Source organism: Saccopteryx leptura, chromosome 6 (assembly GCF_036850995.1).
Source record: "Saccopteryx leptura isolate mSacLep1 chromosome 6, mSacLep1_pri_phased_curated, whole genome shotgun sequence".
NCBI classification, from domain to species: domain Eukaryota; kingdom Metazoa; phylum Chordata; class Mammalia; order Chiroptera; family Emballonuridae; genus Saccopteryx; species Saccopteryx leptura.
Window position 1 is genome coordinate 74,636,263 of NC_089508.1, and position 72,089 is coordinate 74,708,351.

At 42.9% G+C, this 72,089-nt stretch overlaps 1 protein-coding gene across 2 annotated transcripts; it reads right to left on the reverse strand.

The window, feature by feature from the left end:
* Positions 1-5,095: 5,095 nt before the first annotated feature.
* Positions 5,096-60,401, reverse strand: SQOR (sulfide quinone oxidoreductase). 2 transcript variants are annotated; one of them, XM_066343359.1, is made up of 11 exons: positions 60,330-60,391; positions 44,531-44,586; positions 40,197-40,447; positions 36,882-37,052; positions 28,576-28,629; positions 24,201-24,395; positions 19,766-19,975; positions 13,473-13,656; positions 8,483-8,550; positions 7,615-7,793; positions 5,096-5,365 (listed from the first exon to the last, which is right to left on the reverse strand). In XM_066343359.1, the coding sequence occupies exons 3-11, from the start codon at positions 40,428-40,430 to the stop codon at positions 5,308-5,310; spliced, it is 1,353 nt and encodes a 450-aa protein (XP_066199456.1). In that variant the 5' UTR covers positions 40,431-40,447; positions 44,531-44,586; positions 60,330-60,391; the 3' UTR covers positions 5,096-5,307. The 2 variants fall into 2 exon arrangements, with proteins under 2 accessions (XP_066199456.1, XP_066199457.1); XM_066343360.1 differs by lacking the exon at positions 44,531-44,586 and having other exon boundaries at positions 60,330-60,401.
* Positions 60,402-72,089: the final 11,688 nt, after the last annotated feature.

Consider the following 72,089-nt stretch of genomic DNA (forward strand, 5'->3'; position numbering starts at 1 on the left):
GCACCTTAATTTGGGGGCTCAAAATTTGAAAAAAAAAAGTATTACATAATAAAGTGATTGAACTCAAATTTTATTCATCATAAAATTCATACAATTCCTCATCACTGTCAAAACTCCCATCCATTAGCTTGTCCTCATCTGTGTCTGATAATGAATCACTGTCTTCAACAATGAGCACAAAAACAAGCGTGAAAAAGCAGGAAATGCAAGTAAAAAAGATCTACAACCACTGTATAAGACGCACCCAGTTTTTAGAGCCCAAATTTTTAGGGGAAAAAATGGTGCGTCTTATACATGGGGAATATGGTATTCCTCATTTACAAATGAGAAAGCCGTAATTAAAATGCTTGAGTTGGAAGTCAGCAAGAGAGGCAGGACCCAAATCCAGATCTGTGGCTGCAAATCTTGTGCTCTATCCGGCTGCCCTCACTATGATCTGAACCCAGCTTGTGCCCTCACAGCCCCAGAGTTCCTGCCTTTCTGCACCCATATCCCCACCTGGCCTAGAGGTGGCCCTGAATTGTACCCCCAGAGGTACTCACCGGAGTTTTACTGCACGCAAATATGGAAAGTTGTGACTTCAGGGTTGTTCACAACATACTCTACTCCAGGGAACTTACTTTTGGGCCTGATCAGGCGGTGGTGCAGTGGATGGAGCATTGGACTGGGATGCAGAGGATCCAGGTTCAAAACCCTGAGGTCACCGGCTTGAGTGCAGGGTCGTTGGCTTGAGCATGGGATCATAGACATGACACCATGGTCGGTGGATTGAGCCCAAGGTTGCTGGCTTGAACCCAAGGTTGCTGGCTTGAGCAAGGGGTCACTCGCTCTGCTGTAGCCCCCCAACCCCCAGGTCAAGGCACATATGAGAAAGCAATCAATGAACAACTAAGGAGACTAAGTAGCCGCAACAAAGAATTGATGCTTCTCATCTTTCTCCCTTCCTGTCTGTCTGTCCCTATCTGTCCCTTTCTCTGTCTTTCTCTTCTCTCTCTGTCTCTGTCACACACCAAAAAAAAAAAAAAATCAATATCGGGGGCAGAAAACTGCCCACTATTTCACCATCCATGTTCATCAACTGTCTCTTCTGACTGCTCTACCTACCTGTTGCAAAGTATTCACCTTAACTTTTTCCAGCATATAAACAAGCCATCTCCTTCGCTGCTTGGCAGTCAACCTAACCAGAGATCTGGTTTCCATTAATCCATTCAGAAAGCCTCATCTCACCCAAAACGTTTCTCTTGTTCCTTCCCTCCATGACATGATCGCAATGAGCCTATTCTGAACCCAAGCTCCATCTGTGGTCTCAGACCACAAAGCACATACTTTGTTTTAAAATCAGACTGGAGTGATCAGTGCAAAAAACAATCAGAGGAGCTACTCTCAAATGTTGGATTACAAAAGTCACCTTCCTCAAAAAGAACAATAAATATTCCATCTCTCTGATAATTCTACTCATAGGATTATTATAGAATTTTGTGAGAAAAGTATCTAGTGCTGATTATATATCAATACCCTACTAGGCACAGAACACATATTAACTAATTCATTCATAATTTTCTTAGCCAGCTCAAATGATCTGTGCCCTTTGAGTAATTATTCACCAACCTCTTCTTCCTCTTCTCTAAAACGAACCACTGGGTCTTCAATGCCCCTTAAATATAACACTCAAATCAGTATTTGCACTGTGATCCTATTTGTTTTTAGGAACTTTACAGGAAATATTAGGTCAATAGAGAAAAAGACACCAAGATGTGATTAGTTGTTATAAATGGATGATGGATTTAGAGTGATTCTTACTCCTTTTCTCTCTGTTCTCTAAATTTCCTACAAAAATGAGACATTTAAAAAAAAAGAAACACTAGAAATGATTTTATTAAAAAGAAAAATCTCCTAAATCTGAAACCCTATGTCCCCCCCCACCCCACATCCCCCGCTGACTTAAGCCTTGCTTTCCTCCCTGGTTCCCAGTGGTCTCTAACCTCTGTTTTTCTTACACCCACAGATTACCCAGAGCTAAGCCAAGGCAGGATTTTAATTCCTGGGAAAAAGCTCTAGGGACAAAGAGGAGTAGAAGAGGGAGTTCCCGAGTCAGCAGCCCTAACTGGTGTCATTTCTGGACTCTGACGGCATCAGCCACTAAGTCAGGGCCCTCCCAAGGGTGGGACCTGCAAGCTCATCCCACCCCCAGGCAGCTCTTTTGGAGAAACCACTCACCCTTGTCCCCATCCTGGTCCTATTGCCTCTTCTGCCGTGGGAGTCTAATAACTGGAGAGTCCCAAGGGAAGACCTCTCCCTTGGCCAATCTCACAGTCAGGGTTAAGGGGATGTTTTGAAAGCCAAACTTTTTCTGATATTCAGCATGTACGTTTATGATCTTTCCCAGCTCAGAGCAATGAAAGCTAGAGACCAATGTACTGGGCAATGGTGGTCACGGCTCCCTTCGGCCTTGACAATAAGTTCTGTGCAGTATAATGTGAACCAGGAAGCAATTCCCAGGTGGTTGGAGGTTTAGTCACAACTCAGGATCATAAAGAGGCTCAGGAGACTCCAGTTCCCCCTGCAAGGGCTTTCAAAATGACTCAACCCAGAGCCTCAGCTACTCTCAGAATCACAGCCCCATTCCCTGAAAATGGAGAAACCAGCCTTGCAGAACTTTTGTCCACTTCCAAGAAGAGTACTGGCTGGGTATTCCCAGGACCTTCGGGGCCCCGTGGAGGAAGATCACCTCAGTGAGCAGCCCAGGCTCTCCCTGACTCGCGAGCCTTCACACAGGCACTGGTTTTCTTTGCCAGGATTCAGAGCACAGGGCAGAGTAATCACAAGCCCCACACGGAAGCAAACAGGGTGACAAGCACCTCGTGTGCAGCACTGCTCTCCCACCCTGGGGCTGCATGGGAGTGTGATCACTAGAGCGGGCATATAATTTTCTGTCCGAGTGGGACATTTTGGAGAATGAAAGATGTTATTGGCAGCTATGCCAGGACATGTTCAACAGGAAAATCCCAGTCAAACCAGAATGTGTGGAGATCTCAGAAAGCATCCTCTACTGCTGGAGCCAGGTTAGGGGTCTGCTGCTAGGGTGGGGCCCTGTTCTTTTCCAGAACATGGGCCACGGAATATGTACTTTCCAAATCGAACCAAGGCCTCACTCAGCAGACTCCGTGGTATCCCAGGAAAAACACAGGAACCATAACAATGTGGGCAGGACCTGGTCTGTCCGGTTCACTACTGCCTCTCCTGGGCCAGAACAGTGCTTGGCAGCTGTAGGGACTCAGTAAATATTTGAATTAATCAATGAATACCTGCACAGAGTTTCTAATGTCACCAGAACTCTAAAAAACCAGAGAGACTTGGCAATCCTAGGTAACACAAAAAAGGGTTTGAACTCCAAACTGCGGTAAAAATCTAAGATATTGCCTAGGCACTGTGCACTTCTCTTTGGCAGGGTTCATAAATATGAAACACACAAAGCTTTCAAATACCAGATGAACTGACTGTAAACTTCTACAAATAAACTCATTGAGAACCAGTGATTTTGAAGCCTCCACTGAACTAAACTGGAACTATTTCCTGCAGGATTTCCAGTGTGAACTCATTCAAAATTTTCATGGCCAAAACTGGGACTGAATGAAGCAACTGCACACCCCGCACATCAGAATTCCTCCAACCACACCCTTACTATAAGTTTTCTGAGAAGCAGGCGCCATGACAGAATTTGATTTGCAAGAGTCTGCACAGGGTGGGGAGGCAGGGGAATGTCTGTGAACGCTAAAGGAGAAGGCAGGGAGGGCTCAGACCAGGTACAGGTGCGACACCTGGGAAAAGGAGAAGGCAGGGAGGGCTCAGACCAGGTACAGGTGCGACACCTGGGAAAAGGAGAAGGCAAGGAGGGCTCAGACCAGGTACAGGTGGGACACCTGGGAAAAGGAGAAGGCAGGGAGAGCTCAGACCAGGTACAGGTGCGACACCTGGGAAAAGGAGAAGGCAAGGAGGGCTCAGACCAGGTACAGGTGGGACACCTGGGGAAAGGAGAAGGCAGGGAGAGCTCAGACCAGGTACAGGCGGGACACCCAGGAAAAGGAGAAGGAGAGCTCAGACCAGGTACAGGCGGGACACCCAGGAAAAGGAGAAGGCAAGGAGGGCTCAGACCAGGTACAGGCGGGACACCCAGGAAAAGGAGAAGGAGAGCTCAGACCAGGTACAGGCGGGACACCCAGGAAAAGGAGAAGGCAGGGAGAGCTCAGAACACAGTACAGGTGGGACACCCGGGGAAAGGAGAAGGCAGGGAGGGCTCAGACCAGGTACAGGTGGGACACCCGGGAAAAGGAGAAGGCGGGGGGGGGGGGGGCTCAGACCAGGTACAGGTGGGACACCCGGGGAAAGGAGAAGGCAGGGAGGGCTCAGACCACGGTACAGGTGGGACACCCAGGGAAAGGAGAAGGCAGGGAGGGCTCAGACCAGGTACAGGTGGGACACCCAGGAAAAGGAGAAGGCAGGGAGGGCTCAGACCAGGTACAAGTGGGACACCCAGGAAAAGGAGAAGAAGGCAGGGAGGGCTCAGACCAGGTACAGGCGGGACACCCAAGGAAAGGAGAAAGAGGAGCACCTTAGACCTGATATGGTTCTTAGAAAGTTTCAGCCGGGTTGTTGGGAAATCCTGGAGCCAAAGTTTCCCAGTTCAGGAGCCCCATATCCTCAGCAGCGGCCTGTGCTAGTAACCCACTGCATCCATCATTGGCTGGGGAAGGTGTGGCCTCAGCACAACTGTGGTGACGGAGCAGAGGGCCAGTGGTGGGGCTCTGGGTCCACTGTGCTCCTGCAGTAGGAGTTCTGTGCAATAGGTGCTCAGGGCCATCACACACTGTTTAAAATAATGTTCTACCTGGAATGACTCTTGTTTTCTGTGAATCCAAACAGGCTCTGGTGAAATTATGCCAGCTAGCAGATGAACACTCACAGTAGATAGCAGGTGAGCTATTCCACCACTACCATCTTTCCCTCCCAAGTGCTATAGCTTTTCATTCCACTAATCCAAATAAAAATCTTTCATAGAATCTCCATGATAAGCTTTTAGTTTAAAAATAGAAGTCCATTCTTTTATTCTAATATTTCCAAAGAATCGAGCTCTTCTGGGCAGCCTGCACGGTGGCTGTCCAGAGGTACATGAAAGGGAGGCATTCCCCATCGCCCAGCAGTAAACTCTTGTCGGGGTTAGGTGTGGAGTTCTTCATGCTGCTCTTGGTCAATCATTGACTGTGACTTTGGTCCAGAAGCCATCCAAAGACAGCAAGGGCAGAGCCAGCCTTAACTCATACCCAGGTGAAACAACTTCCGCAGAAAGCCTGGTCCTCCCCAGTAACCCCTGTAAGAAATTACATAGAAAATATATTTACATCAGAAAAGATGAAATCTACCTCAATGCCCCACTCATATTTCAGGCTGGAACCTACCCCTAATTTAGACATCTCTTTCCCCCTTTTGCCAACTTCTACTATTAATCTACCTTTGCCACCCAGCTTAGTGTATCCCAAGGTTCTCTTTACCAAGCCACAGTCGCAGAGCTCCAGGGAAAAGCAACCTGGTCTCATCTCTCCAGGCAGAGGAGAACAGAAGCTCCATCTCCACACATGCTGCAGATGGCTTTTCTAGTCTACCTGAATCATTACCAGCTAGAAGCAGCAGTCATTGGGACTTGGACATGAGCTGCAAAGTATAGAATTGTGACAACAATTCCAGTGCCATGCGGACTTTTCCTGGACTCTTGCTCCTTGTGACAGCTCCTAACAGACTGAACTGGGGTTGGGTTGCATTTGTCAGGGATTTGGCATGGTGTTGGGGCCAACTTGGACTTGGTGAACATGTTAAGGACACTACTCTTTTATGGATTCTTGCTGTATTGGCCAAGAGTTTGCTTAAAGGCTTTAATCACTGTAAAAAAAAAATAGAAGCCTAGATAAAGAAGATGTGGCACATATATACCATGGTATACTATTCAGCCATAAGAAACGATGACATCGGATCACTTACAACAAAATGGTGGGATCTTGATAACATTATGCGGAGTGAAATAAGTAAATCAGAAAAAAACAAGAACTGCAGGATTCCATACAGTGGTGGGAGATAAAAATGAGACTAAGAGACATGGACAAGAGTGTGGTGGTTACGGGGGGCGGGGGGAGGGAAGGAGAGAGAGGGAGAGGGGAGGGGGAGGGGGAGGGGTACAAAGAAAACTAGATAAAAGGTGATGGAGGACAATCTCTCTTTGGGTGATGGGTATGCAACAGAACTGAATGACAAGATAACCTGGACATGTTTTCTTTGAATATATGTACCCTGATTTATTGATGTCACCCCATTAAAATAAAAATTTATTTATAGAAAAAAAAAAAGAAAAGATGAAGTTGACCTCAGTCAGCAGAATATTGAGAGGAAAGCCAGACTGCTCACAGACCATGCTTATGAGCATATAAAGCAAGATTTGTCTAGGGAAGAAGAAAAATCCTGTGACTAGCCTGCTTCAAGTTCTGGTTTTGACACTGACTTGCTCTGTGAGCCTGGACATGCCAACTCAGTTGAACAAACCTGTGTGCAAACTCTACTACATGCAAACTGCAATCCTCTCTATTTCCACTTGCTTAAAAATAAGGTGTGGGGCCGGGTTTCTCAACCTTAGACCTACTGACATTTTGGACCAGGTATTTCTTTGTTGTGGGGACTGTCCTATGCATTGTAGGATGTTGAGCATCCCTAACATCTGCTCACTAGAGGCCACCAGCATCCCCTCCAATCATGACAACAAAACACGTCTCCAGACGGTGCCGAATGTCCCCTGGTGAGGGCAGGGCAAAATCACTGATTTACCTATCTCATAGTAGTTTGGACAAATCAAATGAGATTATTATCATTGTTTGGAACAAAGAAAAGTAATTATTAATTTTTACTATTCTATTTATTTATTGGATGCCTGCTATGTAGCAATCTTTTCATGTGTTATCGCATTAATCCCCATCCTCTCAGGTAAGCAATGTTACTTTCCTTTGCAGATAATAAACTTAAACACAGGCAGTTTAAGCAATTTGCCCTAAGACACACAGCTAGTATGTGACAAATGCATGACTCAAACACAGGTCCAACCCGAAACTTTATGCCATTAATCACTGTTTTTCTTTTTCCTATAACACAATAAAAACTAAAATTAAGGTAGCAGATGCAAAAGTACTTAACACATGAAAGCGATTCACCATGACTATTATTATTATTTATCCAGCAGCGAGAAAAAGCCAGAACATGGAAGACAGGAGACTTGGCCACTGCCAACAATGAAGAGAAGAGGCCACTGCGGTGCCCCCTGGGGGGGGGGTGCTCCACTGCTCCCCGCCCTCACCCAGAGCAGCCTCTCTCCCACCAAGTGCGGCTGAGGCTTCAGAGACCTTCACAGGCTGTCATCACTAAACCGTGAGAAATGGCACAGCAAGGTGGATCCCAGCCGCCAGTCCTGCTCTGGGTCGTGATTGCTCCTGAGGCTGGAAGGCCTTCTGGAAACAACCACCCTGCACAAGTGGGTGCAGTACACTAACTAACAGGTGTGCCTCTACCCAGTGATACACTCACCGTAGCATCAAGTTCCAGTACAGGAAGGGCATCATGTCGGCCTTCATGAGGTACATGGAAAGTCTCTCTCTGCTCTGGTCAAAGGGGAAGGTCTCCAACGGCTGAGCATCGTAGTCAAACTCGGCAAGAATCACTCGGTTGTAGCTAGTCACCAGCGGACACGACGTGTAGCCATCATACTAAAGTTGTACATGAGACTGAGTTGGAAAGTGGCTTTTTTTCATGGTGTTATATACTTAGAATTTATTCTTTACTCTGAGCCGTTGCGATATTCTTTCTTTTTTGTATACAGGGGGTCCTCGGGTTACAACAGTCTCGACAGATGACATTTCAAGTTTACGATGCTCACTCCCATAAAAACTTTTAAAACTTGAGACATTAGTGTTTCGGCTTACGCCGTTGGCATCATACTTATGGATTACAAGGGTGAGCTAGTTTGGTTGCGTGTGGTGAATACTGTACAGTGTACAGTACAGTATATTTATGTCCACAGTACAGTAGTATATTTAGGTCCTTTTCCTTTTTCTGCGGCTTAGTGGTGTTTTTATGTTCTAGATTATAATTTTACAACTGTGCCAGGATAGGTAAATGACTTCGGCTAGAATGTGTTTCAACTTACACCAAAATTCGGGTTATGTCACTGTCGTAGGAACAGAACTATGTCATATCCCGAGGACCTCCTGTACTCTAATTTTTGTATAGTGAAAAACTGGGAATTATATAATAAAAAGTAGTATTAAAGGCAAAAAACTGAAATGCCCAGATTGGAGAAATAAATTAGGAAAGTAGCAAAACTGTAAGGAAACACTGTTTTTATGCAGAATGGAAAATGATAATTGAGACAATGACTCTTACAAGGCATACAAACCTTCTTCACTGGCGTTTCATTCTTCATAATCAAAGAAATCGTTCTGTCAAGAATTCCTGACTGGGCAGCTATAAGAGAAATGGAAAAGTCAGAAAAATATAAGCATCTAGTTTTTCCATGAAAACTCATTTGCAAATAACTTTAATATGAACACCAGTTAAGGCTCTATTCTTAATCCTTGTAAGTTATAACTAGAACATAACTCCTATATTTGAAGTTCTGGATACTAGAAGGGGTTCTTCAGTACATCAAAGGCCCACAAAGATGCTTCCATAAGTTAGAAACTGATTAGCCAACTCTCTCGAACAGGAGGTCTGGCATTTCAAACAAAAGGACGATAAAGGTGGCCATACCCTCACCCCATCCCCCTCCTCCTAGGGTTCAATGGGTGTCAGATTGTGTGCCCAGTATCCCCTAGCTGCTGGGATGTCCCTGTGTCACAGCCTAGATTAACAGCTCTAGCTCTATCGATTGGGCAAAACAGTGAGCTTTCCTCTGTACTAAACCACCCTGTCTGAGGTTGGATGAGATGCAGACAGTCAGACAGAGAGATGTTTTTGTTTTTTGGTAGCAAGAATGAGAGACTGCCTTTTTTTAATCAAGAAAGTTTTCCAACTATTGTCATTCTTGTTTCATCATACCTGCTACCTTTCTTTCTGGAATATTTTTAGAGCAAACATAATCATTCACCCGTAAATATTTCTGTGTATACCTCTCTTAGGTGAGGAAGTTTTTAAATATAAATACAAAAACATGTTTACATCCAAAATACTAGCAATAATTCCTTAATATCATCTAATCCCAGTTTGTGTTCAGTTTTGAATAATTAAGAGTGCTTTTTGGGGGGAATAAAATGGGTAATGGACAGAGACTCGACTTGGGGGAATGAACACATAATACAGTGTACAAAGATGTGTTGTAGAACTGTACACCTGAAACCTGTGTGATTTTGTTAACCAGTGTCACCCTAATAAATGCGATTAAAATTTTAATTAATTAATTAATTCAAAATATAAGACTATCCTTTTAAATTGGTGGTTGCCAGATGAGAAGGGGATTGAGGGAGTGGGTAAAAACGGTGAAGGGATTAAGAAGTACAAAATGCTAGTTATAAAAATAGTCCCAGGGATGTCAAGTACAGCACAGGGAATATAGTCAATAATATTGCAATAACTATGTATGGTGTCTGATGGGAACTAGACTGTCAGGGTGATCACTTCATAAGGTATATAAATGTCTAATCGCTATTCTGTATGCCTGAAACTAATAAAAGATTGTATGTCACTGTAATTAAACAATACACTAAAAAAAAAAAAAGACTGCCCTTTTAAAAATATAAGCAGTTTGTGCCTCTAGGGGTAGGAGACTGAATTTACTTTTGAGGAAAGATGGGTTGCCTATCGTAAAATGTTCGTTAAAGTGATTATTTTACAACCCCAAAAATCAAGAGTCAGCAAACATTTACTGTAAAGAAAAAGTTTATACCATATAGGTCAAGAGGCAAAAACAAAGATATATGACAAGATAGAAACAAAAATTTTTATTAAGAAAATTCAGGCCCTGGCCGGTTGGCTCAGTGGTAGAGCGTCGGCCTGGCGTGCAGAAGTCACGGGTTCGATTTCCAGCCAAGACACACAGGAGAAGCGCCCATCTGCTTCTCCACCCCCCCTCCTTCCTCTCTGTCTCTCTCTTCCCCTCCTGCAGCCAAGGCTCCATTGGAGCAAAGTTGGCCCAGGCACTGAGGATGGCTCCATGGCCTCTGCCTCAGGCGCTAGAATGGCTCTGGTTGCAACAGAGCAATGCCCCGGATGGGCAAAGCATTGCCCCCTGGTGGGCATGCTGGGTGGATCCTGGTCAGGCGCATGCGGGAGGGAGTCTGTCTGACTGCCTCCCCGTTTCCAACTTCAGAAAATACAAAAAAAAAAAAAAAAAAAGTACACTAATAATTTTTTTGTAAGTATAGGTCTACTAATAGGAAGAATGAAATTCTTTTTTTTTTAAGACTGAAGGAAGAGTTAGTGCTCCCTGTCATCAGATTGCTTGTAAATATGCATCTGCAGAACCCGTGTCAGCCATCAGCACAGAAACAGGCGGCGAACTGCATTTGCCCAGCAGGCTGCAGCGTGCTGGTACCCAAAAGAGCAATGAATTTTTTACTGGAATGAGGGGATTCAAAAAATTGAGAAATAACTGCTTAAAATATATGAACCAGCTATCTTTGTTGTGGGCCAATAACATCTCTAAAGATCATATCTCTTTTGAAAAATCATATCTCTTTTGAAAAACTTTGTTCCTCTTTGAGAGCCAGAAAGTTTAAAATCTGTACTAAAGAAAAAACTGAAGAGGCCCCTGCAACAGGGCCCAAGGCCAACAGAAAAGGAGAGAAGAGGACCAGAGGGTGCCACCTGCAGAGGGCTTAGGTCCTTAGACCCAGGAAGCAGTGACACTGGTGTGTGTGTGTATGTGTGTGTGTGTGTGTGTGTGTGTGTAGACATATGTGAGTTGCGGGGGTTTTTTCCTGGCATTATACCTTCCTATTATGCCCGAGACTTCAGTTAACTTATATTAAAAGCCACATGCTGGCCTTAGCTATGCTACGTGTACTTGAGGGAGAGTCCTGGGGCAGAGAGCAGCAGAGGAAGAGGCATGAGCCACAGGAAAGCCAGACTCAATGTGGCAAGACAGGGTCTCCCTGGCCATCCCACAATGGTCTAGGTAAGACACCTGGCTAGTAGCAGGTAAAGCCAGGGATAGACAGATAGAACAATATAAACATTGCCAGGAGTACTTAGAGGATTTGGGGAGACAGGGAAAGGCAGATCCTTGGGGAAAGTTAAGATCATTGTTGACACTATAGAGAAGAGCAAATATTCACACAAGTGAGATGACGCAGAAGAAAACAGCATTCACTGCAGCATAGTTTGAAATAAATATGGGTTGGAAACAATGCAAATATAAGTTAAGTGTAGACTTGTTAAATAAATTCTGGAGCAACCATACAATAGAATACAGTCTGTATAAAAAAAAATTTTTTAATAAAAAAATTTTAAAAGCCCTGAGTGAATAGCTCAGTTGGTTAGAGCATCATCCCCAAGCACAGAGGTTGCTGGTTCAATCTCCGGTCAGGGCACAGACAGGAACAGATCGATGTTCCTGTCTCGCTCGCTCTCTCCCTTCCTCTCTCTATTATTTTATTGATTTATAAAATAAACATTAAAAAAGAAAACATGTAAGAACAACAGGGATGCTCTCAACATGGTCAGGGGAAATGTGGAAGGTAGGACTTGTGGCAGCAAGACTTTTCACTTAGAACTTTTTATTTAGTCAAAATTAATATTATCTATTACCTATTTGGAACACTGAATCAAAGTATGTTTGTTTGAAGAAGGCCAAAAGCTGTACAATCTGGGCCTCAAATAAGGCACAGGTATTTTCAACACATAAACTCAGTGGGCTTATGTTAATAGAAATGTAGACTCAGAGTATCACCCCCACCGTCCACCAATAAATCACGAAGACAAAAGACACTTTTACAGTGAAGCGGACCCAGTCACCTTCCAGCTTCACCAAGGACAAAACAAATGAACATTAATGGGTTCTAGTGGTGACAGTGGGAGGCATACAGACTCTTATGTAGAGGCTCCTGCCAAAATGGATAACCTGAATCTAATCATAAGAAAAAAACTAGGCAATTCTAAATTATGACATATCCTACAAGATATCCAGCCTAGATTGTTCAAAAATGCCAATATCATAAAAGTAAAAAAAAAAATGTTTGGTTTGTTCTAGATGAAATGAAATGACAGAGACATGACAACCATGCAGTGTGTGGTCCTTGACTGGTTCATACATTTAAAGAATGGTTGGGCCATAAAGAACATTTTTAGGAAAACTGGATAAATTCAAACTGGATTATATATGAGATGATTTTATAATACAAGGTTCAATTTCTTGGATGTGATAATGGTACTGCAGATATAGAGAGAAAGTCCTTCTCAGGAGATGCAGGTTGAAGTGTTTGAGGATGAAATATTTTAATGTCAAAACTTACTTTCAAATAATATAGCAAAAAAATGTACATAGAGTGATAAAGCAAATATCACAAAATATTAATAATTGGTTAATACCTACAGAGTATATGGGTATTCATTGTACTTTCAAATTTTTCATAGGTTTCAAGCTTTTTAAATAAAAAGTTCGGAGATATTTATTATTAATAATGGAAAAGACATTCAGTGGATTTCCCAGAAAGTCTTTCTTAGGTTGAAGCAGTCAGTGAAAGTAACACATGAGCTGCCGGTGCATAATTCCCACAAAACACTGCTATCCCCTTTGGCAGGGAGCTCCGTGTTTCACAGCAGAGAAGACAGTTCCTGTCTATTGAGGACAGAATCTACAAGGCAATTCTCCCCATCACTGCTAGTGCAGAACACTGAGTTGAAAAATTTAGCTCTCCAGGATGAGACCTTAATGGTATACCAATCAGGGCATGCTGCACTGTATTTGTCCTAACAATTTTCTGGTCTGCAAGCATTCATTGACTTCCACATGTTTTCTGGGGAAACAAATGCTTCCCTAACTCCACAGTGTTTCAGGCAGAAGAAAAAGAGCCAAGCTGCCTGGCGTCACAGGTGGAAAGAAGTCAGGGGTAAGCACGGGACAGTATGAGAAGTAATAGAATTCCAGAGAGCTGGAAAAGTGTACTGTCTCTTTAATGCACCCTCCCCTAAAAACAACCCCTCTGACCTAGAAAAAGCAGATAAGGTCATGCTATTCTGGTGCTAAACCCTCAACACATCTTCCTTCATTACACAATATTGAATTCATCAAAACTCGATTCTGTGTCAGTGAAGTCGAAGTCATTTTTAGCCCACAAAAATTTCTTCATTATTAATGGAATGCTGTTTGTGCCAAATTTCTGTATCTATTATGATGCTGCCTTGGAGTGACATCATTTTAAGAGGAGAAGAAACATAGTACATTGTCTTACCCACTGCGGCAGCAGTCTTTGACGTAGGGAGGTTGGTGCAGTCCCCAATCCCAAACACATTAGGGTACTTCTTATGCTGCAGAGTTTCTTTATTCACATCCACCCAGCCAGCAGCATCAGCCACCGGACTTGTCTTGAGGACATCTGGTGAGCTCATTGGTGGTGTAACATGAAGCATTTCATACTGCAAAACGGGAGAGCATCCAAATTTGTGTTTTTTGCAATATTTCTACAGCCCCACAAGCTTTGCCGCTAACTCCCTGACCCCTATACTGCTATGGCTACATGGAGCACTATACAGTTAGTGCTCATACATATCCACACCTTCCTTCTCTAAGATCTTACAAGCTCACTTGGAGTCTGGTGATAAAATAACTAACTATTCTCTTGGTTGACATAATCTCCCCATAGAGTCCACTTGATCCCTTTGGCATTGGGGAATCCAAGACACTGGAATGAAACTCACTAACATTCTGAAAGAACCCACTGAAGTTTCTCCTATGACTTAAACTAACACAAAGGGGGTGGCATATTTCAGTTGCTCTCTCCCTGAACCTCATCACTGACTTGCAAAGTCAGGGACTGCAAAGAGGCACTCAGAGTCCTTGAAACTTATAAATGCTGTGTTAGAAGCTGGTAAGGGAGCACCAAATATGACTCAACCCTCAAAATAAAAGAAGCAGCAAAACACCAATTTAAAGTGTAATCAAGGGTGGCAAGAATATTGGTGAGCACTTTGGAGGAAAGAGGTGTCTGATTCAGGAGTGAGTTTACTGAACGGTATAGAAGGCAGGGTGGAAATTTGTCCCCCAAATATCTCTACCAAGATAACGCTGGACAACAGTGCTTTGGCCCATCCTGTTGACTTTGATGACACCTTTACATTTTTTGTTTACAAACTCTTCTCCTTTTGGTAGATCATCCTTTTTATTCTTTTCATTTAGTTTTAATAAAGTCCATCTAGAAATTTCAAATTGATTCAAATATTCACAAAATGTTTTATTAAGGTGAAAACTTGAGCATCTGAAGGTAACCCCAACCTTGTGAGAGTCAATAGACGCTGGTTTCCGTAAGGAGGTTCAGGCGTTCATCGGGGCTTGTCAATCGTTGATGGTACTAGGAAGCCTTGCATTTATTCCCACTTTCAGACAATCATAAGCTTAATTAACCTTAAGGAAGAAGAAGTGCTGCAAAATGCTGCGCTGCTCGCAGGGTAACCTTGGGGGGCCTGAGTCCCTAAGGTTGCGTCTGTTAATGACTGTGCAGACTGAACACATGTTCTAGATGAAAGGAAATGTCAGAGACGTGACAACCATGCAGTGTGGTCCTTGACTGGTTCATGCAGGATAATGGATGGAATGGTCAGCGACCATCATCCACCAAATGTTTAAGGCTGTGTCTGTCTGCATTGCTTCAGTTAACTATGACTACTTTTTATAAACTGTGGGCTAAATCTTACGAATTCTTCACATCTTTCTAGAAGTTAAATATTGTTACATAAACATTATAAAGGCATGGCATTTTACTTGAGCTAATACAAAAGAAATGCTAGGCAAAATGGTGAAACTAGACCACCTTCTTACACCACACACAAGAATAAACACAAATGGATTAAAGACAAATCTAAGACTCGAAACTATAAAAACACTAGAGGAAAACACAGGCAGTAAAATCTCAGACCTTTCTTGTAGCAATATTTTTTCTCATATATCTCCTCAAACAGAGAAAACAGAAGAAAAAATAAATAAATTGGACTACATCAAACTAAAAAGTGTTTGCACTACAATGGAAAACATCAACAAAAGGAAAAGACAATCCAGTGAATAGAACATATTCGCCAATGATACATCTGATAAGGAGTTAATATCCTAAATTTATAAAGAATTTATACAACTGAACACCAAAAGGAACATATAATCCAGTTAAAAATGGGCAAAGGACCTGAATAAACACTTCTCCAAAGAAGACATACAGATGGGCAATAGACATATGAAAAGATGTGCAACGTCACTAATCATCAGAGAAATGCAAATTAAAACCACAATAAGATAGCACCTCACACTTGTCAGAATGGCTATCATTAATAAATCAACAAACAAGTGTTCATGTGGATGTGGAGAAAAGGGAACCCTTGTGCACTGTTGGTAGGAGTACAGACTGGTGCAGCCACTATAGAAAGCAGTATGAAGTTACCTCAAAAAATTAAAAATGAAACAGTCTTATGACCCAGTGATTTTACTTCTGAGGCTATATCCAAAGAAACCCACAACATTTATTTGAAAGAATATATGCATCCCTATATTTATTGCAGCATTATTTACAACAGCCAAGATTTAGAAGCAACGTAAGTGTCCATCAACAGGCGAATGGATAAAGAAGATACAGTACATATATACAACAAAATATCACTCTGCCAGAAAAAAAATGAAATCTTGCCATTTGCAACATCAATAGACCTAGAGGCTATTATACTAACTGTAATAAACTAGACAGAGAAAGACAAATGCCATATGATTTCACTTATATGTGGAACCTAAAAAATAAAATAAACAAACAAAACAGAAACTCATAGATACAGAGAATTGAAGGTTGCCAGATAGGAGGGGATGGGCCACGGGTGAAAAAGGTGAAGGAATTAAGAAGTAGAGACTTGGGCGCTGGCCGGTTGGCTCAGCAGTATAGCATCGGCCTGGCGTGCGGGAGTCCCGGGTTCGATTCCCAGCCAGGGCACACAGGAGAAGCGCCCACCTGCTTCTCCACCCCTTCCCCTCTCCTTCCTCTCTGTCTCTCTCTTCCCCTCCCGCAACCAAGGCTCCATTGGAGCAAAGATGGCCCGGGCGCTGAGGATGGCTCTGTGGCCTCTGCCTCAGGCGCTAGAATGGTTCTGGATGCAACAGAGCAACGTCCCAGAGGGGCAGAGCATCGCCCCCTGGTGGGCATGCTGGGTGGATCCCGGTCAGGAGCATGCGGGAGTCTGTCTGTCTGACTCCCCGTTTCCAGCTTCGGAAAAATGAAAAAAGGGGGAAAAAAAAAGAAGTAGAAACTTGTAGTAATAAAAATATTTAGCCCTGGCCAGTTGGCTCAGTGGTCGAGCGTCGGCCTGGCGTGCAGAAGTCCCAGGTTCGATTCCCGGCCAGGGCACACAGGAGAAGTGCCCATCTGCTTCTCCACCCCTCCCCCTCTCCTTCCTCTCTGTCTCTCTCTTCCCCTCCTGCAGCCAAGGCTCCATTGGAGCAAAGATGGCCCGGGCGCTGGGGATGGCTCCTTGGCCTCTGCCCCAGGTGCTGGAGTGGCTCTGGTCGTGACAGAGCGATGCCCCGGAGGGGCAGAGCATCGCCCCCTGGTGGGCAGAGAATCGCCCCTGGTGGGCGTGCCGGGTGGATCCCGGTCGGGCGCATGCGGGAGTCTGACTGTCTCTCCCCGTTTCCAGCTTCAGAAAAATTTAAAAAAAATATATAATATATATATATATATATATATTTACATGGAAGTTAAGTGCAGCACAGGGAATATAGTCAATAATATTTTAATAACTATGTCTGGTGTCAGGTTGGTCCTTGACCTTATCAGGCTGATCACTTTGAAAGTTATATAAATATCTAACTAGTAGTATGTTGTACACCTGAAATTAATATTGTATGTCAAGTGTAACTGGAAAAAAATTAAATGAATAAGTAAATAATTTTTTAAAAAAAGAGTAGAATTGAGTCTGGGAAGAAAATCTGACCTGAAATCCTATAATTCAAAAGGAACACTAATATCTTCTTTCTTTATAACCTCTTTAGAAGAACAGTAGCCATTTATTTATACAAGTACCTATCTGTAAGCTCAACTATCCAGAAAACAACTGAGAACCAAAGTAAAAAAGACCAAACAATGAAATTAAATTCATGCTTAAGCTCATACACCTTGCTCAAAATAGTATGCTTTGAGCCCTTACTCATAGCCCATTTGCTTTTTACTTTACATAAAATATAACATTTGGCTATCTCATTTTCCATACAGTAAAAAGTTGGAAGCAGCAATTTAAAAGAACTGAAGATGGAGGGACTTACAACTTCTTGATAGCTAAGAAAGAAAAGAAACTGGAAAACTACAGAAAGGACACACACAAAATCAAAGAATGGAGTAGTCTGAGACACTTCTGTAAGGGCTAACTAGCCCTAAACCACCCAGCAGGCCACAGGAGCATAACTATACAAGAGCTATTCATAATTATGACCCTGAGCTGGGCAAGTAAATGCTACTTCTGCCTGAGGATGCTGTGACACCAGAAAGAAGGGGCTCACAAATATGATGGGGACATGTCACAAGGACATAGGAACCATCTAAAAGGGCTCCTCAAAATCTGAAACCATATGAGCACCGAAGTAATTAAAAACAATAATAAATTTATCAACCCCTGGAGGAGAAATATGAATTTAGGAGTTCAGACCAGTAATGAATTAATGAGAGAAGGGAGGACTTTGCTGACAGAATGCCAAGAGCCTATTCATAAACATAGAGAAAATGCTGGAAAGTCTTCATTCTACAACCTCTGCAGTAAAGACTGGATTAGAAATAAAAAAAAAAAATCACCAGTGGATTCACCAAGTTCCAGGGGGAACTTTAAAGGGGAGTAAAAGGTATACATGCTCTTAAAGTGTCTCCCCACAGACTTATTAGTAGCAAGGGGAAAAAGATAATTATACAGTGGAAAATTGGGCCAGATCTTGACTGGTCTGAACATTACCAATGAGGGGCAGATGAATACACTGTGCTTTCAAATGTGTTACCCAAGAAGGACATATCACTCATGCAGCATTTCAGTCTATAAAAGACATAGCCTAAAACTAATCACAAGAAAACACAGACAAACCCAAAACAAAGACCATTTTATTAAAAAATTAAACTGGTGAGGAGGGGTGGCTGTATAATTCCAAAATGCCAGTGTCATAGGAAACATTCCAGATTAAAAGAGGCTAAAGAGACATCACAATTAAGTAAACGACCTGGCTGTAGCCTGGGTCAGGCCTGGAGGGGAAAAGCACTGTAAATGCCATTGGAAACAAAACTGGACCACAAGTGGCAGACTGAAGCACTGGACCCAGGCTAAATCCACAAGCTGACAGCTGTGCTGTAGTTATATGCAACACCCTCATGCCTTAGGAAATTTACAGTGAAGAACTTAGGGGTGAAGGGCTGTGATATATGTAACTCACCTTTAAATGCTTTGGGGAGAGGGAGAAGGAGAAAAATGAAATGATAAAGAAAACGGGATAAAACTCTATGTTAAGTAAATCTAAGTAAAGGCTATATAGAGTTTTCTATTATATATTTTTATACATTTACTATTTTTACTTCTGCAATTTTCTCTAAGTTGAGATTATTTCCAAAAAGTTTTTAAAAATTATGGCCTTGAGTCACCAGTAACATTTTAAATGATAGTCAATCCACTCCACGTAAAAGAGATAAGACGTGTGCAATATATTCAGAAAGAGCTTGAGCTAAAACGCTTATAATGTATCATTTTGATGTTTAGAAGACTAATCTTTGGTTTACTCCAAAATTCATTTTTATGGAACCTGTCACTCCTCTAAAAACGCTGACTGAGTAAAATATAATTGTACACTGCTTCCTCGTGGCTAACCGTTCTTTCCAGGATGAGATAAAGAAAGGAGTCCTCCATGCACGCCTTTCATCTTGTTTGCACACCTCACATGCCTCTACAAAAGTGCTATTCCCACTCACAAGAGAAACTGAGACACACAGAAGCCAAGGCCATGTACAAAGGCTTCACCTTTCCCAGCAGGGCAGCTCCACCAGATCGCTCAAGGAGTTTTAAGTGCTTCCTTTTATGCACAGGTGAAAGACATAAATACAGCCTCTTCAGTGGTAAAAGACGTTCTGTCCTTGAACTCCCCACAAGCAGGACCGTTTCTCCCATACCATAAACTCAGTCAATCCCCAGATCCTGCGTGTCAGGAAGCCCTTCCTGAACTCTTGGCAGTAACTGAAGTTGTGAAGTATTTGACTGCTTTAAGTGACCCACGCCAAGAGAAGCAGAGACCTAAAATAGAGATTTTTACCCTATTACCATCCTCCTATAAACCCTCCTCACCTCCCATGGACACCACCCTGTACCTCTTTGTCTTTTCCACCGTGCTGGTTCACAGTCCCCCCACCACTGTTATACAATGCTCACTGTAACCAACCTCCCCCAGCACACAATGATGACGGGCAGGGAAGTGGGAGCCACAATGTCACCTGCATCTGTGACACTGTTCACCTGACAGTGTAAGCTCACCACTCACTGAAATCACTTGGGTCTCTCCGGGTTTGTCCAGGTTCTCAAAAACAGCCTCCTGTTTATCAGCTCGAACTTCAATGAGGTTTTGCTTGTAGTTAACCGTGAGGTTCCTCTCCTGGATGATCTCCAGCAGGGCATCTGCATACTTTTTAACCCCAAAAATTGCTCCAAGAGAGGTGTTGAAAATGATATTGGCCTTGGATCGCTTCCCTGTCTGAGAAAAAGGTAAGAATGGAAACAACCAACCCCAAAGCATTACTCTAGTCACCATTTTTTTTTTCAACTGAGACAAGAAGTAAAACCTTCAGAAGAGGCCTCACCAGCTTTCTCCCTCACTATGCCCTGGTGGGGTGAGGCTGGACCAGTCCACTGACTCCATGTTATTTTCTGTCGGCAACATAGCAATTAAGTGCACATTGGAGTCAAGGGACTGAGGTGGGCACTATTCAATTGAAGGCCAGAGGTGAGATTTATTCCAGGTCAGGATAGAGCTGGATTGTTTATTCATGTGCCCATTTGTTCATTCACTCAATAAATATTCAGTGAGGTCCTGAGCTGGCCAGAGCTGTTGTAGGTGCTGAGAGGACATCAGTGAGCAAGACAAAGCTCCTGCGTCCCCCTGGCTTGTACACTGTCATACTGTTCATGTTTCAGAGGCGAGAGTTCTCCCACCCACCTAAAATCTTATGGCTCCCAAGACAGAAACTTCTCTCAGGCCACTCAAAAGTTGGGAGAAAAGAGTTAAGCAAAGAGAATTTCCAGGAAGAAAGAAACAGCTAGTCTCTTACTCTTTTCTTTGTGCATCCCCTTTTAGGATTTGCTCACCTGGATCTTACTATTTGAAAGAAGTTAAGTGAGCAAGAATCTCAAGTGGCTGTGCCAACCTGGAATTCTCATAACCCCCAAAAATCTTTCTTAGAAATGTGACAACTGGAACCGTTCCTTAGTTCCCCACCCCACAGGATTGGTGCTGGTTCACATGCCTCAGGTGAAGGCCTGCCCCATGCTGGGTCCCAGGCATACATTCAACATCTCTTTAGTCCCATCATCTTCTCCTCTTCTCCCCACCTGTCCCTTTACAGAACCACAGGCTGCTCTGAATCCTACCACTGTCCTGAGTCGGCCCACGCCTTAGGAAACCTAGTGCGATGCCCCACAGACAGGCAGGAGGGCAGGGCAGCTTCCCCGTGGCATCACCATGTGCTCTCCAGCTGCGGACACCTGCTCTGACAGAGGGCATCAGAGGACTACTGAGAGAGAGGGCCCCTAATCTCCTTTTCTGCTAAGGTTTAAAGTTCCACATAAACATTTTTTTTGCCTTTATAATTGACATTTTGTCTTTTATATTTCCAAAAATGTATATCAAGATCCAGAAAATATTCATAACCTTGAACTTGAGTAGGAGCAGCTGATGATATTACTATGTATAAAAAGGAACAATATATTGTACAACTAATTCTCTAACTGTGGTAAGGTACTGTTGGTCAAATAAGTTTGTAAATATGATATATAGGTTTGCTCGCTTATAGTTTGCATTGGGGTGTGGGGGACAGGTTGTAAGCAGGCAGGGTCGTTATAGCCTAAAGCTTAGTTTTAAGACTAAGCCTTTCCCACCCTTTTGAGGAATCCCATTATGCCCTCAGATAAGTGACTTTGTATCAGAGACTTCTTTGTTTGTATATTGGATTAAAGGTTTTGATTTCTACACTATAAAGTGGGGCAGAGGAGCCCATGCAGGAGAGAGAGCAGAAAAACGCCACGCTGAGGAGAGGAGAAGCAGCCAAGATGGCAGAGTGCTGAAGGAGAAGCCAGTTTGTGCAGAGAGAAGGAGATGGGGAACAGAGGTAAATAAGGCTAGTGAGGTACAAACCTTTGATCCTAGGAAAACTCGGATAAGTCAGTGGCTTTGGGAGCCCTGAATGGAAAGGGAAGTGTTTTCCCACTGTGTGTATTTCTTGCATGCTGGGTGCAAGCTAGGATTAAAGCTAATGGCCCACCAGTTCTTGGCTCCGTTGTTTCATTACCATCTATCCAAATTAAACCTTAACCTGCACAGGCCAGGCAGCTGTGATGGTGGCCGTGGCTACTGGCTTTACAGGTACCAAAAAGTTGCAAAATTAATATTGATATTTCAGGAAGAAAGGTCAGGCTTTCTGTCCCATCCTTCCCTTGGGGAGGGGAGGGAGAAGAATGTAGAAGTTTCCTGACTTACAAGGACAATGGGTCATTTAGTTTTGACTATAGAATAAAGGTTGTCTGAGGATTTTCTTCTCTCTTTCAATAAGAGACAGAATTTACATACCACACTACATTGATTTTGGCTCTTCCTCCCTTCCTGGAATCCTGAGAGTAACATACAGGCAAAGGAGGGGAGATAGATACTAAATGATTTGTAAATGTCCTTGATCGTATTACCTTGAAAGTTTTAATGTTTTTGTGGATCCCCTAGACCAGCGGTAGTCAACCTTTTTATACCTACTGCCCACTTTTGTATCTCTGTTAGTAGTAAAATTTTCTAACCGCCCACTGGTTCCACGGTAATGGTGATTTACAAAGTAAGGAAATAACTTTATTTTATAAAATTTATAAAGCAGAGTTACAGCAAGTTAAAGCATATAATAATAATTACTTACCAAGTACTTTATGTCAGATTTTTGCTAAGTTTGGCAGAATAAAACAACTTTATAGAGTTGTTTTTAAAACTACTTACTAGAATTAAATCTATCTTTTTATTCATACTTTGGTTGCTCCACTACCACCCACCATGAAAGCTGGAACACCCACTAGTGGGCAGTAGGGACCAGGTTGACTACCACTGCCCTAGACAAATGTTATAGGCTTGTTAATAATTGTGTCATGATGTCATGCTCCCCCAACCTGTGTGTAATCAGGGTATATAACCAGCCTCTGAAATGTATTTGGCATTCACGATTTAGTTCTGCAATGCCCCATGTTAGTTATATGTAGCCGACATATTAAGAAATCTCCTCCTTTTAATAAAACCCTTCAAAATTCATCTGGATTCAGTGTCTCTACATAAACCCGCAGAAGTGAGGTATGGTACTTTACAACATAACTATATGGAAATATTTAAACAACACCTAACATATCTCCCCAATAGATTTTTATACGCACATTAAAAAGTATGCTACAGCTCTGGCCAGATAGCTCAGTTGATTAACATTATCCTGATATGCAAATGTTGTGGGTTTGATCCCCCATCAGGGCACAGACAGAAACAGATCAATGTTTCTCTCTCTCTCTCTCTCTCTCTCTCTCTCTCTTTCTTCTTCTCTAAAATCAATAAATATAAAAATAATAAAATAAAATCAATAAATTCAAGAAAAGAAAAAAGTATGTTACAAAGAATTTTTTTTCTTTTCTAAGTGAGACAAGAAGAGATAGAGAGACAGACTCCCACATGTGCCTCGACTGGGATCCACCCAGCAACCCCTATCAGGGGCCAATGCTCTGCCCATCTGGGTCCATGCTCCCAACCGAGCTATTTTTAGTGCCCGAGGTAGAGGCTCCATGGAGCCATCCTCAGCACCTGGGGCCAATGATCTCACACCAATCGAGCCATGGCTGTCAAAGAGTAAGAAAGGAGAGAGAGAAGGGGGAAAGGGAGAAGTGGAGAAGCAGATGATTGCTTCTCCTTTGTGTCCTGACTGGGAATCAAACCCAAGACATTCACACTCCAGTCCAATGCTCTATCACTGAGCCAACTGGCCAGGGCCACAAAGACTATTTAATGACAGTAATACATCTAAGTTTGTAGGTACAGTATGATTGTAACCATGTTTACACAAACATGCATAGAAAAAAATGGAAGGTCATTTTAAATTGGTGATAGCAGCTGAATTAAAACAATTAGATTATGATTGACTTCTTCCTTTTTTCTACTTTATAAACTTCCAATTATAAGCCCTAGCTGGTTGGCTCAGCAGTAGAGCATCAGTCTGGCGTTGGAAGTCCCGGCTTCGATTCCTGGCCAGGGCACACAGGAGAAGTGACCATTTGCTTCTCCACCCATCCCCCTCTCCTTTCTCTTTCTCTTCCCCTCCCACAGCCAAGGATCCACAGGAGCAAAGTTGGCCCTTGGCGCTGAGGACGGCTCCATGGCCTCCACCTCAGGCGCTAGAATGGCTCTGGTTGCAAAGGGCCCAGATGGGCAGAGCCTAGTCCCCTGGTGGGCATGCCGGGTGGATCCCAGTCAGGTACATGGGGGAGTCTGTCTCTCTGCCTTCCTGCTTCAGAAAAATACAATAAAAACAAAACAAAACAAAATTCCAATTATATATCATTTTGTACACATACAACAAAAATTTAGAAATGAAAAAAGTATTTTGACATGGATAGAGTAGAACTCTGGCCATCATGAAATCAGCACCAGCTACATGCCCACCGCACCTGTCTCTGTCCCTGGAAAGGAAGCATACCTTCCTGAAATAGGCTTCTGACAAATACATGATCTTCTGCGGGGCACCAGCACACTTTATCGGAGTATTTGGGAAAGTGAAGATGGCATTGCCCTCCTTGAAGTCCTGCAGAGCTTTCCATGTCTTCTCTACCGTGCTAACTGAATAATTGGACCCTATTTTGGGATGGGCAAAACCTTCTGGTAGGCCTTTAATCTGCAACAAAAGACACAAATAAAAAATGTTTTACCATATGATTTCACGTATATGTGGAATCTAAAGAACAAAATAAACGAACAAAGCTGAAACAGACTCAGACACAGACAGCAGGCTGGTGGTTGCCAAACAGGAGGGGCACTGGGAACGGGGTGAAAGAGGTGAGGGATTAAGAAGTACAAACTGACAGTCCCAAAACAGTCACGGAAATGTAAGGTACACCATAGAGAATATACTCAATAATTCTGTGATGACTATGCCTGGTGCCAGGTGGGTGCTGGAAATAATCAGGGGGAACACTTTGTAAAGTATATATGATCATCTAACCAATAAGCTGTACACCTAAAACCAATATAAAATAAAATTGAAAGTTAACTAAAAATAAAATCCTTAACAGAAGTGCAAATGGCTTTTCTTTGCCATTTCTACAAACTTGCAAGCATGTCGGTACAATGATCAGCGCCCAGTCCTCACACACGCTGAGCAGGCAGATGGGTGAGGGATCTGGTAAGACCAGCACTATAGCTCCCAGAAGCACCTGTCAAGCTACAGATTGGACCCAGCCCAGGGAAGCCCCTCCACCTCCCTGGCCTTGAGATCATGATTTGAATATGCATGCTTCCTTCCACCACCTGAGTATGGACAAGAATTCAGGCATGCGTCCTTTTTGGAGAACCAGTTGCCTTACTGGAAGGAAGCACGATAGACAGAACCACAAATTATGATGTCGACAACAGCAAACTTAAATTACCCCTACATCGGGTTGTATCAGATCAAACTCTTGGTAAAGGCAGATAATGAAATACTATGGAATACTACTCAGCCATAAAAAATTATGACATCAGATCATTTATAACAAAATGGTGGAATCTTGATAACATTATACGGAGTGAAATAAGTAAATCAGAAAAAAACAAAAACTACATGATTCCATACATAGGTGGGACATAAAAACGAGACTAAGAGACATGGACAAGAGTGTGATGGTTACCGGGGGTGGAGGGAGGGAGGACACGGGAGGGAAGGAGGGAGAGGGGAAGGGAGAGGGGAAGGGGCACAAAGAAAACTAGATAGAAGGTGACAGAGAACAATCTGACTCTGGGCGATGGGTATGCAACATAATTTGAATGACAAGATAACCTGGACATGTTTTCTTTGAATATATGTGCCCTGATTTATTAATGTCACCCCATTAACATTAATAAAAATTTATTTTAAAAAAATGAAATACATGGGTTTGGGAACCATGCAGACCTGGCTTGAGTCCTAGCTTTTCCACTTATGCGTGTTGTGACCCTTGGTAAATTAGCTAATACCTGTAAGCCAGTGGGTGTCAAAATGCGGTCTCCAGAGCAGCAGCACCAGCAGCCCCTGCGAACTTGCTGAAAAGGCACATTCTCAGGCGCCCCACCCCAGACCTACTGAAACAGAAACTCAGGGGTGAGCCCAGAAATCTGTTTTAATAGGTGATTCCATGAGCACTGGGGCTTGAAAAGCTTATGTTCATCATCTGTAAAGGGGGGATAAAGGAACAACTTCTCAGAATTCTTGGCAGGAGTAAATAAGCCCACACGTGTAAAGTGCTTAGAAAAATGACATGCACGTGGTAAGTGCTCCATAGGTGGCAGTGTATTCCTGCCAGTAAGATAACCAGATACTTGTCTTAAATGTTAGAAGGCTCACGACTACCATACACACTTCTTGGCAATGCTTTAAAATTTTCTCATTAGTATTTCTCCAGTGTATTTCATTTTAGCACACTTGCAGAGTAACCTCGTCCTTTGTTTTACGATATGGTATGTATTCAACAGTATAGATATACTAAAATTAATTCAAAGTCTTTGATAAATGTACTTTTCTTACATTTCCATTTTCTTTTACTATTAAAATAACGCTGTGGTGACCAAACAAACAAAGGAAGGAAGAGAAGATTCACAACATGCAATGAGAGTGGCACAGACTGAGATAAGAGACTGAGGCGCCAGTCCTTCCAGCAAGAGAAGGAAATCTATCAAAAATTAAAAAGTCATCAGGATGGGCTGGTTCTTCAGAGTCTCCCCACGCTGTTCCTCAGAATGTAGGGCTACGATCTCCAGAATCACTCGACACTGATCCCCAGGTCTCAAGGAAACAGGGTCCTATGATCTCTTCTATCACACTCAAAGTCAAGAGCAACTATTTCTTTAATTACTGGTCATATCTCCTGCTACAGTTTAAGTAGATATAATACTAGCAGTTTCAGCAATAATCATTTATTATTATAACATCACCTTGCATTTGAATGTTCCTGCAGTTTCACATCTGTGCTAACACTGGATGTTCACTGCACACCCCTGAGAGAGGGAGAGAGATATTATTGGCCCATAGACAGACCTGAGAAAAATGAAGGAGAGAGAGGCTGAGAGAACCTTACAGAACTAGACACCGCAGGCCCGACCCAGGGCTCTTCCCACAGGACTTCCATACTTCCTGGGCCCAAAGCAAAACTACTCAAGAGATAAACAGCTGGTCTCTTATCGCCTTCATTGTCTTTCTCTATCTGAAGAAGCTGCTGTTAAGGTAAAAGATGCCAAAAAAAAAAAAAAAATGGGAGACCTTGTCATAAAGGGCAGTTCATGACCCCTTGTCCAGTCCAAGTGCTTCTCTGGGAACCCTGAAGCAAAGCGAGGCAGGGGAGGCAGAGGAAGAGATGAGATCTGACCCTGCTTTGGCTGCACGTTGGGAGCTATGGACTATCCTATCACATGTACCGGGCCAGTAAGCAGGACACCGTGCTGCAGAGACCCCATGGAGCTGGAGGGAGAAAGAGGTAGGGACTGCTGGGCAGAGAGAGGCTGCCAGGGGTCCAACAGAACCCAGGTCAGAGATCCAGCCCTTCTGAAGACCCACCTACATTTCTGCCCTAGAGATCCGGATCCCTTGGTATCCTCATCAAATAAACCCCCCTTTTGTTTACAGTAACTTGAGTGGCTGTCTATTGTCCACAATCAAAGAGTCGCAGGTAATATAGCAGCCTCAGCTTCCTCTTCGCTTAAGTGGAGATAAAAATACCTTTCTCACAAGTAGCTGTGAGGAATCAATATCAGATTCTCAGCATGTACCTGGTACATAGTAGAGACTCCAGAATAATAGCTACATTTAAATATGATTGTTCCTTAGTTTTCCGCAAAAGGCTGCTAAGGACTCTCAGCACTGTTCTCTTCAAACAGCCCTGCTCAGATGGCATTGGGGGTCTCGGAGAGACAGTCCCATGGAGATGCACCATCTTTGCTAAGTCAACACTTCAGGGGCTCTCTTGAGAGACATGGACCTCCCAGAAGGTGCAACTGGCACCTTCTCCAGATACAGTACTCCATAGTTTGTTGTTAGATGGGACACATGACCATGCCAACGTGACCCGAACTCATCACAACCTTCACACCAACTCATGGCTTCTTTGAACCTTCAGAGAACACACCCCAGGATATTGTCACCACCTTACTCTGGACATGTCATGATTTGGGTTTCCATGTAGGAATTATACTTCAAAGACCTTTGCTGAGCCAACTCAGATAAGGCCTTTGCCTGTATCAAATTTCTGAAACTTGTAACCTGGTTATCACCATGCTGACTTTCTCTATGATGTTTTAGAAAATTGAACTTGAATCTCACAAGAGTAAGACAGCAGTAGGCTCCCTACTCACAGAAAAGAGAGATGGAAGGAACTTCCGGGGCAGTAGTTATATTGTGTCGGTCACCTCGTACCAAAATGCCCACCCTCCACATAGCAAAACCCAGACCTCCCTCCAGCTCCTGATAAACTCACTGCTGGCATTCTACCCTTAAAGTCTACTTAAGAATTCAAAATCTAAATCTTACTTTCGAAGGAAAATTTAATCTATAATACAGCCAACTCAGTCTTACTAGAAAGGTAGTTTTCTTGTAAGTGTGAAAAAGGCTGCTCTTTTGCTTAAATTCCCATTAGGGCAGGAGCACGCTAAACTAAGATTAAAGCTTAAAGCTAGATCATATTATCATTGACAGAATATTAGAGCAGACATTTTAAAACCATACAATGACTACTGAGAAATAAAGCTAGAAGAGGAATCTTAGTACTTCTTCTTGTCAAAGTGACTAAAAAAAGCCACTGAAGCCACTGGCATAAGCAGGCCAGTGAACACAGATGTAGTTTAAAACTTACCTTGTCATAGTCCAGCTGGAGTCCAAGAGCAATAATAAGATATTTGTAGGAGATCTGCAACACAAAACAAAGCGATTTTAGACCAGGATGCAAAAAGTGGCAGCGCAAGGGCTGACTCAGGCCCCAGACAAGTGTGGCCGACACAGAGTTTCCATTCATTTATGTGGACGACTTGGAGCTGTGGGTTGTGGGCAGGAAGGGCATCAGGGGCCATACATGCTCCAGTCTTCCATCATGCCCACCATTCTCACACCTCACTGCTTCACAAATACTGTGTAACTGTCCTAGCTTCTGAGAGCTGAGGCTCCTATATTTTTATGCAGTGGAGAATGATGGCAAAGAGGCCACAACTTTTACGCAGGGCTTTTGTTAACTCTTTTCACGTTGAGGAGGGGGGGAATGACTTTCTAATCTTAAAAACAGTCAACTCTTTAAAAAATCTATGGGGTAATGTATAAATCCCAAGCAAATATGACCTGCCATATGGATGGATCGATATCATAACTGAGAAACTGTTCTTTTGAGGGTCATTGTAAAAGATGTGATATAATGTATCTGATATTATTTAACAATCTGTTTGGGATTGAAAAGTCCCCTCCTTAAATATGGGTATTGTGATTATTCATGCTGAAGAGTAAAAGTCTCCATATTTATTGTGATAGAAATATGGGTTGAGGATCAGGAGGAAGACAAGTTGGAGCCAGGAAAAGTCAGCAAGAAAGAAATAAAAGGGGCCTGACCAAGCGGTGACACAGTGGATAGAGTGTCGGACTGGGATGCAGAGGACCCAAGTTCGAAACCCTAAGGTTGCTGGCTTGAGCGTGGGATCATAGACATGACCCCGTGGTTGCTGGCTTGAAGCCCAAGGTCGCTGGCTTGAGCAAAGGGTCACTTGGTCTGCTGTAGCCCCAGGGTCAAGGCACATATGAGAAAGCAATCAATGAACAACTAAGGAGCTGCAATAAAGAATTGATGCTTCTCATCTCTCTCCTTCCTGTCTATCCCTATGTATCCCTCTCTCTGTCTCTCCCTCTGTCTCTGTCACACACAAAAAATTAATTAATTAACTAATTAATTAAAAGCAGTAAAAGGAATTGCCTAGGGAACTGGAGAGGTAGAATGATGGCTATGAGCCCAGAAAGGATGTCAGGTAATGATGACCTCTCTCCTGTACTAAATAGAGAAGCGCAGCACACAAGCTGTGCTGATCACAACTAAAGAAAGGAGATTCCAAGGTGCAAGAGTGCTTGGTTCACAGTGGGAAGCAAGAGCAGCAAATCACTGAACAGGTCCTGCCCTGGAACCCAGAAGACCCAGCTCCAAGGTCACCTCCACAGCAAGGCCTGCCTATGACTCAAACTTCCTCCCCACTCACCCCTCCCGAGCTCCCTCAGCACAGTGTACATGACATTTTATAGCACTTGTCAAGTACATATAGCAGTAATGTCCTCACCCACCACTTTGTATACTCCTAGAGGATAAGAGTTATGTTCCTTACACAGTGGTACCTTGAGATACGAGCAGACCAACATACAAATTTTTTAAGATACAAGCTGCGACTCAGTCCGTATTTTTGTTCGAGATCCAAGCGAAATTCTGAGATACAAGTCGTGATCCAGGAAGCTGCCGCTAGTTGGCGTGTTGGCGCACAGGTCTGGTATCAGCAGCACAACACCAGCATCTCATTCTTTCTCACGTGTTACCCACAGAATAAAGTCAAATCTCATGCACTGTACTCGTTCTTGCATCATTTTTGCATTTTTTACTAACTTTTTTTTGTGTGCTATCATGGGGCCGAAGAAAGTGAGTGTAAAGGACAGTGGTGAGAAGAGAATGATGTCAATAGAAATAAAGCAAGAAATTATAGAAAAACATGAGCATGGTGTACGAGTGATTGAACTGGCAAGGCTGTATGACCGCAATACATCTACAATTTGTACCATCCTTAAACAAAAGGATGCCATCAAAAGTGCAAATCCAGCAAAAGGAACTACAATTCTGTCCCAATTAAGGACAAATATCCATGAAGAAATGGAGAGACTTCTGCTGGTGTGGGTGAGAGAGAAAGAGCTGGCAGGAGATACAGTGACAGAGACTGTAATATGCGAAAAGGCATGTATTATTTATGGTGACTTGAAGAAGAAAGAACCATCAACCTCAAAAGAAGCAGCAGAAGATACATTTAGGCAAGTCATGGCTAATTTGAAAATTTCAAGAAGAGATCTGGCATCCACTCAATGGTGAGGCATGGTGAAGCTGCGAGTGCTGACGTTAAGGCATGTGAGGAGTACATCACACATTTTGCTGTGCTTATCGCAAAGGAAGGCTACATCCCCCAACAAGTGTTCAACTGTGATGAAACAGGATAGTTTGGGAAAAAATTCACCAGAGGACTTTCATCCCCGCAGAGGAGACGAAGCTACCAGGCCATAAACCCATGAAGGACCGTCTGACCCTTGCATTGTATGCAAATGCTAGTGGTGACTGTAAATTAAAGCCACTGCTAGTGTATCATTCCAAAAATCCTTGAGCCTTTAAGACTCACAAGATTCTTAAAGAAAAACTGCAGCTTATGCGGCGCACCAATGCTAGGGCATGGGTTACGCGGCAGTGTTTTATTGAATGGGTAAATCTCATCTTTGGTCCTGCAGTGAAGAAATATCTTCAAGAAAATAAACTCCCCGCCCTGGCCGGTTGGCTCAGCGGTAGAGCGTCGGCCTAGCGTGCGGAGGACCCGGGTTCGATTCCCGGCCAGGGCACATAGGAGAGGCGCACATTTGCCTCTCCACCCCTCCGCCGCACTTTCCTCTCTGTCTCTCTCTTCCCCCTCCTGCAGCCAAGGCTCCATTGGAGCAAAGATGGCCCGGGCGCTGGGGATGGCTCTGTGGCCTCTGCCTCAGGCGCTGGAGTGGCTCTGGTCGCAACATGGCGACGCCCAGGATGGGCAGAGCATCGCCCCCTGGTGGGCAGAGCTTCGCCCCTGGTGGGCGTGCCGGGTGGATCCCGGTCGGGCGCATGCGGGAGTCTGTCTGACTGTCTCTCCCTGTTTCCAGCTTCAGAAAAATGAAAAAAAAAAAAAAAAAAAAAAAAAAAAAAAAAAGATAAAAAAAAAAGAAAATAAACTCCCGATGAAAGCATTACTAATCCTTGAAAATGCTCCAGCCCACCCACCTGGTCTTGAAGATAACATTCTCAATGAGTTCAAATTTGTGAAAGTCCTCTACCTCCCTCCCAACATGACTTCAATCTTGCAACCTATGGATCAGCATGTCATTTCCAACTTTAAAAAGCTTTACACAAAGCACTTGTTCCACCGCTGCTTTGAGGTGACTGAGAATACAAATCTAACCCTTCGAGAGTTTTGGAAAGATCACTATAACATTGTGATATGTTTACGCATTATTGACTTGGCATGGCAAGAGGTTAAGAAGAACCTTGAACTCGGCATGGAAAAAGTTATGGCCTGATGTTATTGCAGACAGGGACTTCGAAGGATTCGAACCAGAGACTGAGACTGAGGTAGAAGCATTGGAGGAGATTGTGTCCCTCGGAAAGTCGATGGGTCTGGAGGTAGATGAGGGTGATGTAAACGAGCTCGTTGAGGAACATGAGGAGGAACTCTCAACTGAGGAGTTGAAGGAGCTACAGATGATGCAACATACGAAGCTTCTGCAAGAGATTAGTAGTGAGGAGAGATAGAGTCAGAGGAAGTGATTTCTACAAGTAAAATTAAAGACATGCTGGCAATGTGGGAGAAGCTTTCAAGTTTCATTGAAAAGAAACACCCAGAAAAAGTTTCAACTGGTCGTGCTTCAGCACTTTTTAATGACATTTGTTTGTCACATTTCTGTAACATTTTAAAGGCAGGCAAAAGCAAACCTCTTTGGATAGATTTTTATTCAAAAGTCCTGCAAGTGAAAGTGCCAGAAGTGCAGCCAAAAAGGCAAAAACGGGTGATGATTAAATGAAAAATATGTAATGTGAAGCTTAGGTTAAGTTTCAAGTTAAGAAAGTGCATTTTTTTACAATTAAGTTTTTGTGGTTTCATTTTAAGTAAAGAAAGTGCAGTTTTAGTTTTGTTTAAAGTAAAGAAAATGCAGTTTTAGTTTACATTTAGTGTTAAGAAAGTGCAGTTTTAGTTTACATGTCTACAGTGCCTGCATCCCTTCCTCCCTCCCTCCTCCTCTGCCATTCACCTCCGTTAGCCGCACTCATCTGTCTCCAAGATAAGAACACAATACTAAATAACACTTTTTTCTTTTTATTTCATATATTTTGTTTTGCATTGGTAAAGTATACATGTGTGTTTCTTAATTAAAAAACATGTCTTTTTCATAATTTAGGATGGTTTAGAGATGTTTCACAGGGCTGGAACAGATTAAATCTATTTTAGTTATTTTAAATGGGAGAAATTTGTTTGATATACTAGTTGACTGACTTACGGGCTCAGTTACAGAATGAATTAAACTCATATCTCAAGGTACCACTGTATTCCTAGAACCTAGCATAGCCAATTAAAGTTAGGAACTTGGTAATGATGGAGAAATGGAGGGATGGAGGGAGGGATGGAGGGATGGAGGGATGGAGGGATGGATGATTAATGCCAATTGCTTGTGCAAATACAATTTATCAAAGTGGATAGCAATGTATTCATCATCATCCATTATGATTTCCCTCTCCATAGACAGCAGATGCCCTGAAACTTCTTGTTCTATAGGAAAGTGTACTAGGTCCATTAAATGGCTGGCTGAACTGTGTTGAGTCTTCAGGGTATGTGAGGCCAGAGGTGGCATGGGGTCTGGGGGTGATGATCCACAGGTAAAACATACGAACACTGTCAACAAGAAAAGCCTTTGGTTTGTGCATGCCTTGATGGCTTTATTAGAGCATAGTAGTGATTATTTTTAGGATTAGTAATAACAGATAAGCTTATGAAAAATCATTAAGGGAGAATAAACCCTAAGGTAGCAAAGAATAAGAAGGAACCCTCAAGTCTTTGAATGAGTTCAAGTTTCCAAGCCAGATGTTCTAAACTCTAAAACTCTAAGGAATTGCAAAAACTTGTAGACAAGACTTTTAAGCAATTGCAGAGAACAGTGAGACCTTTCTAGAAGGCTAAATATGGAAAAATATTCTAATTTTATACAGGTAGTCAGGGAGGTAACTAACCACTTAGTAAATAAGATGTTCATCCATTTCAAAATTCCAGGCTTATCTACTGAATAGATGTCTCCCAGCAATTTTTAAAAAGATCATCAACATGGATTCAGATGGCAAACCTGCTTTCAGTCAGTCAACAGGTAAAATTGCTGGCACACAGTGGATACCCAATATATATTTCCTTTTTTTCATGCATTCCGATTTTTTTTTTTAATTCAGTGAGAGGAGAGGAGGCAGAGACTCCCAAATGTGCCCCAACTGGGATCCACCTGGTAAGCCCACTAGGGGGGCGATGCTCTGCCCATATGGGGTTATTGCTCCATTGCTCCAATTGAGCTTTTCTTAACGCCTAAGGCAGAGGCCATGGAGCCATCCTCAGCTTCTGGGGCCAACTCACTCCAATCAAGCTATGGCTGCAGGAGGGGAAGAGAAAGAGAAAGAGAGAAAGAGAAAAGTGAGAGAGGGAAAGGTGGAGAAGCAGAAGGGTGCTTCTCCTGTGTTCCTGGACCAGTAATCGAACCCGAGACTTCTACACGCCGGGCCAGCACTCTACCACTGAGCCAACTGGCCAAGGCCTTTTCATATGTTCTTTTCAAAATAATAATGGCAACATTTTATGAACATCCACTTTATAAAAAGATGATATCTCCCATGAGATGTTACATGCCAATTTAGGATATGACTTGGAATATTTTTGCTCTAAAAATCCTGGGGAAAAGGTCCCACCAGCTGGAACCAACTTCTTCCCTAGCCCTAAAACAAGACACTCCAACTTTCCTAAGGGTCTAGCCTGAGAGGTCTAAGCGGGGCTCAGAACTGAGCACATCTGCCAGCGCCTCTTTCTCAAGTGATGAGACAAGTTTATGATCCTTAAATGAGCACAGACCCAACCACAGAGGGCTCTGAGCTGTAATGTAAAGAAGTATGATCAAGGAGAGAGGCTCTGCTGTAGCAAAGGAGTGATGTGGGTTATAAAATACAAATCTCCTGGCCCCCGGAGCCAGCAGCAGGCTAGCAAGGAAAATGAGTTCCAAAGCTCAATCCTGAGAATTGAGAACAATCTTGTGTTTCATTCAGCCCGCTCTCCTGGGGGTGGTGGGGGAAATAAGGAAGTTCATCAACAGAAGAAAAATAATATATAAAAATTAAAACTTAAAATAAATGTATATTTTATTAAATAATATGTTAAATATTATTTATTTTAGGATAGGGGAAGCCCAACTTGACAGTGGATCATGTGATTAAAAGATCCGGCAGTTTGAACTGACCTCTAACATGAACCAGCACTGTAGTAACTGTCGCTAAAGAGGCAAATGCTAACTTAGGCTCTGTCTGATCGTGGCAGGGAATGGTGCCGTGCTATTCTGGGCTCTTCTGTAGCGTTGCGTCCTCCTCCAGGCGCCTCTTTCATGGAGGCGCTAACAAGTCTGATAATGTGTAAAGCAGGGTAAAGAGGGTAGTGAGGGGACTGAAGACCATGGACTATGAGGAAAAGCTGAGAAAAGTAGGGACAAGGGGATAAGTCTACCTGGAGACTGACAGAGACTATAAAAACCATCTTTGCATAGGTGAAGAGTTTCTCCACACAAAAGAGAGAAGATATTCTTTCTCACACTAGAGAAAGAACAAGGAACAAGAAAGTTTTAAGTCTAATAACACCCTGGGGGCCCAAGAAAAAATAAGAAAGAGGTTACAGGAAGGTGGACTCTGACCCATTCAAGGCAACACTTTCATATAACCTAGCTGTCTAAAAAAGAGAGGAATACCCTTGTCAGAGAAGTCCTTTACCCTGAAACATGTAAATACCAACCCATTTTCAGTTCGGTCCCCTAGCCTGATGTGCCTCAATCCCAAGTATTTGGGTCAATTCTTTTTCATTAATGTTCATCACTTCTAACACTCTATAATTTACTTAGTATGTCTATTGTCTATTGTATGCCCTCCTGAACTAGAAAATAAAATCCAGGACAGTGGGATTTTTATCTGGTTTTGTTAAATCATATAGTCCCTAAAATGTACCTAGTTTATAATAGATGCTTAATAAATATTTGTGGGTGGAAGGAAGGAAGAAAGGAAAGGAGGGAGGCCAAAAGGCAGACAGGTAATCTTGATCAGGGTTCAGGGAAAAGCTACAAATCTCTGAACTCCTTAAAACTAAACACAAAATTTAGTACATATGTGAATTTTTCTAAAGCAGGCTTATATCGGTTGCTCAAAAGACCCATGATCCAGGGAAAGGTTAAGAGCCAGTAAGTCCCTGCCTAAAGGAAGCAGTTGGACTTGAAAATCTTTCAGTTCCCACCAACTCTCATATTTTCTATTTATTTAAATGCCAGAATGCCCAGATTGGAGGAAGAGGGGAAGGTATTAAGGCCACAGCCTCTGGGGGCCCAAGAACCATGGGAGCCCATAACAGGCAGTGCGGCATGTTGGCTGCACTGACTGCCGGTGTCCTGCGCTCAGCAGCAGATGAAAGGACATGACGCTGCAGATGGCTTCTGAGCCTGAGGTCTCACCATCTTGCTCTCATCCCCTCAGTCAAACTCAGGGCAGCAGATCTGAAAAACTTTGATCCCTGGGTGGTGAAGATGGGAGGAGACTTCTAAATGGTGTGATCAATTATGACTCTCAAGCTCCAGTAGCCATCAAGTCTCCTTAGCCCTGGCCCAAACCACAGCTGCCCCCCCCACTCCCTTCCAACTCTGGCAGAGCACCCCCTGGTGGGACTGGGATGGATATTTTCCAACATCCCCTTCCTCTGAGAGGCCGTCTGTCAGGTAGAGAGCTGCCCTCTCCAAAGGAAAAAGGAGGAAGGCGCCTGCTATTCTAACACATTGTAGTATTATTTGTTCATTGACCATTCAGATGCAAGATACTGTACCAAGCCATAGGGAAAACAATGGGTGTTCACAAATACTTGTCTTAGTCGTTCATTTATTAATTCACCATCACTCAGTCTTTCCACATGTCCCATCTTCCATTCATCACACACCCTCCCCTCTCACGCAGGATTTAACACACACACTACATACACACACGCACGTATATATACCATCCTCTCACCATGAAGCTGGCCAGTTTGATAAAAGCTGTACATTTCATACAAGCCCTTGATTAACAAAAGCCAAAGGGTCCCAGTGGGTTACCTCCTTGCCATTATCTGTGCGGATGCAATTCTTGTCTGGGTTCAGCTCAGCCACTCTAGCTCTGATCCATTCCACACCAGAAGGAATCACACTCGCTGTGGGACGGCCAGATGAGGACAACTGTTTGGCACCAGCACCCACCAGCGTCCAGATTGGCTGATAGTAATGTCTCTGAGAAAAAGTATTTGGAGATTTCAATTTGAGGCTGATCAAAGTGTCACAGCTAAAGGCCCATGAGCTAGACTCTCAATTACTCCCTCCTGTCCACCTGGAGTATCGCATAGAAAGTCTCCAAGTTAGTCTTCCCCACCTGCCCTCCCATTGGTGCCTCTTATTATGTTAAACTCCGAAGGGCGGTCATGTACAAGAATTCTGCCAAGATCTTCAAAGGAAGCCATAAATTATCACTAGTGACCACTGTAGTGTTTATTGCTAATAGCTAATTTGGGGTTTAACATGTATACATACATGTTATATATACATTCATATATACACATATTATGGAAACATTTATGTGCACAAATACAAGGAAAAATTAAGCCCAGTAGCCTAAATATGGTTCTTCAGTAGTTTGTGGGGGCTGCAGTAAGTTTAAAAAGTTGACAGCCACTCAGGGGATCCTCAAAACTTCATTAACTCCCAACTATGTTTGCCAAGCCTGTGCAAGATGCAGACATTTGCCTCGGCCCTATTAGCCCCCTTCTCCTTTCTTAGAGATTTTACACCCAAAGCCAGGAGGCACCAGATGCAACCCCAGAATGCAACACATGCCCAACTTCCACTACTTCCTAACGTTCTCTTGCTTTCGATGATCCACTGTGGACCTAAGTTAGTTGTGAAATTTCTAGACTCAGGAGCTAAGGGCAGCTTGGTTTAATGGTCGCAGAGAATTCCAGCTCTCTCATTGGTAGGGGGACCAAGAGCCCTCACAGTATTGCCCAAATACCTCACACTGGCCAGACAGAATTGGCAACACCCACAGAGAGGTGAAGAGAATATGAGGAATGGCTTTGCAATCTCCCTACAGCCAGTATCAGATGTGATCCCAGAGGACAGAAGCAGTTGTGAAGGCAGAATCATTTCAAGTCCACCTTGAACATAAAGAGGAAGGAAAACGCAAGCTCAGATGTTCTTTTAGAGTTTAGACTACAAACAAGTGCCAGCTCCAGCTATCACTAAGTTAGTGATAGATACAGGAGGGAAAGAAATAAGCCAACTGCCTGAGTCTCTCCTTTGAGAGACTCCTGTCCTGCACATCCTCGTATGGTAAAACAGACATGATTCTGGCCTCCGTGACATGTGTTCAGTGCCTCCGTTTCATTACAAAGAATAGCCCCTGTCCGTGGGTTAGCTACGATAGGCCACCTGAGACAACTCTCAGATCACTATCATTTAAAGTGTTGTCACCCTGGCCAGTTGGCTTAGTGGTAGATAGAGTGTTGGCCCGGCATGTGGATATCCAGGGTTTGATTCCTAGTTAGAGCACACAGGAAAAGCACCCCTCTGCTTCTCCATCCCTCCACCTCTCACTTCTCTGTGTGTGTGTGTGTGTGTGTGTGTGTGCACGCACGCACGTGTGTTCCTCTCCTGCAGCCATGGCTCAATTGGAGCAAGTTGGCCCGGGTGCTGAGGATGGCCCCATGGCTTCTGCCTCAGGTACTAAGAAGAGCTCGGTTGCTGAGCAACAGAGCAACACCCCAGATGGACACAGCATCGCACCTTAGATGGCTTGCCGGGTGGATTCCGGTGGGGCCTCATGCAGGAGTCTGTCTCTCTGCCTCCCCTCATCTCACTGAATTTAAAAAAAAAAAAAATTTGTCCCTGAATATCACTTTAAAAAAGAAGGTAATAGAGAACACCCTGCAGTCTCCTCTCTGATCACAAAGCACACCAACTCTCATTGTAACAAAGCCTGGGCAGCCTCCTTTGGTACCAAGGAGACTTCCTGGAAGGCAGTGTGCCTTTCTTACCTCCCCTACCACCAAACAGCCACAAGATCCATTTTGCTGCTGCCCTCAAGGATACAGTTCCCAACTGGTACATGCCTGGTTCCTTAGGAAACATCACACAAACCACCAAAAATCCTGAATATTTATCTGTAGCTTTTGGACAATTTTTAAATTTTTTTTCATGAAGTAGTGCTTTACTTCCCAGCTTCCCTCCTGGTGTTTGCTACCCTTTTTTATTCTGCCTTCTAATCTGTTTATAATTCCTTGCACTTAAATTTCTGAAACCAACTAACACATTCCCAGAGGCCTCCCTGTCCCTTCATTCATTGCCCTTTCTCCATACTAGACCAGAGACAGGAAAGTGCAATGACCACTGATTTTCCTATGGACATGACGTTACAGTGAGGGGGCTTCATGGGTTGAGATATACTAAAGTTATAACCCTGGTATCTGTGAATGTGACCTTATTTGGAAATAGGGTCTTTGCAGATGTAATCAAGTTAAGAGAACTGAGAGAGAATAAGTATCTATTGTTTTAAGACATTTGGTTTGTGAAAATGTGTTATGGCAAGCCTAAGAAACTCGTACAGAGAACATAAAAAGCCAAGAGATCTGCCCTTTCTCCCTCCCTCCATCTTCTCCAGTCCTTTTGGACTGCCTGAGTTTTGTGCCCAGAAGGAGAAGCACCAACCCAAGGACACGACAGCCCAGCAGCCGACAGTCACCCCCATCCCACTCCCTAGCACACGCACGCATGCACACACAAGGCACAAGGACACGACAGCCCAGCAGCCGACAGTCACCCCCATCCCACTCCCTAGCGCATGCACGCATGCACACACAAGGCACAAGGACACGACAGCCCAGCACCCAACAGTCACCCCCATCCCACTCCCTAGCGCGCGCATGCATGCACACACAAGGACACGACAGCCCAGCACCCAACAGTCTCCCCCATCCCACTCCCTGGTGCACGCACGCACGCACACACAAGGACATGACAGCCCAGCACCCAACAGTCACCCCCATCCCAATCCCTGGTGCACGCACGCACACACACACAAGGACACGACAGCCCAGCACCCAACAGTCACCCCCATCTCACTCCCTGGTGCACGCACGCATGCACACACAAGGACACGACAGCCCAGCACCCAACAGTCTCCCCCATCCCACTCCCTAGCGCACGCATGCACACACAAGGACACGACAGCCCAGCACCCGACAGTCACCCCCATCCCACTCCCTAGCGCGCGCACGCATGCACACACAAGGACACGACAACCCAGCACCCAACAGTCTCCCCCATCCCACTCCCTAGCGCACGCACGCATGCACACACAAGTACTCAGAAGGGGAGACTCACCTCGCTGGGCTCAACGATGGCCACATTCTCTGCGCCCACTCTCCTCTTCATACGGGAGGCCATGGTGACCCCACCGCTGCCCCCACCCAGCACCAGCACCTCATAGTGAGTCCTGGCGGCGAGGCCAGCCCCGGTGTGCAGCTGAAGCAGGCCAGCCTGCTGAGAGCCCAGCCTGAGGAAGCAGCTGAAGAGCTGGGCCCGGGGGCTGGACACCATGGTGACCAGTGGGGTCATCTTCACACTGGATCCAACTAGAAAGGAATAGATGAGGCTATGAATAAGGAAGAGACCACTATGTGACCAAAGCATTTTCTTTCTGGAAGAAAGGGGAGGCTGGCGCCGGGCCAGCACCAGCTGGTGCCCATCGTCTCCCCTCAAGACCACCTCCCCAGCTGGCTGTGGCCCCAGAGTCTCCTGACAGTGCAAGACAGGTAACCAACAACCGATTAAGCTGCCATTTCCACCCTTCCTCCTTTCAGGGCATCCAGACTCACCTTTAAATTCTTTCTAATAGTTTGTCTGTACCCATCCTTGTCCACCCAGGAGTTCTAGGACATCCTGTGTTGCACGCAGTTGCCACCCATTCTTCCCTCAGCCACATGCCTCAACTCTTTCTTTGGCTTTTCAGTCCCTCAGAGATGTAGGAGTCCACAGGCAGATACCTGTACATGTCCACGCCATAAGGGCCCCTGAGACCTTGCTGAAACAGACGCAGTCCAGCAAGAAACCCACCTTTGACAACTCAGAGTTCACACCAAGGAAATCAGGGCCGTGGCCCCACTCAGAGCCTCCTGCCTCTGCTTGCCCAGGGAGATACAATTTAATCAAATCACGGGCTACAGACAAACAAAGGCCCTCCAGACCTTTGACCGCTTCAACCAGATAATGAAAAGGCCATAACGAAAGCCCTGCCTGGTATCGTAAAGTTATATTTTGTGTAAAAATCTACACATGCTGTTGGCCAGTCTTTTATGATAGCAATCAGTAAACATTATCCCCTGAATAGTTTACTCCAAGAGATACATTTAACCTTCAGAAAAAGCCATTTCTGCTCTGAGCATTTCGTGCTCTGGCAGTGAGAATATGAAGGCTCCTCAGACACAGCCTTGGCTTCCCCCACCCACAGAACTGACTGGATGTCTTGGATACCATCTACTTGTAAAATGAACGGCCCAGACTCAAACTATCTCCCTCTCTGAGTTTTATCATGCTCCAAATTCCACCATCAAGTTCAGCCATTTGGGTTCAACACTGCTCCAGGAACCCTTGACTCAAATGCAAGGACCGAGCTGTGGATAACACGCCTAGCTGCTCAGGTCACTAACTTCTTAATGGGTACAATCTAATTGTATCATTTTCCCCCAACACTGGAGAAGAGGAAAGCCACACGAGGGGATGAGAGAACGCTGAGAGGGGGAAAGGGCTCTGAAAGGAAGAAGGCAAGGCCCTGGAGGAGGGAGAAATGACAGGAAGTGGAAAGGAGGAGCCCGAGTGCTGACTTTGATCAGGATGAATGTCACTCCAGTGCTTTGGCACCCTGACAACTTCCTCAGTATCTCAGACCTGAGAAACCACCCAACCATCTGGGGGCCCACAGGAAGTGAGGCAGGTTCATAACCCTGTTGTTGCAAGTTTAAAACTGGCATGGCCCTCTAGAAAACAACACTTATCATCCTTTGACCCTGTATTTCCATTTTTGGACTCTGGTCCAAGGAAATAACCTCTCATATTGAAGAAGACAAACTTTTACAAAGAAGTATCTAACATATTCATTCATAATATAGGGGTAGGGTCAACCCTCAGTTAACTGGTTTGTGGGCTGGATCTGAAGATGTCCAATCACAGTAAAAAAAGAATACACTGGCCAGGGAAAGTTCAGGTACCAGACTGTTTCAACCAAGGTTAATTTATGATTGCTTCAATTTAATATGGGGGAGGGTGTTCGGGTAGGGACAGCAAGGAAAGGTTAAGTAAAATACAGTTACACAAGATGATTATATGAAGACTATATAAAAAACTATATAAAAGTTCTTCCAAGTTATGTTTACAAAAAGCATATACAATGCTTATATTATGATCAGTATACAAAACAGAAATACAATATGAGCTCAACTATGTAAGAGAAATTGCACTAAAAAATTATAGCAAAATATTAACACTGGGTGAGTGGTTTTCTCCGAGTTTTAGAATAACGGGTGACTGATTCTTCTGCTTTTCTGTATTTTATAAAATTTCTACTATATAAATATATTAATGTTGTAATGATCAAATATTTTCCCTTTTTTATTAAATTTATTGGAGTGACACTAGTTAATAAGATCATACAGGTTTCAAGTGTACATTTCTATGACACATGATCTGTATCTTGTATTGTGTGCCCACACCCAAAGTCAAATCATCTTCCATCACTTTATTTGGTCCCTTGACCCTTTACTGATTTCCCTACCCTCTTCCCTCTGGTAACCACCATACTACTGTCTATGTCTATGGGTTTCAGTTTTATATCCCACATATAAGTGAAAGCATATCATTCTGAGATTTTTCTGACTGACTTATTTCTCTTAGCATGATATTCTCAAGATAAAATATTTTGATGATAATAACATATATTAAGTCCTTTATATAAGTACTTAACTTGTAAGTTGACTGACATTATCGTCCCCATTTTTCAGATGATAAAACTGAGGCAGGGAGAGGTTAAATGACTCCCTTAAGGTCATACAGTCTAGTACTAGTAGAGAGTGATCTGAACCCAGGCACTCTGGTGCCAGCCAGTCCCTTCTTAAAATCACTACACTCTATTATATCTGTGATCTTTATCATCAACAACAAAACAATGTTAATGTGACAACATAAAATGAAAAAGAAAAAAGAAGATATATCTCCCACACTTACCAGAAAAGAAAAACCATTTTTCATGGTACTGACACCTAAATATAATATTAGCAATATTTTGATATAACTATAAATCATGTTTTCTTCCTCTTTATATGCATTTTCTCAAGTTTTCTTTATATATATAGTGTGTGTGTGTGTGTGTGTGTGTGTGTGTGTGTGTGTGTGTGTGTGTATGACAGAGAAAAAGAGAGAGGGGCAAATAGGGACAGACAGGCAGGCAGGGAGAGAGATGAGAAGCATCAATTTTTCTTTGCAGCACCTTAGTTGTTCATTGATTGCTTTCTCATATGTGCTTTGACTGGGGGGTTACAGCAGAATGAGTGACTCCTTGCTCAAGGCAGCAACCTTGAGCTTCAAGCCAGTGACTCTGGGCTCAAGCCAGCAACCATGGGGTCATGTCTATGATCCCATGCTCAAGCCAGCAACCCTGCGCTCAAGTTGGTGAACCTGTGCTCAAGTTGGTGAGCCTGCACTCAAGCCAGTGACCTCAAGGTTTTGAACCTGGGTCCTCTCCATCCCAGCCTGACGCTCTATCCACTGTGCCACCACCTGGTCAAGATCAAGTTTTCTTTCATGAACTCCACTGTATTAAATTTTAAAAAATCATTCCATTTGATTTTTCTTTTTTATGATTGAAGAGTGGAGGAAATAACCAATTTGGATGCCACTATTTGGTAGGGAAGGAAAAAGATATTTTACGGTGAATAGAAAGTCATCACACCTTGCCTTTCTAAAATGTCCACAGAATGACAGAATCACAGCAAAACTCCTCACTTCCCAGAAAAGGAAAACCATTTTCTCATGGTCCTGACACTATATATTAACCCCACTGAAAGAGTTTTTTAAAAACAGATAATGATGTAGAAGGTGGCCTGGCTAAGTTTCCGTTTCCAGCCACTCCATGTGAGGTTATTTAATCTCCAATTCCCTTGCAGCCCAACACCCCACAATTCATCTCTTAAAAGATGACACACTTACACAAATACTTCCTTCATTTAGCCAAGAAGGTAAGTTCTGTTTTATTTCAGCAGTTACCCATGACCTGTTTCTGGAATCATTATTTACAAATACAAGGTCCTTCTGAACCAATTTTATCACCTTCACTAATTATAGCTGTCAAGCAGAATCCTGGCCTTTGCAGTCAAAGTTCATTTGTAAAGTATAAACAGTTCCAAAAACAAAACAAAAAGTGTGAGAGGAAATGTTCCAAGTTTCGAAACTCCTGAAAATCTCAATGACTCTCTCATTCTAACGATACAAAGCCATCTAAACTTCCAGATCAGAAAAGCCAGAACCATAATCTAATGCTATTTGTGGAGAAGGTGGGGCACAATACTATATCGGAAACTGCACATAGTGCAGAGCAATAATACTTAATCACAATTACTTAATATCCCACTTTGGAATGGTACTATAATAAATATATATATACATACATTTTTTGGTCTTTATCCTTAGTTCTGACACGAAGCTCCTCAAATCTTGGAATGTCCTGAGTGAAAAGAGTGACTTATTAGTCAATAACAAATAATAATAATAATGAGCTCCTTTTGACCATAATTGAGTTTATGCTAATGAGGTATCTCAAGGTGAGATCCCTAGATAGCTTCAGGATGGGGAGCTGATCACCAGAAAGACCAAACTGGTAATTAGAAGGTTGGAACTTCCCACCCCACTCCCAGCCTCTGCCAGGGGAGGCAGGCTGGAGATTGAATGCTATGAAAACTCCTGAATGACCAGATTCTGAGAGCTTCCAGGGTGGTGAACACACTGATGTGCAGAGCGGGTGGGTGGCATCAAACACCTCTGGAGCTCTCTATACCACCCCAACCTCAAACCTTTCCTATGCAGTTCTTCCATTTGACCATTCCAGAGTTTCACTGTTTATAAGAAACTGGTTCATTAGTTAACTGTTTTCCTGAGTTCCATGTGTCATTCTAGCAACTCATTAAATCTGGAGCGGGGGGGAGGGGGATCCTCAAAACCCCTAAATTTATAGTCAGCCAAGCAGAAGTGTGGGTCACCTCAGACCCCATTTGAAGCTGGCACCTGTAATGGGGGCAGTCTTGTGGGACTGAGCCCTTAACCTATGGTGTCTAAGATAACTCTGGGAGTTAACATCAGAATTGAATTGAATTGTTTGACACAAAGTTGATGTCTGAGAATTGGTTGATGTAGAAACCATACATTTGGTGTCAGAAATGGTGTCTGAAAACATCATTCAGAAACCAATAGGAAGTTCTAATATTGACCTAAACCAGGTCTACGGTGACAACCAAAAAAAAAAAAAAAAGGTAACTGAAGGAAGCAACAGTCACACAATCTTAACCAGAAGTCAAAAACAGAAAAGATAAAAAAGGCCAAACTGGATCCTGGAGTCAGCAGAAAAGAAATAGAAAACCTGTCAACAAAAAAAAATGAAGGAGCATATGACTAATATGACTTCTTAGTCTCCCTAGAAGGTAGCTTGAGATATATCTACTTGTTAGGTTAAGAAATAAGAATTAACTGCCAGTGATAGAGAAGAATGCAGCCACTTTATCTCTACATTCTTACAGAGTGAAATATACACACACTCTTTTTAAAAATTAATAAATAAGACAAATGTAAATTTCATTTAACAAGTGGCACATACATTTTACAATTAAATAATGTCATGTTTTTAAGTTAGATAAAAATTCCTCAATTACTCCTAAATCAATTGAGTGCCCTCTTCAAAGGATCAAAATAAATGCTTTGCTATAACTGTAGCCTAACTAGAGAAGTAAAATTCCTGATTGAAAGATAAGACAGCCTCCTGGGTATCTCCAGCTTGCATCACTGGCTAATGGCTCCAGGCCCCAGACCAGGCAAGTTTTTGGGACTCCAGATTTCCACAGTAGGGACTGCCCCTGGGTCAAAGGCTCCCTGATTGTTTTTCCCCAGCTGTTACACCAAGTTCATTTATTTATTTGCAATTATTTTATTTTTTCCAGCTTTATTGAGGTGTATATAATATAAACTATTTATTTACTATGTATAACATGATGTTTTGATATACGTATATATTCTGAAATGTTTACTACAATCAAGCTAATTACATATCTATCACCTCACATAGCTTTTGTTTTTGTTGTTGTTTTTGTTTTGGTAAAAACAATTAAGATTTCCTCCCTAGCAAACTTCAAGTACATAATACAGTACTCTTAACCAAAGTGACTATGCCATATGTTAGATCTCCAGAAATTATTTATCCTGCGTATCTGAAACTTTGTACCCTTTGATCAACATCTCCCCATTTCCCCCACCACTTAGCCCTGGTAACCATCATCCTACTCTCTGCTTCAAAAAGTTGAGCTTTTTAAGATTCGACATATGACATCATGCAGTGTTTGTCTTTCTCTGTCTGACTTATTTCACTTAGCAGAATACTCTAGGTTCATCCATGTTGTCACAAATGACAAGATTTCCTTCCTTTTAAAGGCTGAATAATATTCCATTTTGTGTGTGTGTGTGTGTGTGTGTGTGTGTGTGTACACACACACACACACACACACACACACACACTGTGGATGGACACTTAAGTTGCTTCCATATCTTGGCTGTTGTGAGCAATACTGCAGTGAATATGGGAGTGCAGATATCTCTTTGAGATAGCTATTTTATCTTCTCTGGATATATACCCAGAAGTGGGACTGCTGGATCATATGGTAATTCTATTTTTAATTTTTTGAGGCATCTCTACACTGTTTTCTATAGTGGCTACTCCAATTTACACTCCCACCAACAGTGAAAAGGGTTCCCTTTTGTCCACATTCTTGCCAATATGTATATTAGAGGCTCCCTAATCTTAAATCATGTTACATACTACCCACTGGGTGTCAGCTAGATACCTGGCTTCCTTAATTCAAACAGAGCTGGCCTCTAAGCAAGGATTATTCCGAGCATTCTTAATGAAAGCTCCATCAGCAAGCAAGTAGTCAACCTTTCAGCTATTTTGCTCTTGAGGAAAGAGTGATACACAATCATTTCATCTTAGTCCTACCCCAAGATAGGCCCTCTTTGCTCTGGGTTTCAATAACCACAAGCCAACCTTTAACATATCACCTGTATAGAAAACTTCCAAAATCAAAAAGGAAAACAACCAATGAACAGCCTCCCCATCCCTGCCACCCTGTTCCTCCCACCCAACCTCCCTGCCACTGGCTTCCCTGGGCCAAGCTCACTTTGAGCTGTTAATTCCTGATGGTCTGCTTCCCTGGGGGTCCCAGTCTCCGAGACAGGAGTGAGCCTAGTCTACACAGCAGGGGCGGGGCTTTCACCTAGTGCCCAGGTGAGACTCCTGCAAAGCTCCTCCTCTTCCTCCAGTCCCTCCCCTTGGCTTCCCAGGCCTCTTTAATTAAATCAGCCTTAAAGCTATCATCAGTTATAGCTCTCAACCAAACTGCCTCCAGAGGAGAGGATCTGTAGAAAAAAGCAGGGAGAAACTGTCATAATAATAATAGCTAATAAAGAAGTGTTAGTATCTTCATTTTACAAATGACAAAATGGAGAATTAGTGTAAGGTTAGAGAAGTTACCTAAGGTCACATCACTCATTAAAGCAGCCGAGTTGATTTCAAAATCATCTCATAAGATTAGACCCCAGAGATAATTACAACAAAATGCCTACCAGCTGATTTTTATTTCCATTAAATTAAAAGTAGCTTGATGAAGCCCCTGGCAGTAGGGTGGGAGGTAGTATGGTATTAAATTTGAGCTAATTGAAAAGAAGAAAATCTTGGGTTTCTTTGTGGGGGGTGAGGTACAATAAATGTATGGATCTAACTTTTTAAATACATGCTGGAATTCTTAGAGTTGAAATTGAAGCAGGTTAGTAAGAAACTAGGAAAATTCTGTGACAAGTGGAATGAGGACACTGAGACAAAAAGCTGCACAAATGAATGGCTGAGCTACTAACAGCCAACTGATAAATCACTAGAATCTATCCTTCGTAACCAACGATGCCTAAGAGCAGGAGGTTTAAGCCTATCCTCCTTCACCAAAGATATCTAAGACCAAGTGGTTAAAATCAGGGTTTTTCAACCACTAGTCGGCCAGAAATTTTATGCTGGTCTGCAAGAGTTAACTACCCTGACGTTGTATGAAGATCAGAGACCCAATGATCTTAGTCAAATTGGCTTATGCTCAGGTGATTTCTGCCTTAGCAGTCCCCAAAATAATTCTCCTATTTTCACCAGATCCCAAATGTAAAAAGATTGAAAATCACTAATTTAAATCACCTTAGTCAGAAAGGGGGAAAAAAAAAAAAAAAACAGAGCCAGACTAACCCAAGATAGAGGTGAAACTAACCAGAGAACAACTCCCCCACGCCTCAAACTGCCCATGTGCACAACTCACTCCAGAGTTGGCCCACATCCACTCAGACTCGTACTTTTAGCTTCTTTCACAGTGGCCCCTGTGCCCTGGCCTCTTTCTTTTTCTCTACATGAATGAAACGTGTTTTGTTCTCAGATTCATCCTTGAAATCTTTCTTGGGCGAATCAAGAAGCTGGAGGTCATCTAACATGCGAAAGGTCCTGGACCGTGCATGGGGAGGGCCAGTGCCCGGTACGGACGTGGCCTGGTAACAGAATGATTTGGAATTTGCCTAAAAATATTACAGAATGTGAAAGTTGGTGGGAGTGTAGATGACACAAAACTGGCCTTGAGTTGATAATAATTTGAAGCCCACTGACAGATATATATAGGCATTCATTTTGGTAGTCTGTCAATTTTTGTATATACTGGAAAGTTTCCACAATAAAAAGTTTGAAAGAAAGAAAGAAAGAAAGAAAGAGAGAGAGAGAGAGAGAGAGAGAGAGAGAGAGAGAGAGAGAGAGAGAAAGGAGCAAAAAACAAAAATAAAAAAACAGTGTGTCAGCTCATGCCACATAGCTCAGTTGGTTAGAGTCATCCTGATACACCAAGGTGATGGGTTCGATCCCTGGTCAGGGAACATACAAGAATCAAACAATGATTGTATAAGTAAGTGGAACAATAAATTGATGTTCCTCTCCTTTCCTCTCTCTCTGAAATAAATCAATAATTTTTTTTGGAAAACCATCAGAGTGGACACTGGTTTTATTCTTTAGTCACTGAAATGTTAAGGTCTGGGAATATTTCAATAGCAAGATAATAGAGATACAAGTAATAGCAACACAATTATAGAGACTTCCCTCCCATGTGCATAGAGCTTCACAATTCACAGAGTGCACACCTGAGCCCATAGTGGAGTATTGATACCACCTTACACATGGTGAAACTGAGGCTTAAAGAGGAAAAGTGATCTTCCCATGGTAACACAATGGGCCAGCAGTCTGAATGCCCTTTGGAGCAGCAATGCAGGCATTAGCAAGAGCTAGCAATTTAGAGGTGAAGAAGCTCCCAATCGGGACCTTCTCCCAGCTCCTGATCTCCCGACAGCGTCTTTGCTTGGCCGGGCAGGACAGAAAAGTCTGCTACAGCCAGTAGCCCCACTCGCCATCTCCCAGGGGGCAGGCCTCTAGGCACGGGCAGATCCAGTGGTGGGATTCAGCCAGTTCACACCGATTTGGCAGAACCCATAGCTAATATTTTGTTGAGTTCAGTGAACTGGTTGTTAAAATGGCACTTCTGATCAGGGTTCTCTCTAAAGTGGGCACCTGGGCAGCCACCCAATGTGGAGGTCACAAATTTACATTCCTTATTCTTTTTTTTTTCTTTTTTTTTTCTTATTCTTTTTTAATGTTCATTTGCACAACAGCATATTTTAAGTGCCCGTAGTAATGTTTATTCCATCCACAGGTGAAAAAAACTCCAACTGAGGATGCCAATCAAAAAGCAATATGGAATATCTTAAATAACAGTTTTATTGTTTTTGTCAGGTATTATTTAATATTTTTCATTAATATTTTAAAACTCATAACATAATCTAGTTTTGTGTTCCTCTTTTATTGTTCTTAAGTATTAAATGCATGAAATAACAAACTACCTTTCAGTATATCATTTTTTTATACTTAAAATGGTCATTAGGGCAGAGAACCAGTTATTAAATTCTTTGAATCCCACCACTGGGCAGATCCAAGTTTTATGGGTATGAAAGCCAGTGTAATTTAGGGACTCAAAAATATAAATACAAAATTAGATATAATAGTTAATATTAATTTTGAATGAGAAAATAAATCACAGTAAATATCTAAATCCTTAGGGATTCAGGACTCTTTCTTCTGAGACCTCTTTTAGGAAATGTATCAGAAATACAAGCATTGCCTGACCTCTGGTGGTGCAGTGGATAAAGCGTCGACCTGGGAACACTGAGGTTGCTGGTTCAAAACCCTGCACTTGTCTGGTCAAGGCATATATGGGAGTTGATGCTTCCTGCTCCTCCCCCCTTTCTCTCTCTCTCTCTCTCTCTCTCTCTCTCTCTCTCTCTCTCTCCCTCCCTCTCTCTCTCTCCCTCCCTCCCTTCCTCCTCTCTAAAATGAATAAATTAAAAAAAAAATTAAAAAAAAAAAAAAAAGAAATACAAGCATAGAAATGCTTCCTGGTTACAACCTGGGCACCTCTCCCTTCCTGGAACATGTCAGAACTTCCTATACCCACGGGACCTACCTGTGCAAGAGGGAGACCCTGAAAGAAACTTCCTTTGCTTCTGAGTAAATCCACATCTGGTGCTTACAGGCATTCCTCTAGAGCAGTGGTTCCCAACCTTTTTTGGGCCACGGACCAGTTTAATGTCAGAAAATATTTTCATGGACCGGCCTTTAGGGTGGGACGGATAAATGCACAAAATAAAATTATGCGACCAGCATAAAAACTGTGGTATTTTTAAATATAATTGTCGACTTAAAAGACAAGCATCAAGAGTGAGTCTTAGCTGGATGTAACAGAGGGAATCTGGTCATTTTTTAAAAATAAAATATTGTTCAGACTTAAATATAAATAAAACAAAAATAATGTAAGTTATTTATTCTTTCTCTGCAGACCGGTACCAAATGGCCCATGGACCGGTACCGGTCCGCGGCCCGGGGGATGGGGACCACTGCTCTAGAGCACTTGCCCACCCCTCTGGGACCAGCTGAACTAGCAGGTCCTTCCTTCTACTGGTCCCACATTTTGCCAATCCCCCTCCCACCCCTTCCCAGAATAACATGGCTACTCTGGACAATCTGAAACTAGGTCCTAATTCCTCTTATAAAACTGGCTCGTTACAGCCCTCCACCAAACTCCTATGTGCCCAGTGCTGCGCTAGGTGCTCGAGGTTAAAGGATCAACCCCATTTTACAACTGAAGAAAAGTCAGGCTGTAGGAGACTGGTTACATCCTCAAGGCCACACAGCCAACAAAAGACAAAACTAGGATTCAGCTGGAGGGGATGAAAGAGAGAGAGGCAGGGAACCAAAGTAAATATCAATGCTTTCCCTATGATATGGAAGACACTCCTGAAACTGACTCACACAATTATGGAGGCTACAAGTCTCAAGCCAACAGTCAGCAAGACGGAACCCCAGTAGAACCAATGGTATAGTTTTAGTCCAAAGGTCAGCAGGCTCAAGTCCCTGGAAGAGCTGATATGTGAGTTCAAGTGAGAAGGCAGGAGAAGACTGATGTCCCAGCTCTAGGCAGTCAAGCAGGAAGAATTCATGGGAGGATCAGTCTTTTTGTTCCATTCAGACCTTCAACTGATTGGATAAAGTTACCCACAGTGGGGCAGGCAATCTGCTTGCAGGCTACCAAGTCCTCCAGAAACACCCTCAAGACACGCCCAGAATGCTGTCTGACCAAATATCTGGGCACACGGAGCCCAATCAATTGACATAGAAAATTAACCTCTACACCCTCTGACTTAAGCTATAAAAGGACAGGTCCAAATCTGGAAAAATCTAGGAAAGAAAGTGTTACTATGACCACTTCATACCACTTTCAGTTTTGAGTGCCAAGAAAATGCCAAATATTGCCCCATAAATGCTATAGTTCCTTAATGTGATCTCATCTTAGTCTAAAGGACATGCTTGTAAAATATGCAGTCATATTTGTAGCATTTATTAATGGCAATGGATTACACAAACATTTTTAGTTTTTAATTTTCTGTATTTTAAGATTGACATTGTGAGGCTTTGTTTATCCTAACAAAACTTGCCCTCCCATACAAATCAAAACTACAATAAAATACCCCTTCATGCCTGTTAGAATGGCTATTATGAATAAGACTGGTAAAAACAAGTGCTGGAGAGGCTGTGGAGAAAAGTAACTCTCCTTCACTGCTGGTGGGAATGTAAACTAGTACAGCCACTGTGGAAAAAGAGTATGGAGGTTCCTCAAAAAATTAAGAATAGAGTTACCATATGACCCAGCAACCCCTCTTCTGGGTATCTACCAAAAAAATTTGAAAACACTTATTCTCAAAGATGTTCATTGTAGCATTATTCACAGTGACCAAGACATGGAAACAACTGAGTGTCCTTCGACAGAAAATTGGATAACTAAGATGTGGTACATATATACAATGAAGCACTACTCAGCCATAAGAAAAGGTGAAATACTGACTTTTGTGACAACATGGACGGATCTTGAGAATATCATGATAAGTTATATAAGACAAACGGAAAAAGTCAAGATCCATATAACTTCACTCATATGTGGGATATAAAACTAAAAGAAACAAATGAACAAAACAAAACAAAGAAAAACTCATAGATACAGACAGAGGAAATGAGGAGGGGATAATAAAGGGTAAAGGGGATCAAATACATGATGATGGAAGGAGATCTGACTTCGGATTGTAACCCCCCAATGCGATATACAGATGATGTATTATAGAATTGTACACTTTAAACTTCTTATATAATCTTATTAACCAATGTCACCTCAATAAATTAAAAAAAACATTTTTCTTAAAAATAGAAGTTTAAAAAAAACTGCCCCTCCCAGGACTAGCTAACTCCTAAAGACAGTAAACCACTTGGAAGTACATCTTTTTTTTTGGTGACAGAGTCAGAGAAAGGGACAGATAGGAACAGACAGACAGGAAGGGATAGGTGAGAAGCATCAATTCTACGTTGCGACACCTTAGTTGTTCATTGATTGTTTTCTCATATGTGCCTTGACCGGGGGGCTACAGCAGACTGAGTGACTCTTTGCTTGAGCCAGCAACCTTGGGCTCAAGCTGGTGAGCTTTGCTCAAACCAAATGAGCCTACGCTCACCTCAGAGTCCTGAACCTGGGTCTTCTGCATCCCCATCCAACACTCTATCCCCTGCGCCACTGCCTGGCCAAGCAGGAGTACATCTTTGATGCGATACCAACCAACCCAGAGCCCATACATGAACCACCTCCTCCATCTGGCTTTCACAGTCCAGAAGGCAATTCCTCTGCCCTAATCATCCCAGGGCCAGACATCAGGCAAGGGGGCAGCCCCCCGACCCCAGAGCCCACAGAAATTATTCAAACTAGCCAATACCAAACCTGGTCAGCCAGTTCCCCCTGCCTCACCAAAACCACATCTAGGCTTTTGCCCATGCTTTCACATTTTCTGCCTCCTGACCAACCTGGGTATTTCCCCATTTGGTCCTACATGGTGCTGCGTGCCTCCTGCACCGGGTAACTGTGAGGAGAAACATCTTCCTTTAGGGCAGCTGCCTCCCAGTGTGTTGGCCTCACCAGACCTGATCAAAACCAATCCCAGCTACATTGCCATACATCTACCTTACGAGGCATTCACAGACTGTTCAGATGGAAGATTTTACAAGTTTAACAGATTTTTGCTCTGCTCCTCTTCTTACATATCCACTAAACTGTCAGGTGGCATTTTAAAAGCAACTTAATTACATATTACTATAGAGTGTTACAATTATGTCTGTGAGTGGGCCATATTCTTTCAACTAAATAACATAGCTACAGTATAATTCTTTAATGAAATAATTACTCTGGGCCCTGGCCGTTGGCTCAGTGGATAGAGTGTTGGCCTGTCCTGTGACTGTCCCAGGTTCAATTCCCAGGTCAGGGCACTCAGGAGAAGCAACCATCTGCTTCTCCCCTCCCACTTCTTTCTCTCTTCCCCTCCCATAACCAGTAGCTCAATTGGTTCCAGTATGGACCCAGGTGCTAAAGATAGCTCGTACTCAGCCCCAAATGGGGTTGCCAGGTGGATCCCAGTTGAGGCGCATGCAGGAGTCTGCCTCACTATCTTCCCTCCTCTCACCTAAACAAGTAAATGAAACAATTTCTCTGGAATACGGCACCTGGCCTTTCTTTATCACACTCTGTCACCTGCTGTATTGATGCTTCAGCTAGCTTCTCCACCAAGGATAGATCTCACAACTCTTTATCCTTTAACCTTGATAAAGGGCAATTGTCACCAACCAGAGGGCTCAGAAAGGTGTGTGAGAATCTTCTACAGGATATAAATATATGTGTTAATTCAGGCATATACCTATATTGAACTTGTCTCCATCAAACAGTGGCTAAATTTGCAGAACCAAATATCAGGAAACATGATCTACATTTTTATTTACAGATTTATGCTTCACCACTCTTGGTTCCCCTTAACCTTGCCCACACCTTTGTAAATAGTTATTCTGTTAAACATTTCTTAATAACATCTTTGAGTGTGCCAAGTGTTTCCCAGAAATCCTTGCTGATAAGATGGGAAGGCCCAGAGAATGTATAGGAAATGGAAGTCCAACTAGATTTGACTGTAGTTGTGAGGAGTAGACATATCATAGCCTGATTATAAAAGGTTGTGCTCTCGAACTGAAACTTCGTACTGAAAAAATAAAGTTTGGAGAAGTGATAGAACAGAGGGGCAACTTTAAGAAAATAAATCTGATCTGAGGAAGTAAATTAAATTGGAGGAGAGACAAAACCAGTTCTGGAAGTCAGTTAGGAGACCAGTGCAGGGGTCCAAGTGGGAGTGATAAGGGCTTGATTAGGTGCTTGCATTAGAAATACAAATAAAGATTCAGATAAGACAGAGGTAGGAAAAAGAGAATGATTAGATGAGATGTAGGAAGGGCCCTTGGGAGGAAAAAAGTCACAGTTGACATCAGGCAGCTACAGAAAGAGGAATTATGTGGGCAGAAACAGGACACTGAAGGCAAGGGCCTATCTGGGTTAGTATGGAACAGTTAGGTTTAAGGTTTGGGAAGTAAAACCACCTCGAATGAGCATTGCAAAACTGTAATCAAGGAGGAAGGCAGCCTAAGGTAGCTGACCCCTGGGAAGAGTGAGAAATAAGATTGGAAAGGCATATGTAAGCCAAGTTTTGGTTGGGGGGCTTTATCCTAGATAATTGTAATCCCATCTAGGGCCACAAAGTAGCCACCTGTGTTTTGTTCAACTGTTCAATTTTTAATTAGTGCCAACATTAAAAATTTGGGGTATCTCACCAAAAAAATTCCAGATTTTTTACCCCTCTGACAACAATGGGCCCATATTCTCACATGTCAACACTCGGCCAGAGCTGAGTAATCACTGCCCATCTAGATCCTGCAATGAGGATCCCATTCACCCACCCCCACTTGGCCGATGTCACTTATTTACGTCACCTGCTAGATAGGCCTTGGCACCCACAATGAGCTTGTGGTCCCTGCTAATGGCAGTGAGAGTTCTTGGAAGTTCTTAATAAAACAGATGTCTTCGAAGACATCCTGGGGAAAGCTGAGAGAATGAATTGGAGAATTTCAGTTGAGTTTGGCATTTCTGAGTGTTTATAACATGCCAGGCACTGCAGGCCCATGAGGAAGAAGAAGAGTCTGTCCACCGTGTAACAGGAAAGACCAAGAAGATGAAGGGTCATTAAGTGGCTGTTTCAGAAATTCAGCCACTAGTGAGGGCTTAGAATAGACAATGAGAACAGAGACGAAGGTGTGGATGCAAAATACATGCAGGAAATTCCATGACCAATTAGCCATCGGGGATAAAGAAAGAAGAATGTGCACTATGACCTTGTTCTGGTGGATATAATGAAGAGACTGTGTAAACAGCGGTATTGGATTACTCAAAGTGCAATACAGGTCCAAAGCAGGGTGAGAGAGAAGGAACTGAATGCTGAACAAAGGACCTGCGCAGGGATCGCACGGGCTGCACGCTTCCTCTTGGCACACCTCCTGTTAAGTAATGGCAGCGCTATCACCGCCGTCTGTTCAGGAACTGGGTTGCTCTTTTGTTAACAATGAAAGAAAATGAAGCAAACTTCATTTAGTCCTGCAAGGCCAAGTTGGAATTCTATCTTCAAAGCTGTTTAAATATTATTAAATATTCGTTTAAATATTAAACTGTGAAGCAAGGCTTTGGTAGTGGACCAGGAAACAAGTCATCTAGGAAACAGAACCGATCATACAGAACTCCCTGATGATTCAGGGTTACCGCCACACTGGGGTTCTTCAGTTCCCTAAGGACTTTTCTTTAAAGAGTCATGATTAAGGGTTACTAATGAGGACTTGGCAATGAAACAGTGGCTCTCTTTGCTGCTGAAAATTTCCAACAAGTGTCCTAGTCTACACTCATATTACAGTCAGAAAGTCTTGTATCAGGAGCCTTGTAATGTGGAGGCACAGCCAGTTTCACTAAGCCATACATACACTTGCTAAGCAGAAAAAAAATTATGTTTACAGAAGGAAAATTCTTACATTGTGACTTCAGAAGCAGAAAAAAATGTCAATTGGATTTTCAACTGAATTATATGCCTGTTTTTCTTCTTGCTTTAGCCAGTGGGAGCTTGACCACTCATATTCTAGTGTATAAATCATCACAGTTTAGTTCGCCTTCAAATCCACCATTCACAGTTGGCCTCTGGTCAAGTATACTGAAGGTTTCCTTTCAAGGTCTGCATATGCCTCTGAGTGCCCATCCCCAGAGTATACAACACAACACGCTGGAGAAAGAGGCCTGATGTGGAATTAATTTGCTCCCAGTCACATAGCAGGGATCAGCCTTGTCTCCTGAATCTGTTCAATGCCTCAGAAGTGCTGGGATTCCCACTCACAGTCTCACACATACAAGAAGACTCTAAAGGGTAGGGTTTCACTATAAACAGGGATTGGCCAATTAGTCAGGCATAGTATTCCCTGAAAGTCAGAGTGTGAGGTCTTTACGCAATAAGAAAAGACTATTTAATTACAGGTTATACATCTGTTGTTCAAATATGACTGAAGAGATGCCAAACTTAATCCTCTAATAATCAGGACAGAATGAGGTGTAAACTAGGTAACAGCTGTGCCAGATTTCCTAAACTCATGTCTTCCCTATGTCTAACTAAATGGCACAGTTCCTCATCCTGGTGAAGCTTTGTCTGAGGATGTGTCAGGAATCTGGAGACCCAGGTTCACATCCCAGGCAGTGCCAGGTAAGGGCCATCCTTAACTGTCTGGGGCATGCTTTCTTCATCAATGGATAAAGGATTGGACTGGATGACTTCAAAGGTCTCTTCCTTTTCTAAAACTCTGTGACCCTCTAAATGAACAGAAAGAGAAAACAGAGGTTCACAAGCAGATACTCAAATAGGAATACTTGTTCTACTAACACTTCAGATTGATCAGAGCTGTGACTCATTGCAGCAGAGAATGACAAGGTTTTATAACCAGGCCTGCCCTTGCCGTCTCTTCCTCTTCTTATAAAAGACACCAGTCTTATTGGATTAGGCCTCACCCTTATGATCTCATTTAACATTAATTAACTCTTTAAGGCCTATCTCTAGTCACATTCTAAGGCAGTGGTCCTCAACTTTTTTGGGGCCACGGACCAGTTTAATGTCAGAAAATATTTTCATGGACCGGCCTTTAGGGTGGGACGGATAAATGTATCACGTGTGACCTAGACAAGCTTCAAGAGTGAGTCTTAGATGGATGTAACAGAGGGAATCTGGTCGTTTTTTAAAAATAAACATCGTTTAGACTTAAATATAAATAAAATGGAAATAATGTAAGTTATTTATTCTTTCTCTGTGGACCGGTACCAAATGGCCCACGGACTGGTACTGGTCCATGGCCAGGGGGTTGGGGACACTGTTCTAAGGTACTGGGGGTTAGGACTTCAACATATGGGTTTTGAGGGGACAAAATTAGTTCATGACACCAGTATTTGCCCTTCTCAAAGTTATAGGCATAGATAGCCCCAGTGTGTTCTAAATGTCCTGTTCTTTACAAAGTTCTCTCCCCATCTTCCTGGCCCAATGTATCACTTTTACAATTTAAATCACAGGGCTGGCTAGCTGGACCTACCTTACTTCTTCCTATTACCTTCCAAATTTGTTGGATTACAGACTTTTAAGGCTGGAAATTAAAAAGCAACTAACTGGCTCCAAGCCTCGTGTGGGTAGCCTTTAGCAATTTACAGCCACATCTCCTATTTACCAAATCATCAGGGTCAAAGAGTTAGGTAGTGGAAGGCAGGGCAGGGAAAGGTGGGAAGAAAAGAGAAAAGAGAAGTGCACATCTCTGCCCAGAAATGTTTCACCACGGGTCTGTCTCCATCCCTACATGAACTTCCTATGTTACAACATCTTCGACAACAAGCATGGACACAGGCAACATGGCAGAAAAACTGTTCTGCAGAGGAACCCCCACTTTCAGATTCTCAAGCAGGGCACCAGCCACAGGTGTCCACAGACTCGTACACATAGCCCCAGGAGCCCTCACTGACGTTTCAAGCACTCCAGCTCTGCCAGTCAAAAAAAAAAAAAAGCCTAAATTTTAAACAGTTCCTTCTCAAGCCACCAGCTCTCTCCTCAATGAGATATAGCCACAAGCAACCCTCTCCAATCCACTTATTCATTCAAAAAATACTTATTGAGTGCATTTCACGTACCAAGGATTGGGGATACATGGTGATGGCCATGAGCCTGCAGTCCAGTGAGGGAGACAAACAAGTTCTAATAAATGGTATTTATTTCACTTCTCTATGCCAGGTGCAGTGCTGGGCACCTCAAATACATAATAAAATATGATTACCTCCACTGTGCAGTGAAGAAGCAAAGGTGCAAAGTTCAAAAGCCAAGGTCACACTGCTAGTCAACAAAAGTGTCAAGACCAGAACCAGTGTCACCTAACTCCCTGGGCAATGCCCTTTCCACTATCAGGAAATCTTAACTTGGGACCCATGAACTTCGATGGGATAAAAATTTTTTACATCTTTACTTTTCACTAATCTCTAACTGAAATGTAACACTTTTTTCAATTACATATGGACCAATAAACCATAGCAATTATTAGCAGTACCTATGACTTTGTCACCATTGGAAATCACAGGTATTTTCTTACATTACAGGTGTTGCCTATATCTTGAAATATTGTTTATGCTCATTACTACATACTTTAAAAATATGGCATCTGTAGATCCACTGCTAGATATTATTTAATAAATTACTTTTAAAGGCATATATACTACTACAGAATAAATTCTCTTAATATTTGACAACTGTTTTAGATTTGGTTTCCTTTACATTACTGTGCCTTTTATTTTATAACTTTCAAAGCACTGTACTGAGAAGGGGTCCTTAGGCTTCCTAGAACTGCCAAAGGGGTACATGGCACAAAAATAGGTCAGAACCCCACATTATAGCGATGGCAGCTCATACAAAAACAGAGGCTCTGCTCACTGTGTCTTTAAGAAGCTAGGTTGGGGGGTTTATATTGTAATTAAGAGACATAAACAGGAAAGAAAAGAAGCCACAAAACCTCAAGAGGAGCCTTCTTTCTCTACTCTTTCGGCCTATTCAGTTCAGCACGTGCCCTAAATTCTCTGCGGGTCGCAGCTGCAGCCTACTCAGGGCGCGCCCACCTGTCCCCCGCGCTGTGTAGGTGGATAAATGTGGCCCCCGCTGTTAGGTAGGCCGGCTGGCATCAACCTCTGACCCTCAGAGGCTGAGCACCCACGGCGCCCCGGGCGGTGCTGAGTGCCAGTCAACAGGCGGAAGGCGCCAGAAATTCCCACACAAGTCAGCATTCTGCGCTCTTTGCCCTTAGTTGAGCTAACCCCTCCGTGCCCCCAAGACCCAACAGTCCCAGAAGGAAGCAGAGTCCCCAGACCCCGGTTCGACAAGAAAGCAGAGCCGCGGGCCGGGGGTTAAGGGGGCGCTGTGTCTGTGAAGGGGCTGGAAGCGGGCACTAGTCCGCTTAGTCCCAGCTGCTGGAGCAGAACTGGGCCTACCACCAGCCTCAGGGTGTTTTTTTGGTTTCTGTCTCCTTGGGGGTCCCCCGCCCCTGTCCGAGGGCCGGAGATCGGCCGCGGGACGCCTTACCCAGCGGAGAGCGCAGCCTCGGGCCAAGCGTTGGCGCAGCAATAGCTGCGGCTCCCCGCCTGGGCTGTGGCCTCCGCTGGGGCCCCGCCCTCGCGTCCACCCGGCCCGGGGTGGAGGCTGGAGGCGGGGAGAACAGACTCCCCACCGGGGAAGGTCCAGGAAAGTCCCGCCGCTGCCCGCCCCGCGCCTCCTCCTGGACGCCTTGCCGCGTGCAGACTGCCCCCGGCTTTGTGAGTGCACTGACAGCAGAGACGCGGGCCCAGCTGCCCCGGCAGCAGGCTCACCCCAGCTCCCGGCACACCCGGGAGAGCGGCTGGGCACCGTCGGGCACAACAGGGAAGGGCATGGAGACCACCTGTTGCTTCCCGCCTCGTCCGCCAGGGGGTAACCGCGCTGCCTAACGGGGAGGGAAAAGGTCTGGAGCAGGGTTGTGGATAGACGCCGGGCTGGTTTATGTCGGATGCTCCAGTGCATCCTATGCTTCTCACTTGGTTCCCACGACTGCTCAGGGGAACTGCTGCTGTTCGGGTGCTCATTTCACAGATAAGACAACAGAGGCCCTGCGAAGCCCAACGACTTGCCCTGGTAAGCCAGGGGTAAGGTGGAAGTTCGGTTGGCTTTCCGCCACTGACCTTTCATACCTTATTCGGTCCTACCTTCATGACTGGACTTTTCAACTGGCTGCTCTTTCCAGATGGGTGCAGAGTGTAAGTGGGTCTACACAATATCAGACCTCACAGCCCCTTTTAATAATAAATACAGTGTCAACATTAAAAAAAAACAAAAAATCTTGCCACGGCCACCATCACAGCCGCCTTGTCCATGCAGGTTCACATTTGATTCGGATAGACGAATAAGAAACAGTGGAGCCAAGAACTGGTGGGCCATTAGCTTTAATCCTAGCTTGCACCCGGCCTGCAAGAAATACACACAGTGGGAAAACACTTCCCTTTCCATTCAGAACTCCCAAAGCCACTGACTCATCCGAGTTTCAAAGGTTTCTACCTCACCAGCCTTATTCACCTCTGTTCTCCATCTCCTTCTCTCTGCACAAACTCTGCACAAACTGGCTTCTCCTTCAGCACTCTGCCATCTTGGCTGCTTCTCCTCTCCCCCACGTGGCCTTTCTCTGCTCTCCTCCAGCATGGGCTCTTCTGCCCTATTTTATAGTGTAGAAATCAAAACCTTTTAATACAATATGCAAACAAGGAAGTCTCTGATACAAAGTCACTTAGGGTGGGAAGGCGTAGTCTTAAAACTAAGCCTTAGGCCAGTGATGGGCAATCTTTTGAGCTTGGTGTGTCAAAATTTGCCAAAAAACCGAGCATAACTCGGGTGGTGTGTCACTTCGAGAAAAAAACCATAATTTCGTGATATTTATAGTTTAAATAACAAAAATGTATAATTGTAATATATAACTGTATTTAATAAACCAAAAACTAATTATTTAGTTTACCTGCTTAGTGACTTCTTTGTTCATCTGTCAGTTGGTTTCTTTTGTTGGTCTTGATATTATTTAACTGGTGTGAGGTGCCGTGAACTAAGTAAGATAAGTGAGGGGAAGGGGGAATTCTTTAACTAACCTGCCTATTAGTGATTTTTTGTTGCTGAATTTCATTGGCTAAATCTTCAATTGAAGGTTGGTATTTTGTACATTTCAAGCCCAAGCAAGCGCTACTAACTTCATCTCTCAATCTGTTTCTTTTGTTGGTTTTGATATTATTTAACACTGAGAATAAGGTCTCACAAAAGTACATAGAGGACAAAATTGTGAGTAAAGTCATTGCTATATTTTTCAGGGTGCTAAAAGTGTCTGGTAATCGGTTCCAGGCACTCCAAATTTCCTGTTCATAGTGGCACTCCTCTTGATTCTCCAAGCAGCACCTTTCCAGATTCTCAAGCTTTGACCTCAAGTCGACAAACACCTGAGCCCAGATGCTATCTTGAAATTCTGCAAGTTGCATCTTATGTAAATTAAGATGGCTGCTGCTATTTCTAATGGCAGGAAACAGCACCCATAGCACAGGCCCTCGCCTCTCCCAGCCTCCCCCTCAGTCATCTCAGTAATGATGGTCAATTAGAAATCCACGACACCCCGGAACAGTAGATTGGATGATGGTTGCAGTGGTTATGTGGTTGCTGGTAATGGCAATCACAGGGCCCCTAGAGATGCATCCCCCCGGCATTCCGCTGCTCCCTGCTCCGCCGGCTGGAAGTGAGGTCAAAGATCCCCTGACAGCCTAACCGGATGTCCCAGAACTAGACGCTCTGTGCCGGAGTTCTGTTGTTTTGGCCTACAGACCTCCGGCACAGAGTGTCTACACTACAACAAATGCTTTATCCTTGGTTACTGCACCTGGTCTTGCAGGAGCAGAGGATGAAACGTCCTTCTCTCGGCATGCGGCCCCATACTTCTCTGGTATGTGGCCGCGTGTCATCGAAAATGGCTACGCATGTCAGTGTTGACACGCGTGTCATAGGTTTGCCATCATGGCCTTAGGCTATAACAACCCTGCCTGCTTACAGCCTGTTCCCAACACCCAATGCAAACTATAAGCAAGCAAACATATATATCATATTTACAAACTTATTTGACCAACACAAACCTATAAGAATTTTTATGAGTTTATTTGAGCCAAACTGTCAACAATTCCTGGGAAGCACAGTCTCAAGGAATTGAGAAGGTGCTCCGGAAAATGGTAGTTTCATCACTTATTTTATAATCAGAATCAAAGGGGAAGACATAAGAGGGTTATATGAAATTGGTGATAGATTAGGGAGGCGGGAGAAAGCAAAGCAAAGCTGGGGACATTTCTGGGAGTGGGTAAAAAGTAAAAGTGTATCTGCTGAAACTTCTTTACACAGGCCAGAACAAGACAGTTAACAGTTAATGCTTACATTAACATAACAATGAGGGGTCTATTGGCTTCTGACCGCCTTACATCCCAAAGGCATGTTATCAGGTACATTATCATAGATGCAAAAGACAGCAGACAGGCTTGAGTAAAAACAAACATTGACCTTTGTTTAGAGAAAGTTCTACCCCAGGACATGACTACCCACCATAAACTGTTTTTAGTTAGAAAGGTTTGACATAGACCAGGTGTAAAGCCAGGAGTCACAGCCAGGGCCACGACTACAGCAGCCGCCTGGCCCATGCAGGTTCGCATTGGATTCGGACAGTCGGTAAAGAAACAGCGGAGCCAAAAACTGATGGGCCATAGCCTTTAATCCTACCTTGCACCCGGCGGGCAAGTAAAAATACACACTGGGCTCCAAAACCCAGTCACACTCAGTGCTCACAAAGCCACTGACTTATCCGAGTTACCTAGAATCAAAGGTTTCTAGCTCACCAGCCTTCTTCTCCTCAGTTCCCCATTTCCTTCCTTATCCCAGATACAAACTCTGCACAAACTGGCATCTCACTCAGCACTCCGCCATCTTGGCTGCTTCTCCTGGCCTCCTCCACGTGGCCTCCTTTAGCTGCTGGCTCTACTCTCTCCACTCTCTCATGCTAACCTCAGGAACCAAGAGCGAAACTCTCGCTCCGTTCCCATTTTATAGTGTAGAAATCCAAACCCTTAATCCAATATACATAATAGGGAAGTCTCTTAATACAAAGTCACTTCTCTGAGGCATGATAGGATTGTACCACCTTACACCAAAAAGGGTAGGAAAGGCTTAATCCCAAAACCAAGCCCCAGGCTACAAGGATTCTGCCTGCCTTTAGCCCACCCCAACACACATTAATATCACCTGGGCAACGGCCTCTTTAACAAAGTGAGCATAATACATTTTATCTGCCCAACACCAGGGGTAGTCAACCTTTTTATACCTACTGCCCATTTTTGTATCTCTGTTAGTGGTAAAATTTCTAACTGCCCACCAGTTCCACAGTAATGGTGATTTATAAAGTAGGGAAGTAACTTTGCTTTATAAAATTTATAAAGCAGAGTTACAGCAAGTTAAAGCATATAATAATAATTACTTACCAAGTACTTTATGTCAGATTTTCGCTGTTTGGCAGAATAAATCTTTATAAAACAACTTATTAGAGTTAAATCTATCTTTTTATTTATACTTTGGTTGCTCTGCTACCGCCCACCATGAAAGCTGGAACGCCCACTAGTGGGCAGTAGGGACCAGGTTGACTACCACTGATTTAGACCATCCTGGGTTTACCTCACTTCCCTGAGTTCTCAAGGCCATTGTGTAGGTTTTCCCTGAGTTTGTCAGGTAAACTTTATTTTTGCGTCCACAACAGGGTGCCCCAAAAGTCTTACTGAAACTTCGGATGTCTCAAGACACCCCCAAGAAAAAACTCTTGAAAGTATAATTATTGCCCTGACCGGTTGGCTCAGTGGTAGAGTGTCAGCCTGGCGTGCAGGAGTCCCGGGTTTGATTCCCAGCCAGGGCACACAGAAGCGCCCATCTGCTTCTCCACCCCTCCCCCTCTCCTTCCTCTCTGTCTCTCTCTTCCCCTCCCACAGCCAAGGCTCCATTGGAGCAAAGTTGGCCTGGGCACTGAGCATGGCTCTGTGGCCTCTGTCTCAGGGACTAGAGTGGCTCTGGTCACAACAGAGCGACGCCCTGGATGGACAGAGCATTGCCCCCTGGTGGGCATGCCGGGTGGTTCCCGGTCGGGCGCATGCGGGAGTCTGTCTGCCTCCCCGTTTCTGGCTTCGGAAAAATACAAAAAAAAAAAGTATAATTATTTGCATTCTTTTACATTTATTGATTTCTGACTTTTGAATAATTAATTATTTTAAATGTAGGGCCCTGGCCTCTTCTTGTTGGCTCAATGGTAGATCCTCAGCCAGGCATGTGGATGTCCCTGTTCAAGTCCTGGTTCAATTCTCAATCAGAGCACACAAGAGAACCAGCTATCTGCTTCTCCACCCACCCCTCCCTCTTACCCTCCCTCTCACCCTCCTCTCTCTCTCTCTTTGTCTCTCTCTCTCTCTCCCTCCGGCAGTTATGGTTCTCCATTGGTTCATATTCTAAAAATAGCTCATTTGCAAGCATGGCCCCAGATAGTAGATCTGGGTAGGGGTGAACGCAGGAGTCTATCTCCCTCCTCCAACTTGGAAAAGGGAGAAAAATAATTTTTTTTAATTTTATTTATTCATTTTAGAGAGGAGAGAGAGAGGGAGAGAGAGACAGAGAGAGAGAGAGAGGAGAGAGAGACAGGGAGGAGCAGGAAGCATCAACTCCCATATGTGCCTTGACCAGGCAAGCCCAGGGTTTCGAACCGGTGACCTCAGCATTTCCAGGTCGACGCTTTATCCACTGCGCCACCACAGGTCAGGCAAAAAAATAATTTTTTTTAATTTTGTTACAATCAGCGTTTTCTATCTTCAATCAGAGAGACTGTACGGCCAGTAGCTGCTGCCGTTGCAGCCATGCACATGCAGGTTCACATTGGATTCGGGCAGATGGTAAAGAAACAGTGGAGCCAAAGAATGGTGGGCCATTCCTTTATTAAAGTCTCGCACCGGCCGACAAGAAACACACAGAGAAAAACACTTCCCTCTTCATTCATTCACAATTCACAAAGCTACTGACACATTTTCCAGTTCCACAACCAGGGGAATCTTCTCCAGTTCCTCCTAGAATCCAAGGCTTAACCAGTCCCAAAGCCCCTCACCTCTGGTTCCCCATCTGCCAACATGGCTTTTTACTCTGCAAAACTGGCTTCTCTTTCTTTCCCTACCATCTTGGCTTCTTCCCTGCCATCTTGGCTTCTCTCTCCGTTTTCTTTCTCCTTCCTTTTAAAACTTTTTTGGCATGAAAACCTCTCCTCCGGAAAACATTAGCATAACAATGGCCCTTCCCAGGCAGGAAGGTAATTTGCAGTTTCACAGATCACGTACCTGGTACTTCCCAGCGCCATTTTTAACAATAAAAGTGAGCAAACTAAAATAACAAATTTTACAAACTCATTTGCCCAACAGGGACTAACTAATGGTATCTATGATAAAATCACTTTGAACACGATAGCTACAAATGCAGACTATAGATTTTCACTGGCAACTCAGTTCCACCTACAGCATTGCTTATATTACATAATTTTCTGAAATACGGAACTGGTAAGCTCTGAATAGAAAAAAAGAAATGCTCATACACTGCTGGGAGGAATGTAAAGTGGTACAGCCACTATGGAAAAACAGTACAGAGGGTCCTAAAAAATTAAGAATACAATTACCATATGACCCAACAACCCCACTTCTGGATATCTACACACAAAAAAAATATTTTTAAATTTTATATAGAAAATTTAATTTAACAGGGTGACTGTAGGGCCAGGGGCTGCTGCCGTCGTGGCCATTCACATGCAGATTCTCATTGAATTTGGGCAGTAAAGAAACAGTGAAGCCAAAAATGGTGGGTCATTCCTTGATTAAAATCTCACACCGGCATATGAGCAAACAGGCAGGGAAGACCTCTTCCTTCTCTTTCAGTGGATCCCAAAGCCCTGACGCATTCCCCGGTTCCACAACCAGAAGAATCTTCTCCAGTTCCTCCTAGAATCAAAGGCCCCACCAGTCTCAGTTGGGCTCCCAAAGCCCCTCAGCTCTGGTTCCCCATCTGCACTCCTCTCTCTCTGCAAAACTGGCTTCTTCCACCTTCTTCTTTTCAAAATTTTCTGGTGCATAAACCACTCCTCCAGCAGACATTAGCAAAACAATGGCCCTTCCCAAGCAGTAAGGTAATATGCAATTTCACAGACCACATATACCTGGTGCTGCCAGCACCATTTTCTAACAATAAAAGTGAGCGAACTCAAAAAATACAAATTTTACAAACTATTTTGCCCAACAGTGACATTGATCAATAATAGTACATAAATTTCAGGTGAATGTTTCTATAGCATTAGAACTATTGATTATGTTGTATACCCATCACACAAAGTAAAATCATTTTCCATCACTGTATATTTGTCCCTGTTTACTCCCTTTCCCTTATCTCCTCCCCCACATTTTCCACCCCAGTAACCACTTCAATTTTATTTATGTCCACGAGTCTCAATTTTATATCTGACCTATATGTGAAATTGTTAGATTCAGGGAGTACTGGAGCTGCCAAAGAGTGTAACTATTGCAGGAACAGTAAGTGCTGATATGGATCCTGTGAGGCTGGGAACAAAGAAGGTCAGAGACCCTTATCAGAAGTTTAGGTTTGAAATTCGCCACTAAGCTAAAACCGGCCCCTGTTGCTATGCCGGCCCCTGTTGCTATGCTTCATGTGACCTCCCTAGCCAATAGCTAAACTGCCACATCTGCTTCTGTCTATGCTTGCTCACTTAGGATATATAAGGGCCTGGCTGTAAGCTCCAGGCGCGGCTCCCATTTGCAGCTCCTTGTGGGCAAGGTGTCTCCGGACATCTCGGGAGTTCGCCCATGCGCAGGTTAAACTGGCCAATAAAGTAACATCTTAACTCCTGAAAGTCTCCAACATTTGTTCTCGTACCCGGTGGATGCTACAAAATCATGCAGTTCTTAGTTTTTCTCTGATTTATTTATTTCACTCAGTATAATGTTCTCAAGATCCATCCATGTTGTCGTAAATGGCAATATGTCATCATTTCTTATGGCTGAGTAGTGTTCCATTGTGTGTGTGTGTGTGTGTATGTGTGTATGCCATCTCTTCATTATCCAATCCTCTATCAAGGGACACTTTGGTTGTTTCCATGTCTTGGCCACTGTGAATAATGCTGCGATGAACATGGGGGTACATGTGTCTTTACATACCAATTTTTTAGGGTATATCTCCAGCTTAGAGGGATTGCTGGGTCATATGGTAATTCTATTCATAATTTTTTGAAGAAACACCACACTTTCTTCCATAATAGTTATACTAATTTGCATTCCCACTAGCAGTGAATGAGGGTTCCTTTTTCTCCACAGCATTTCCAACACTTGTTATTACCTGTCTTGTTGATAATAGACAATCTAACAGGGATGAGGTGGTATCTCATTGTAGTTTTGATTTACATTTCTTGAATAGCTAGTGAAGATGAGCATCTTTTCATATATCTGTTGGTCATTTGTATGTCCTCTTAGGAGAAGTGTCTGTTTCAAGTCCTCTCCCCCACTTTTTAATTGGATTGTTTGCTTGTTTGTTGCTGAGCTTTTTGAGTTCTATATATTTGGATATTAACCCCTTATTGGAGCTGCTGTTAGCAAATATCATCTCCCATTTAGTTGGCTGCCCATTTGTTTTATTGTCAGTTCCTTTTGCTGTGCAGAAACTCTTTAGTTTGATATAGTCCCATTCATTTCTTTTTTCCTTTACTTCCCTTGCCTTTGTGGTCAAATTCATAAATTGTTCTCTATGGCCAATGTTCATGAATTTAGTACCTATGTTTCCTTCTAGGTAATTTATTGTTTCAGATCTTATATTTAGGTCTTTGATTCATTTTGAATTAGTTTTTGTGCAGGGAGACAAACTGTAGTCAAGTTTCATTCTTTTGCATGTAGCTTTCCAATTTTTCCAGCACCATTTATTGAAGAGGCTTTCTTTTCTCCACTGTGTGTTTTTGGCTCCTTTGTCGAAGATTATTTGCCCATATATATGTGATTTTATTTCTGGGCTCTCAATTCTGTTCCATTGATCTACATGTCTGTTTTTCTGCCAATACCATGCTGCTTTGATTATCATGGCTCTGTAGTATAATCTGAAGTCAGGTTGTATGATACCTCCAGCTTCATTCTTTTTCCTCAGCATTGCTTTGGCTATTCGAGGTTTTTTATGGTTCCATACAAACTGGGTGATTTTTCGTTCTATTTCTTTTAAAAAAAATTACATTGGGATTTTGATGGGGATTGCATTAAATTTGTATATTGCTTTGGGTAATATGGCCATTTTAACTATGTTGATTATTCCAATCCATAAATATGGAATATTTTTTCATTTCATTGTGTCTTTTTCAATTTCTTTCAGTAATGTTTTATAGTTTCAGTATATAGGTCCTTCACATCCTTTGCTAAATTTATTACTAGTTACTTTATTTTTTGGTTGTTGTTGCAGTTGTGAAAGGAATTATATTTTTGGTTCATTTTTCAAAGTTTCATTGTTGGCAAATAGGAAAGCAATAGACTTTTGTATATTGATTTTGTATCCTGTGACTTTACTGTATTGGTTTATTTTCTTTAATAGTTTCTTTTGGTGGTCTTTTAGGTCTTCTGTATACATGATGGGCAAAAAGTGATATCTTTACTTCTTCCTTCCTGATTTGGATGCCTTTTATTTCTTTCTCTGTCCTAATTGCTCTGGCTAAAACTTTCAGAACTATGTTGAATAAGAATAGAGAGAGTGGCCAGCCTTATCTTGTTCCTGATTTTAGAGGAAAGCCTTGATTTTTTCCACCATTTAGTATACTATCTGATGGCCTTTATATGTTGAGGTATTTTCCTTCTATTCCAATTTTATTGAGTGTTTTAAACATAAAGCGATGTTGTGTCTTATTGAATGCCTTTTCTGCATCTATTGATAGGATCATATGATTTTCGTTCTGTTTTGTTGATGTGGTATATTACGTTGATCGATTTCCATATGTTGAACCATCCTTGTGCTCCTGAAATGAATCCCACTTGATCATGTTGTATTATTTTTTTAATGTGTTGTTGTATTCAATTTGCTAGTATTTTGTTTAAGATTATTGCATCTGTTTTCATTAGAGATACTAATCTGTAGTTTTCTTTTTTTGTGTTGTCCTTGCCAGGTTTTGGTATGAGGGTTATGTTTGTCTCATAAAATGAGTTGGGGAATATTGCTTCTTTTATTTTTTGGATGACTTTGAGAAAGATAGTTATTAAATCATCTTTGAATGTTTGGTACAATCTACTAGTGTAGCCATCTGGTCCTGGACTTTGTTTTGGTGAGGGGGTGTTGATAGTTGTTTCTATTTTTTCCCTGCTTATAGGTCTATTTAGGTTTTCTATTTTTTCGTGAGTCAGTCTAGGATGATTGTATAGTTCTAGGAATTTATCCATTTCCTCTAGGTTGTTGAATTTTGTGACATATAATCTTTCATAGTATTCTGCTATAATTCTTTGTATATGTATGATGTATGAGGTAATTTCTCCTCTTTCATTTCAGATTTTGTCCATATGAGCCCTTTCTCTTTTTTCCTCTTTTTCCCTTAGTGAGTTTAGTCACAGGTTTGTCAAGTTTATTGATCTTTTCAAAGAACAAGCTCTTTGTTGTATTAATTTTTTCTATAGTTTTTTTGTTCTCTATTTTATTTAGTTCTGCTCTAATTTTTAGTATTTCCCTTCTTCTGCTGACTTTGGGTTGCTTTTCTTTTTCTTTTTCTACTTCCCTATGATGTGACGTTAGGTTCTTTACTTGGGATATAAGCCTGTAATGATATAAACTTCCCTCTTATTACTGTTTTTGCTGCATCCCAGAAGTTTTGTTATGTCGTGTTATCATTTTCATTTGTCTGTATATACCTTTTGATCTCTGCTTTTATTTCTTCTTTGACCCAGTTTTTAGAAATATGTTGTTTAAATTCCACATTTTTGTTGGTTTCTTTACCTCCTTTTTGCAGTTGAAGTCTAATTTCAATGCCTTATGGTCAGAAAATATGCTTGGTATAATTTCAAACTTCCTGAATTTGTTGACGTTAGTTTTGTGGCCCAACATATGGTCTATCCTTGAGAATGTTCCATGCATACTGGAAAAGAATGTATAATCTGATGCTTTGGGATGAAATGTCCTGTAAATGTGTATTATATCCATTTACTCTAGTGTGTCATTTAAGGCTGATTATTTCTTTATTGATTTTTTGCTTGGATGATCTATCTAAAGCCATCAATGGTGTGTTGAAATCTCCAAATGTGATTGTGTTTTGTCTGCTTCTAATTTTTAGATAAGTTAGTAGATGTCACATATTTTGGTGCTCCTTGGTCTGGTGCACATATATTATGAAGTGTTATGTCTTCTTTTTTCTTCTTTTTTTTATCTTATTTTTATTAATTCTAATGCAGTGACATTGATAAATCAGGGTACATATGTTCTGAGAAAACATCTCTAGATTATTTTGACATTTGATTATGTTACATACCCCTTACCCAAAGTCAAATTGTCTTCCGTCACCTTCTATCTGGTTTTCTTTGTGCCCCTCCCCTCCCTCCACCCCCTCTCTCTCCTTCCCCACCCCCTCCCCACCCCCTGTTACCATCACATTCTTGTCCATGTCTCTGAGTCTCATTTTTATGTCCCATCTATGTATGGGTTCATATATTTCTTAGTTTTTTCTGATTTACTTATTTCACTCCATATAATGTTATCAAGGTCCATCCATGTTATTGTAAATGACCCGATGTCATCATTTCTTATAGCTGAGTAGTATTCCATAGTATATATGTACCAAAGCTTTTTAATCCACTCGTCCTCTGACGGACACTTGGGCTGTTTCCAGATCTTCGCTATTGTGAACAATGCTGCCACAAACATGGGGGTGCATTTCTCCTTCTGGAATAGTTCTATGGTGTTCTTGGGGTATATTCCTAAAAGTGGGATAGCTGGGTGTTATGTCTTCTTGATACAGTGTCCCCTTTATCATTATGAAATATCCATCTTTGTCTGTGGTTACCTTTGTTGTCTTGAAGTCAGCATTGTCAAATATGAGTATGGTTCCACCTGCTTTTCCTTGGATATTATTTACTTCAAGAATCATTTTCCAACCTTTCACTTTCAGTCTACTTTTGTCCATGCAGGTTACATGTGTCTCTTGAAGGTAGCATGCTTTTT

Excerpts from the sequence above, each read along its gene's own strand:
- SQOR (XM_066343360.1), bottom strand. The coding sequence starts at position 40,430 with ATGACCCCACTGGTCACCATGGTGTCCAGCCCCCGGGCCCAGCTCTTC. Across the intron at positions 19,976-24,200 it reads CAGAAGCCTATTTCAGGAAG|ACAGGGAAGCGATCCAAGGC; the intron begins GTATGCTTCCTT and ends CCTTTTTCTCAG. Across the intron at positions 5,366-7,614 it reads TACTGGAACTTGATGCTACG|GGGTTACTGGGGAGGACCAG; the intron begins GTGAGTGTATCA and ends AATTTCTTACAG.